The sequence below is a fragment of the Rhipicephalus sanguineus genome, chromosome 4 (genome assembly GCF_013339695.2).
Source record: "Rhipicephalus sanguineus isolate Rsan-2018 chromosome 4, BIME_Rsan_1.4, whole genome shotgun sequence".
Taxonomy (NCBI): domain Eukaryota; kingdom Metazoa; phylum Arthropoda; class Arachnida; order Ixodida; family Ixodidae; genus Rhipicephalus; species Rhipicephalus sanguineus.
The window spans coordinates 146,898,923-146,971,011 of NC_051179.1; positions in this window are offsets into that span (position 1 = coordinate 146,898,923).

The window sequence follows — 72,089 nt, forward strand, 5'->3', positions numbered from 1 at the left end:
GCGTTAAAATCCCCTGCTAAGACAAATGGTTCTGGTAGTTGCGCTGTTAGATCCTCGAGTTCTCGCACAGTTATATGCTCGTGCGGGGGAATATAAATAGAGCAGATGGACAAGGTTTTGTGTGCGATAATCCTAACTGCTACAGCCTCCAAAGAGGTGTTTAATGTGATGCTCGGGTGGGAAAACCGCTTTTTACTGCGATGGCGACTCCTCCCGATAGTCGGTTGGCATGTTCGCGGTCTTTTCGAAATACGCTAAAACCTTTCAGGAAATTAGTGTTTTTTGGACCCAGATTTGTTTCCTGGAGACAGAATGCTACAGGTGAGTATGTATTCATAATGTGCCTAATGTCACCTAGATTGTGGATGAGGCCTCTACAATTCCATTGTGTGATAAAAGCCATAGTGATGAAAATAGGAAAAAACTAAAGCGATCAGGTTTAGATGAGCAGTTGGTGTCAATATATAAAGGTGACCTGTGTTGGTGACATATTTATTGCTAGCGAGATCGGTAACCATTTAGGTTACCGGTCCCTTTTTTTGTGTGTTCAGGATGATTTTTCTTTTTTAGTGCGCTCCGAAGAACGCTGGTCTTTCGGCGTCGATGACGCCATGGTTTTCCATCGACCTCCATAGCCTTCTCAGAGGCACTGGAGGATCGAGGGCTTGGCCCGGAGACGCGCGTCTCGGGCCTTGGTGTCCGGTTAAGTCGCGGGCCCTGTGCAGACAGCGTCTGTAGGCTCGCCTTTGATGATGATGGAGCAGCACTGGCTGCTACCACCACGGGGGCAGGTGGAGCTGCTACGGGCCCACGGGTGGTGACCGCTGCATGCTCCTGAAGTTGTGGTGCTGCCCCCTGCCGCACCACGCTGGCAAAACTTCTCTGAGGCAAGACTCCAAGCCTCTTCCTTGCATCAAAAAATGAAATTTTCTCTTTCACAGTCAGGCAATGACGTCTTTTTCTCTTTTCCAAAAAGGGCATGATCTAGAATAGGCTGGATGGTTGCCTTTGCAGTTCACGCAGCAGGGGGATTCCTGACACTTATCAGCTGAGTGGCCATTGGCGCTGCACTTGGCGCATGCCTCCTTGCCTCTACATGATTGTGACGCATGGCCGAACCTTTGGCACTTGAAGCAGCGCCTCGGGTTCGGTATGTATGGTCTGACATTGATCTAAGATATCCTGCGTCCAGAGAGCTGGGGAGAGTGCTTGTTCCAAATGTTAGGATGATGTGTTTAGTTGGGAGTTGTTTCATTGTTTCGTCTCATTGTTATTCTTTGAACCTTTATGACATTTTGGTTTTGGAAACCCTCAAGGAGTTCCTCGTCACTGAGGTTCAGGAAGTCTTCTTCGGAGATAACGCCCCTACAGGTGTTCAGCGAACGATGGGCGGTAATGGTGATATCAGTGTTGCGATGCTGACTAGATCGTATAGCTTTTCTATTTGTTTCTTTCTTTTTCAGTTCAATTAGAAGATCTCCGCTGCTCATTTTGGATGCTTTGTATTCTTTACCAATAGCTTCTCCAAGAGATTTAGCCACCAGGAATGGGACAGTTTACGCATGCTTGATGTTCCTTCGCTGTGCAAGACGTGGAAACGAGGAAAGTTGTCATAGTTGGTACGGATTCAAAGTGGAAAGGTGCTTCGGTGCGACCTCTTTTTACAGGCCGATCTGGAAGATGAGGGAAAGCGTCTGCCATAGGATGGTTTCGAAATTCGGCGACGGTGGTAGCCACCCACCACCGAGCCCAACATGGGGGCGCTACAGGTTTCGAGAACCTGCAGACGCCAGCTATACACCGTCGCTATAACACAATATTCATACCCAAGACTGGATATGATACACAAGGTTAACCCTCGCCGCCTGGAAAATTGGAAGTGAATAGAAGAGAGGAGAGGACAGGAAAGATTAAAAGTAATAGAGAAAGACGAAGATGTGGGAGAGAAAGAGATAGGAAAAGGCGACTGCCGATTTCCCCTGGGTGGGTCAGCCCAGGGGTGCCGTCTACGTGAAGCCGGGGCCAAAGGGGTGTGTTGCCTCTGCCGGGGGGCCTTAAAGGTCCAATCACCCGGCGTCGGCTCAACCCCCAGGATCCCCTTTTCCCCGGACACGGCAAAGCCACGCACGGCTAGGCGTGGGAGGGGGTCGAAACCCCCCCGTTAGCTCGGGTCCGTGGTGTCGCTACACACCAAACGCCTGCTTGCGCAGACGCCCCTGCGGGGTAGAAGATCGGTGTATACAAGTCTGCAACATGAACATTTTCGCTTTTGGTGCTTAGTTCATATTTATTTACTTTCATTTTCACTAAAAAAAATTCGCCGCGTTTCTGCGTGCTTCGCTGCAAATGTCGTCTAAAGAAGATAGAAGAGGCGCTGCGTGAGATATGGACGCCATCTGGCAATACGTCGGGAAACATGAGTGCTGTGTTGCGGGCTGGTAGTCCCGGCGCAGCAGCAGGCGAAGACCGGTGGTGACCAACGCGACCGGCGGGACGTCAGCCAGCCCGAACACGCGGTTTGGCGCGAAGCGCTGAAGCAGAAGAAACGTCTGCACTCAACGAGTACTCTCCACACACTCTTTTATTTACACGTCGCATGGGTAAAACAGGAATGCCAGAGCGGCGCCCCATGGCATTCGTACAGTGCAATACAGAACCGAAACCGAAACACAACAATGAGCCCGTGCACAGGGCACGGAGGAAGGCAAGTTTCAGCGCAGTCGCATTTTCAGCGCAGCTTAAGAAACTAGGGTCTTTAGAATTACGTATGTATGCTCGCCGACCGCCAGCCATTCAGCGGCCGCCGAAATGGGCAGTCCACTAGGGGGACACATCGAGAATAACTCCCCCGCCATAAACAATGAAACAAAAGCATGCTGAGAGTTGTGACCAGTGCATGGAGCACCAGGGGGGAGCGGCGTCGGAGGAGGTTGGCTTGTGTACGCGAGGCGCACGCGCCCGTCATTCTTTTTTTTTTACAGCGAAAGCTGTTATCAGATCATTTCAACGGTCGTTTCTGGCGCCGTAGTTGTCTGCCGCCGCCGCCGGTGTCCGTAACCACTATCGCGCGCAATAAGAAAGCCAGTTTGCGTATTGCCAGATAGAAGAGGCGCTGCGTGAGATATGGACGCCATCTGGCAATACGTCGGGAAACATGAGTGCTGTGTTGCGGGCTGGTAGTCCCGGCGCAGCGGCAGGCGAAGACCGCCGGTGACCAACGCGACCGGCGGGATGCCAGCCAGCCCGAACACGCGGTTTGGCGCGAAGCGCTGAAGCAGAAGAAACGTCTGCACTCAACGAGTACTCTCCACACACTCTTTTATTTACACGTCGCATGGGTAAACAGGAATGCCAGAGCGGCGCCCCATGGCATTCGTACAGTGCAATACAGAACCGAAACCGAAACACAACAATGAGCTCGTGCAGAGGGCACGGAGGAAGGCAAGTTTCAGCGCAGTCGCATTTTCAGCGCAGCTTAACAAACTAGGGTCTTTAGAATTACGTACGTATGCATTTTCTATTAAAGGAACGCACCACCTAATACTTACCTAGTCATGTTGCGCCTCAGATATGCGTAATTTTTGCTTTTTGATCGACAATGTACACAAGTATGAACCTAGTCAGCCGTTCAAGATGGCTGGCCCTTGGGCAAGTGGTTCAACTTTGGCCGAGTGGCTGAATCGAGGGACGTGCCGACAAACAGAAAGACAGACAGAAAGACAGACCAAAATTTCTCCGTTTAAGTATCCCAAGAAAGACTATCGTCTTTAAAAGGAGTAATATTGCTGCGTGCGGGGATACAGGCAAGCATTCTCGGTTTTGTTCTTTTCACTCACGGCCGGGCTAGACTGCACGCGAGAGCGCGCGCGTGCAGTCTAGCCCGGCATTGTTTCACTTTTTTTAAAGGGACACTAAAGAACAAAACGATATTTCTCGCATTAGTAAAGTAGCCTTCCACGATACCAAAAACACCACGCTTTCTGCAAGAAGACGCTTAATAAGCGAGAAAACGCGGAAAAAGAAAATACAGGTGGCGACGCCACCTTGGAATTCCCGCACCATTTGCCGTGACGTCACATATTTTTGACGGCGCCTGCTTGGGGCCTGCGTAGTTTCTAATCGGTTAAATCGAAGTACATTGTCCTCTGAGGGGGCCAGAGACTTGACATAACGAGTTTGTGGAAATTTCGTCGAGCCAGTGGCGCCAAAATACGTTAAATGCTCTTTGAAATATTTTACGTCCCGAATTACAAAGTTCAGCGGGAAATTTAAAAATGAAACTTTGAACTTGGTTTTCTCCTCTAATAATAAACCTATGGTGGTGACATAAACTACACAAGAGTTCTCCGAGCACACTTTATCAATCTAAACCAATTCATTGTTTCTCTTTAGTGTCCCTTTAACGCATTTCCCCTTCGCTAGGTGGCGCCACCATCTCGGCTAGGGCAGGTAAACGCTATCCCGCTAAACTAAAACACGCTTTCCGCAACCAACGTTTGTGGCACGGTAACGCTATTCCCTTAACCCCCGCTATCACGCTAACGCTAAACTATAACTGTCTATTGTACGGTCACTAGACTAGCGGTGTCATGAGCCAGTGCCGCATGAACATTTAGGTAGACGCGAGATGATCAATGAGCCTAATGGGCACTAGAACGCGGTTGAATATTACAGTTTAGTTGTCAGAGCTGGCACCTGCACGACGCGGAAATGGTTCGAACACGAACGCATGCGAAAGGAGCGCAGATTATTCTCGCATCTCGCTGCAATTCAGAGTAAAAAAATAAATAAAAACACATTCCATTTCTGTGTTTCAATATTTCTCTCAGCTTTCATTCATCATCGAAGCAGCAGATTACACAAACTACACGCGACGTCAGAGCACCGATGTATATCTAGAGGAATGACGGCAGAGCACGGATAATTACGTATGGCCATTCCTTGTTTTACGTCATCCCTTCCACCTATGGGCGCGCGCCCGCGAGGAGGACGCCAAGCAGCGTTCAGTTTGAAATTTCACCTCTTTCCGCGGCACGTAGCGTTGTAAATCTTGGCATACGTGATCGTGAGCGCCCAGGCTATGCATTCCACTTGTCACCTCGAAATGGTCAGACCTGGCGAGGGGTCCTTCAAGTTCGACGCTGGTGGAAAGTCCCTACGGAGTCTCTGCTCGTAGAGGGCATGTGCTGCAGAAATCGGGCAAGCCGCACTACTCACCTCCGGTCGCACGGAGCAAGAATTCTTTAGGAGGCGAAGCTGCGTTCTCACGGGCGTCCTAATAAAGTCACGCAATCGGGCACAGCACTGACGCGCCCTTTGTCGTTCGACTCCGCCAGCGGAGAGGGAAAAATCGCGCGCTCCGACAAAGCTCGCCGGTTTAAGGCCATTCGCCGTACGCGCTTTACGCCCATGTGGGTGTGTTTCTTAAAGGAGTACTGACACGATATTGAAGTGCAGCAAAACGGACGTTTTTGGTTTCCTTGGCATGTAGTGTTAACGCTCTCCCCACACCGCATCCGGGAAACACGTATAAATATTTAAGTTTGATTTTAAAGTTTTCATCTCCCAGCATCTGCAAGGCAGCTTCACCGCATGGAGAGCCCTATGACGTTTCAAGTCAGCTCACTTGGTTTGCGAAGTCTGGGTTCTGCATGCAGCCTAAATCACAGAGATCGCTGTCGGAGGCACTGTACCACAGTTCACTCATCATGAACCACGTTCGACTGACAGCAAAGGACAGCAGGTGCATATTTCGTGGGTTGCAGTCTGCCCGTGACGTCACGGACAGACTTGACACGTCACTATAATGCCGCCCTCTCGAAACCGAAACCGAAACTGCTGGTTGAAAGAAGCGGTATTAAAAAAAATGCCAGGCCTGCGCGGAAAGCGCAGCAGCGTCACAGCGAAAGCTGGAAGAGCGCCATTTCTAGAGGCCGTTGTAAGCTCTCTGGGGCTACTAATACAAGTACACTAGCAAGGTACCCACTACGCCATAAATCACAATATTTGTGAAATTGGGAAGCACCTACAACGCCATTATTCGTCACTGTGCGCAGAAGCGAGGTTCCAGCTACACATATGTAAGGCATTATGTGCACTTTGTTTACGTGACGACTGATGACGATGAAGAATTGTGGCTCAGTTCTTTGTAATAGGTTGGAAACTTTAAACGGCTCACCAGTTACATAATTCGCATTGTGTGACGCCCGGTCGCTATTTAACTCTCCCACCATGCAATATGACATACATTGACGTGAGAGAGACAGAGAGAAGGGGGAAGAACTCAATTGAGACCCTGAGGAAATGGATGATGGGCTCATGGGCTTCCTTGGAAACCAATGCAAGTGCCCTTGCGAGGAACCCACTACGCTATAAATCATCATAATTTCTGTGAAGTAGGGAAGCAGCCACTATACCATTTTTCGTCATTCAACGGAGAGCCGTGGTACCCGCTAAAAACATGTAACGCATTATGCGCTTTTTGTTGGTGTTGTGCCTGATGACGATGAAGAATTATTGCAGAGCCCCTTGTAATGGGTTGGAAGCATCCAACAGCCCACTCGTTGCGCAATTCGCATGGTGTGACGCCTGGTTACAGAATTCGCTTTGTGTGATGCGTGGTTGTTATTTCACTCTTCTACCACACTAAATTACAGATGTTAATGTGGTTCCTTCTGGACATGAAGCCTGTATAGCGTCGTTTTGCAAGGCAGTTCCAAGTACCGGCATGGCTCTGAGGTACAACACTGAGCTCCCACGCAGAGGGCCCATGTTCGAACCCCGTTCCATCCTGGAAATTTTTTCTTATTTCGTTCTTTTTCTTATTTCGAGCGATAGTGGTTACGGACACCGGCGGCGGCGGCGGCGGACAACTACGCCACCAAAAACGGCCGTTGAAATGATCTCATAACAGCTTTCGCTGTAAAATATATGCAATGCATCCCCAGGCACCACGACACACTTTTTAGGGTTCTCGACACCCGTGCTTTCATTTAGAGCAACAACCCGAAAAATTTTAAAATTCGTGTCAGTACTCCTTTTAGGCCGTTTCACATGACACAAAACAGAGTGATTTTCAGGCTGTGAATTCGCTCGCAGCGAAAAAGAACGGCCGATCGCGCTCACCGCAGTGGTCAGCGGCGAGCGACCAAAATGTTGGAAATTTTTCGCTCTGTTCGCAGCGGCGGAGCGATTTTTCAGTCGAGACCCGTCGAAATTACGCCGACCCGGTCGAGCCGTCGACATTGCGCCAATGAGTTTGTTTTCGTTATGGCCGTTGTAGCGTATTCGTAAGTAAATTTAGATTGGAAAGATTTTTTAAATGACAAAGCACCGGTGATGAAATGTTAAGAATATCGTAACGCACAGATTGTTACATTACATTCGAAAATTATGCAGTGTCCGCCACAAACAACGGCAGCAAGCAACTTCGCGCGCCGCGCCAGTCGCAGAGCGAAAATCGCAGACCATTCGCAGTCCATGTCAAACGAAACCGCCATTAGCGGCGGTTGCGAATAGTGCGAACCGAGCGATTTTCTTCGCTGCAATCGCGGCATGTGAAACAACCTTTATGCGTTCTCGCCGGCTCCATAATTTTCGGTCAGTTAACGGAAGAAATGGCGTCATATACAGAAAAATTACTTGAGTGAGATATCTTGTAGAAAGCGAAACCTATAACTTTCCTTTCCGTGACGTGAACACAATAGGTTAGGTATAATTGTAAAGGCGAAAGCCTTAGATGCCTCATAAAACGCAAAAATTGACCGTCGGCCTCCCGCGTCGGCGGCGTCAACATGAGAGATGTGAAAAATTATCGTCCCGTGATGACGTCACAGATCGCCAAAACTTGTAACGTCATCACGACGCCATGGTGACGTGACGTCATCACATGGCATCGTCGCTTCGCATTGCCTCCGTGATCGGTGGTAAGATCACGGAGGCAGTGCAAAACCAGGTGACGATCAGAAAGCTTGCAATGTCTCCGATCCTGGACGCAGTGCAGAACCGCGTTAGGTGCAGAAAGCTTCTGAGCGGGGGTGGGGCAGGATAGACACATCGACTGAAAAGAAGGAAGAAGAAAATGGCTTTGGCATTCGAGTCGTCTTAGTCTAATGCATAAGGACCATGCGAGTTTCTTCAACGAATGTTGGGACTTACTCTCCTAGAAGTGTTTCTCGCAAACATAGTCACGAGGTGTGAGCTCTCGATCGTCCCTTGACATGGCACGAACCCATGCTTCTAACCTCACCGGGTAGCTAGAAACTTTGAAGGTTGCGCGCCTATTTCTTGCAGGATAAGTATACACAGTTGCGGTTCGGTGCGACACAATTCCTCGCCATCCCAAAGGAGCACTGGTGGAAATCTGCAATGTGCCCTTCTTCACGTAGCAATAGTTCTTTCTACGTGCCTTTGTTGCGGCGTGAAAAGCGCGCGAAAAGTTCGAGAAGCATGCAGCGCCGCTGGCACAACGCGGAATCTAGCCACTGAGCGCGCTAAAGAGACAGAAAGCCTGCAAATCGCGGAGGAATGCGCGACAGCTTGCCCGCGCGAATTGGTAAGTGTCCCTCCGAAGGCCATCTACGCAAACGTGCGCACAACGCGCACAAGCGCATAAGCTGCTTCGCATCTAAAATAGTGGCATACTAATACTAACCGTGATACTTTATTCAGGCTATTGGTTCTGTTCCATTCTTTAAAGGAGCGTTCACCCTGAAACATTCGACAGCTAGACGTAGCGCAAACCAGTTCGGCGGCGGAGATCCGCCGGCGCAGCCCCTACCGCGCTAGTCGGTCTCGCACCAATTTTTGCGGCAGCTGCCGCCGGATTACTTCACCGCAAAACAATGAAAGCGCGAGCCAAAATTCGAAAAAAGGCGGCGCCCTTGTTGATTTTATGCGTAGTCGTCGAAGCCCGTAGCGACCGCGAAGTCCTTCATAATCACCGTTCTTTTCGACACACGCCAAATGAGGCGCAGCGACTGTTGTCACGAGTAGCAATATGTCTCGATCCTTCGCAGTACACCGTGCCGCGATGTCGCAGAAGGTATAGCATTATCTCGGCGCGGCGAAGTTTCCCGCGCCTCTGCAAAGCAGGACGAACCGACCACAACTGCTTGCGTTATTAGAAACGAAGCTCCTTAGGCCCGCACCGCGCCGTCGCCGTTGAAGCTCGCTTCTCTTAAAGGGTCATGAAGCACCCCTTGGGCTTGTTCAAAAAACACATCCTGCGGAAAGCTGACACCGCTATGACACGTTCTGCCAAATATTACAGTCGTGCGCGTAAAGGCCACAAGCGGAACGCGAAGTTGCCGTTTCCACAGGCGCCCTCTTTTCAAACAGAGGCCGGTTCTCACTCTCGTCGGTGGGCGGGTTGTCTGCCCGTTGACGTCGCGGATCTGTCTGTTCACGTCACAAGAGACATAGCATGCTCAGTGGCCAATAGCCGACATAAATCGAGAGCGGCGTTCGGATCAGATGCGCTTCTTGCTACGAGGTGCCGCCACTTGCCCGCGCCGCACTGCTCAGTACACGGTAGCCGCATTCGCTCACGCGAATCAGCGGGAGAGCGATCGCGTTCCATGACGCGCGCTGACGTAACTTCTTACCCCCGTGCCATCCCTCCCTGTGTAGCTTCCAGTGCGCTGGTCGGCACGACGAGCGCACTGGAACTACACAGGGAGGGATGGCCCCCTTAACTCCGCTCATTCTTGACGGATTCGAGAAATTTTGCTGCAATCGATTGGGAAGGCAGTAAACTCCGATACTGAGGTCATTAGATCATTACTTTGAAAAGTGGTTCATGGCCCCTTTAAGCATCGCTTTGGGTTGCAGTGACCGATGATTTAAGAGGAACTGTTTAGGCATTGAGCGGTTTGGTTCTAGCTAGTCTCTAGATTTTTCCCTGTTCTTCTTAAGTAGCGACAACTGCCTCCTCTCTCAACCCCCTCTCACACGCAGTCGGCGTCAGCCGCCATGTTCTTCCTAAACCCCGAGGACGGAGAAACCGCTTAAAGAGTGCCGGACCGTTAACGCCCGCTGAGTGCCGACAGCGTTAGCTGTTCACGACTGTTAACGGCCGCATAAGTGCAGACAATCAAATACGATCCCAAAGGAGCCTAATACCGCACTGTTGGCCGGGGCTCAACGCGCAACTTGTCGGCGTTAAACGAGTCCGCCGCAACTTTCCCTCTTTTGCGACACGTGCTACGTTGTATCGCACCGGGCTGTAAAAGGTGACGATTTCTGAGCGGTGTATTTACAATATAGCCACCCTGTGTTTCGCACATTGCAGAAACGTGTGTTCCGCCGCCTCGAATATTAGAGCAACGCAGGTATTGCCCTAGCACGTTTTAGAAGACCCGAGTCTTCGCATGCCACTTACGCGCAAAAATATTAGCACATTTAAATACGTGCTCTTCACAGCAAAGACGTGAACACCATTTACTTACTTTTCTTACCCTACGGCTCACAGAGGCTGAAACGATCGTCGTAAAACAACGTGATCAGCTATCTGCGCGTATTTAGGATGCTTTCAGCCATCACGCGAATCTGGAAGCTTTCTAAATCAGGATCAGTGGTTCTCAAATTGGGGACCGCGAAGCCATCTTGGGGGGTCCGCAAAACCTATCCTCGGAGCTCCGCGGAGTTCATATTTAGTCCGAAGCTTTGAAAGCAGGCACACAAACAACACATTACTAACACCTTAAGTAGCGAGTCTTATGTATTTACTGTTAAAACTTTGAGGTTATAATCAGGAGCAGGTAAAAGTCGCCTTGTTGATTGTTCGCGGGGACTTTAGTTTACAGTAGCCACGGAAGTTTACTAACTCTACAGTACATCGATATAAAATACTGCGCATTCGTTTAAGTGAGGTCGGGGTAACAGCAGCTCCCATCTTCAGATAGCCAGTTATTTTTGTCTGCTTGTGGTTAGCAGTATATAAAAAATATTATGTACATTTAGAAACTACAGATACACTTACAGATGAAGCTCGTAGGGCTACTTTCACTGTAAGTTATTGCAGAATAGCTTTCACATCAATTTTGCATATGTCATGAAAGCAGATCCTTGCAATTCTGCGATGGAAGGTACGCGCCGTATTGTTTCAGAAACGCAAATGATTCCAATACGCGAGGCAATTCTTTAATACCACTAATGTGTGAGACAAAGCCTAATGCCACTAGATCTTTTTTCCTGCAAGGCGAGCTGTGAAGGCACCGCGAAGGATAGACCACGGTGCTTTGAAATGCACATCGACCGAAGCGACAGTCGCGCTATTAATTATGTCGTAATGGATAGTGGTGAACACTGTATTAATTTCGGCCACATGGTGTCCTTTGACGTGCGCGGATGAAGTAGAGCACAATGTTTTTTTATTAATCCCACTGAGCTTCTACCGGCAGTCTGCCACAGCGGCCTGAATCCAGCACGAGCCTTAGCGGAACAGAGGCATCTATGTGCTGAAGGTGAAAAATATGCTTCGCGTTAATACTTTCTAAAAAGCGGTCGCAAAAGATATGCATAATCAACGATCTGAAATTTGTCAAAACTGAGGCGCTTACACAGGAGTGCGAACGGCCGAAACAGAACGCTGTCTCACCTGGTTTAGAAGAAAAGTGATACGTTTGTCTTTCAACGGTTCTGTGGACCGGAAAACACGCGACTTAATTACCTCACACAGCTTGCTGGACTTCATAGGCTCGAAGTTCTTTCGCCCTATTCTGTGCAGCCACGATCTACGCCTTGTCCTGTCGTGCTTTCCAAGAGGCACAGAGAAGAGAGCCAACCCTTTTCCCGACTGGGTGGAGCACCCGAAGGCGCAACAAGCAGCCATTTGCGAGAATGCTCGTGTCGACCGCAGCAAATCCTATGCACATGCAGACGACAGCGGGAAAAAGCATGCGCAATCCCCCGCGCTGCAGCGTGTATGCGCCTGCGAGGTCCGCGACTCTACCGACTCTACTGCACGAGGCAAACGGGCGAACCAGCGTTAGGAAGAACGTGGCTACCGGAAGCCTTTTTAACCGGAAACGAGCAGCACCCAATCACATTCGCCGACGGCGTATCAATGGTTTTCGCTACTTCAGAAGAACAGAGAAAAATCTAGGGACTTCAATTCTAGCGCACCAGCAATTCGAGGTTAAAAGAAATAAGCTCTGTCACAACAGGTAATAAGGGTCGTCTCCACTTTCACCACCTTTATCGTGGATTGTGAAATGACAACCATCATTCTAGCGCACTGCGGACGGTTTGCAAGAGGTAGTAGCTCGCACGGCGTTCTGTTGCCGCCGTCGAAGGTCCCCGCCGTATGACCGCTCGCACACCTCTCCCACCTGTCTTCCTCTCCCTGCGCTGCACGCTCCGCACACTCAATCGCTCAGTCGTTCCCGCCACACCGCCACCGATCGCAGCAGACGCTCTCCCCACCCGCTCCCCACCATGCCGCCTTCCTGAAAGCCAGCAGCGAGATCAGCCGCACAGTAGTTTACCTCACATTTTTAAGGTGGTTCGCTCATCGGTTGTATTCGTACACGGAACAACTGCTAGTTTTTTGTCTTCGAAAATGTATATTCTTGCTCCTCAACCATCTACACAAGTAACTTGCCCGCAGGCCTAGCAGTACAACTCTGCTCCTGTTTGTGATTCGCCATAACGACACACGAACGCAAGCAGAGAGCCGCGGGAACATCCGGGAGATCCGGCGCCTGGTTTTTGCTAAGCGCTTTGCACAGCAGATGGCGCTGTGTCGCGTTTCGGCGGCGTGTTTGGTAAGCAGTGTGAACGATGCGGAATTTCGCCGGCAGGGTGATTCCGGTCGCTGAAAACGGCGGATTCCCGAGTGTATAGGAGCCTTAACAGATTAGAAGTATCTCAGTGTGAATTTCTGACGATAATCTCTCATGGCTGTCAATGGCTTGGCTAAGTAACTGTAGTCTGTAGACTCCTGTACTACACACACACACACACACACACACACACACACACACACACACACACACACACACACACATATATATATATATATATATATATATATATATATATATATATATATATATATATATATATATATATAGCTGAGCTAACCCCCGTATGCTTCACCAAGCCTCCACTGGAATTTCACCCTTCACTTGACCGAGCTGAGCCCAGCGTCGCCGCTCGACTGAAAATGACGAAGCGGTTCTCGCGAAATGATGCCCACTATCACTGATGTGCAGTGAACATTCCTGCCGAAAGGCGGATCTGCAATTGACATGAGTCAAGGTGAAGCGCCGAGTGAAGGGACGTTCTAGAATACGGGGGTAAGGCGTTTCCACACTGACCATACGGTGTAAGCGCAACAGGCCAGTGGCATTAATGCAACTTCTCTGTTCTCTGGGAGTTTTTCTCAGAAAAAAGTTCAGAAAAAGTTTTCAGAAAAAGTTTCAGAAAAATTTCAGGATTTGTTTTTTTTAATGACCGCATCGCTTCTAAGGTTTTCCCGGTCACTTTAATCCAAGCGCCAGCCAAATTAATCTGTCCGCCAGTCAATTTAATCCAGCCGCCACTCAATTTAATCCAAGTGCCAGTCATTTTAATTCAAGTGCCACTGAAATTAATCCAATCGCCAGCGAATTTAATTCAAGCAGGTCGTACGTGACTACTTTGCGACTTCAAGACGACCCACAATTTTCGGAATTGCTTGAGTGAATAGCTCTGGAGTGATTTAAAGGGTGATTTATTCAGCATGTGTAGAGTAAAGCACGAGTGAGTCACTAGTGATCACTTTGTCCGGTGTGACCGCTGCTGCAAAAATCCCCCTCGTGATCACAGGTATCAAAGGGTGATTAACTGAGCGCTTATGTCGGAACTCTTGCAGGCACCAATGACCTTGAGTTTTCGTGATCACTAGTGATATGTCCAGCTCTATCGTCTCGTTCCTTTTTGTGACGTTGCATCATGGGTATCGAACGAAACAGCACTGAAAAGCTGACAAGACCTTTGTGTGTAAAATATGGTACGATCGAATCATTCATGATAGGCAGTCCAAGTTACAATTCGAGCTGGTACTCATTGGTACCAAACGCATTGTAATAAAATGAGCATTACAGTAGCCAACATTGCGAGGCTAATCACTCCGGCCTATTAGCGATCACTAGTGATGTGTTCAGATCGATTATTTCGTATACTGATGCAATATTGCGTCATGGGTATCAAACGAAAGGTCACTGAAAGGGCGATACAGTTCTTGTGTGTAAAATGTGATACGACCGAGTCACTAGTGATAAGAAATCACTTCGTTTTTAAAGCAGTCCCAGTTACAATTCGAGTGTGTACTCATTGGCATCAAACAAAGTGTCACAAAATAGGCATTGCAGCAGTCACCACTGCAAGGCCAATCACTCCGAGCTATTAGTGATCACTAGTGATGTGTTAAGATCGATGACCTCGCACATTCCTGCAACATCGCATCATGGGTATCAAATAAAAGGTCATTGAAAGGCCGATGCAGTTTTTATGTGTAAAATATGGTACGACCGAGTCACTAGTGATAAGAAATCACTTTGTTTTTAAAGCAGTCCCAGTTACAATTCGAATGTGTACTCATTGGTATCAAACAAAGTGTCATAAAATAAGCATTGCAGCAGTCACCACTGCAAGGCCAATCACTCCGACCTATTAGTGATCACTAGTGATGTGTTGAGATCGATGACCTCGTACATTCCTGTAACATTGCATCATGGGTATCAAACGAAAGGTCATTGAAAGGGCAATACAGCTTTTATGTGTAACATATGGTACGACCGTGTCACTAGTGATAAGAAATCACTTCGTTTTAAAGCAGTCCTAGTTACATATCGAGTGCGTACTCAATAGTATCAAACAAATTGTCATTAAACGAACATTGCAGTCGTGACCGCTAATCACCCTTACGTATCAGCCATCACTAGTGATATGTTCTGATTGATGGTCTCCTACATTCCTGTAACTTTGCATCATGCATGTGAAATCAAAATTGATTGAAAGGGTGATGGAATCATATTCTCAAGGCTTGGCAGGACGGAGTCGCTCGTGATGACCAGTCGTTTTGTTTGGTAACATACACGTGCCTATAATTTTCGCATGTAGTGGATGGTATCAGTAAAGCTATCAATAATTGAGCGTCACTGAAGATTTCGTTAACTGAGAATACTGATGGCTACTAAATATGCAAAGCAAATAGCATAGAATACGTAGGTTATGCGCACTTATGTAAAAATTCAACAAGCACTGCGCACTCCGTAGGAATTTCATCTTGTAATATGCTGCCAGGAATGACACGAACCGAACAAAATGAAAGGCAGCATACGGTGATGCGTAAACGGACAACTTACATTATTTCCAGCATGGAAAGGCTATGCTGCGTTTCGTTTTCTTCGGCCCTTCACATTGAAGGCCGCGGTTTACACGATGTAGTCATACCGACTAGCCCTCGTTGCAGCCTTATCAGCTTCGTAAGCATCCTATTTTTCTGAAATGGTTTAGTGTTTACGCATATTCACTGAAGCCTAAAGGCAAGAATATATAGTATTGGTATAGCGCAGCTCAGTTTGAGCATAAAGAAAAGAGGCTACAGCGAAGAAGGAAACACAGGCAACAGGATGAGCGCTAATGCACCAACTTGCCCATTCTGCAGTGCAAGAATATAGTCAGAAGCCTTTGTTTTTGATTTTTTCAGCCCCTCCATTACGGCAGCAATAAAACCTATATATATGGACAAATGCGAGTGAACGCTGTAATAGAGTAATCCTCTAGAAAAGCAACTTTGGTTAATGATGTCTTTGTTTTGCTAGCGCCTCGTCTTTCCTAGTATGTATCTTTAAGTCCGGCGAGTGCCTTGTACTACAACGGACTTGGCGAACAGGATAAACAGACTAAATGTTAATGGAGCTGAAGGAGTGATTCATCAATCTTTTCGTACCATGTTTATGACCACAAGCAAACGTGGTGGGACGCAGACGACGAGCAGACGTACATCGAGGTGTCTGGTCAAGGAATCGTCATGTCTGCGCGTGCGTGATCCTTGAATTAAGTGAGAGTTTGCGCTGTGCGTACTGCTGCTATGGAAGACGGCCACAATCGACGCCCTGGAAGACCACGGAAGACACCTGACGAAGAGAAGAAAAAGTACGCTCGCGTTTCCCCTTTGGATCGCGTCCGGATCATAGATGTTCACAGACACGGAGGTGATCTGAAAGTGCTGTCCTAAACACTGGGAATAAATATAAAGACAGTGCGTTCTATTGCGGCAACTGAACGTGAAACAGAGAAGACACGTGGAGGTTCGTCGAAAAAGTTTGGACCAGACGTGGTCGATGCCCTGCAAGAAATTGTAGAACAAAATCCATCCTTCACCCTGGAGCAAATAAGGAGGTCTCTCGTGGAGAAGATGCCTGATATTGAAGTCAGCGTATCGACAATTGATCGGCTTCTTGATGGCCATGGTTATTCAGTAAAGCTGCTCACCCAGAGGCCAGTAGACCGAAATCGCACCGATGTGAAACAGTTGCGGCGCCGTTATGCCCAATGGCTTCAAAACGAGGGAACTACGTTAACACGATATTACATTGACGAGACAAACTTCAACGTGTGGTGCTCACGCAGTTTCGGAAGAGCAAAACAAGGAGCTCCAGCATACCGTCTCTCCACTAGCACAAAGGGTGCGAATATAAATATTATAGCCTGCATGTCGGCAAATGGCCTTCTGCACTGGAGTATTGCGGACAAAGTGCACTGGGCTGTGTTCAACGACTTTGTCACAGAAGTGTCGGCAAAAGTTTTTCAGCAGGAACCGGCAACAGAGGCAGTGTTCTTGTTTGACAACGCACCAGCGCACCGCCGCGCTGAACAGGCTGCCCTCGCTGCAAGCGAGCACACAGTGAAGCCGCTACCGCCCTACAGCCCATATTTCAATCCAATTGAAGAACTGTTCTCAAAATTCAAGGCAGGTGTCAAGGGCTTCCTCACCGAGCGGAGAGATGACCTTCTCACAACACCGGTAGGCATCTCTAAGAAAGAGCATCGCCGTGCCCTGCTGGTTGAGGCCGCGAGGCGCTCTATGCAGCTCATCCAGCGTGTGGAGTGTGCCGCTTATGATAGGCACAATTACACTTATGTGCAAGCCGCTCTGGACTGCCGTGATATGTAAAACACTGCGCAGCAACACAAGCACAGCTCCCAATTTAGCAGACGTTTATGTTCCCAATAATAAAGTTGGTTTTTCACGGGCTTGCTTTCACGGGTTCTCATCATCACCATTTCCATGACTGATTAGAAGAGCTCGTCGTTATAGGAAAAATGATTGTTTCGTAACAACATGAGAATGTTTGACACGGGTAGCGTTTTCGGTTCGGCATTGCGATAACATGCCAGGCGGGTTATTAAACGGTAAAGAGATAATGAAGCAAGAGACGTGTGGTCTTCCTGGTCATAAACATGCTACGAAAAGATTGATGAATCACTCCTTCAGCTCCATTAACATTTAGTCTGTTTATCCTGTTCGCCAAGTCCGTTGTAGCACAAGGCACTCGCCGGAGTTAAAGATACATACTAGGAAAGGCGAGGAGCTAGCAAAACAAAGACATCATTAACCAAGCTTGCTTTTCTAGAGGATTACTCTATTACAGCGTTCACTCGCAGTTGTCCATATATATAGGTTTTATTGCTGCCGTAATGGAGGGGCTGAAAAAATCAAAAACAAAGGCTTCTGACTATATTCTTGCACTGCAGAATGGGCACCTTGGTGCATTAGGGCTTATCCTGTTGCCTGTGTTTCCTTCTTCGCTGTAGCTTGTTTTCTTTATGCTCAAACTGAGCTGCGCTATACCAATACTATATATTATTGCCTTTAGGCTTCAGTGAATATGCGCAAACACTAAACCATTTCAGAAAAATAGGATGCTTACGAAGCTGATAAGGCTGCAACGAGGACTAGTCGGTATGACTACATCGTGTAATCCGCGGCCTTCAACGTGAAGGGCTGAAGAAAACGAAACGCAGCATAGCCTTTCCATGCTGGAAATAATGTAAGTTGTCCGTTTACGCATCACCGTATGCTGCCTTTCATTTTGTTCGGTTCGTGTCATTCCTAGCAGCACATTACAAGATGAAATTCCTACGAACTGCGCAGTGCTTTTTGAATTTTTACGTAAGTGCGCGTAACCTACGTATTCTATGCTATTTGCTTTGCATATTTAGTAGCCATCAGTATCCTCAGTTAACGAAATCTTCAGTGACGCTCAATTGTTGATAGCTTTACTGATACCATCCACTACATGCGAAAATTATAGGCACGTGTATGTTACCAAACAAAACGACTCGTCACCACGAGCGACTCCGTCCTGCCAAGCCTTGAGAATGTGATTCCATCACCCTTTCAATCAATTTTGATTTCACACGCATGATGCAACGTTACAGGAATGTAGGAGACCATCAATCAGAACATATCACTACTGATGGCTGATACGTAAGGGTGATTAGCGGTCACGACTGTAATGTTCGTTTAATCACAATTTGTTTGATACTATTGAGTACGCACTCGATATGTAACTAGGACTGCTTTAAAACGAAGTGATTTCTTATCACTAGTGACACGGTCGTACCATATGTTACACATAAAAGCTGTATTGCCCTTTCAATGACCTTTCGTTTGATACCCATGATGCAATGTTACAAGCATGTACGAGGTCATCGATCTCAACACATCACTAGTGATCACTAATAGGTCAGAGTGATTGGCCTTGCGGTGGTGACTGCTGCAATGCTTATTTCATGACACTTTGTTTGATACTAATGAGTACACATTCGAATTGTAACTAGGACTGCTTTAAAACCGAAGTGATTTCTGATCACTAGTGACTCGGTCGTACCATATTTTATACATAAAAACTGCATCGGCCTTTCGATGACCTTTTGTTTGATACCTATGATGCAATGTTACAGGAATGTACGAGGTCATCGATCTCAACACATTAGTGATCAGTGATCAGTAATAGGTTGGAGTGATTGGCCTTGCAGTGGTGACTGCCGCAATGCTTATTTTATGACACTTTGTTTGATACCAATGAGTACACATTCGAATTGTAACTGGGACTGCTTTAAAAACAAAGTGATTTCTTATCACTAGTGACTCGGTCGTACCATATTTTACACACAAGTACTGTATCGCCCTTTCAATGACCTTTGGTTTGATACCCATGATGCAATGTTACAGGACTGTACGAGGTCATCGATGTCAACATATCACTAGTGATCACTAATAGGTCGAAGTGATTGGCCTTGCAGTGGCGACTTCTGCAATGCTTATTTTATGACATTTTGTTTGATGCCAATGAGTACACACTCGAATTGTAACTGGGACTGCTTTAAAAACGAAGTGATTTCTTAGCACTAGTGACTCGGTCGCACCACATTTTACACACAAGAACTGTATCGCCCTTTCAATGACCTTTCGTTTGATACCCATGATGCAATGTTAAAGGAACTTACGAGGTCATCGATCTCAACACATCACTAGTGATCGCTAATAGGTCGGAGTGATTGGCCTTGAAGTGGTGACTGCTGCAATGCCTATTTTATGACACTTTGTTTGATACCAATAAGTACACACTCGAATTGTAACTGGGACTGCTTTAAAAAGAAGTGATTTCTTATCACTAGTGACTCGGTCGTACCATATTTTACGCACAAGAACTGTATCGCCCTTTCAGTGACCTTTCGTTCGATACCCATGACGCAATATTGCATGAGTATACGAAATAATCGATCTGAGCACATCACTAGTGATCGCTAATAGGCCGGAGTGATTAGCCTCGCAATGTTGACTACTGTAATGCTCATTTTATTACAATTCGTTTGATACCAATGAGTACCAGCTCGAATTGTAACTTGGACTATTTATCATGAGTGATTCGATCGTACCATATTTTACACACAAAGGTCTTGTGACCCTTTCAGTGTCGTTTCGTTTGATACCCATGATGCAACGTCACAAAAAGGAACGAGGCGATAGAGCTGGACATATCACTAGTGATCACGAAAACTCAAGGTCATTGGTGCCTGCAAGAGTTCCGACATAAGCGCTCAGTTAATCACCCTTTGATACCAGTGATCACGAGGGGGATTTTGCAGCAGCGGTCACACCGGACAAAGTGATCACTAGTGACTCACTCGTGCTTTACTCTACACATGCTGAATAAATCACCCTTTAAATCACTCCAGAGCTATTCACTTCAAGCAATTCCGAAAATTGTGGGTCGTCTTGAAGTCGCAAAGTAGTCACGTACGACCTGCTTGGATTAAATTCGCTGGCGATTGGATTAATTTCAGTGGCACTTGAATTAAAATGACTGGCACTTGGATTAAATTGAGTGGCGGCTGGATTAAATTGACTGGAGGACAGATTAATTTGGCTGGCGCTTGGATTAAATTGAGCGGGAAAACCTGTAGTAGCCACTCCTCGGAAAAGTAAGACTCATGAACAATAGTCGCGATACCAACGCGCGTGGACAGCTCAGGCATTTTTCATGCGATATTGCATCATGTGCATGGATACTCTCGCTAATCTCTTTACCGCTGTGAAGTGGTGCTCTGGAGTCATTGGGAAGTTTACGAATAGGGGCCCCTAAAAAATTTGGGGCCCTAAGGAGCTTTGCGGGTGTTAGCATTGGGGCACGCAGGAGAAAAAGAGTTTTAGAATGTGTTTCGCTCTTACCGATTGCGACTTGCAATTGTGGTGCCACTACGCCGTCAAAGAGAAGCTACTACAAAAATAAAAGTAAAACATACCATTGCGTAATAAAAACAATCAATTTATGTTGCGGATTTGTGTGTTTAATTACCAATAAGAAGTCATTCCGTTAGAAGACAGCAACTTTTTACTCGAACCTGAAAATGGCGTTAAGGATTTCGTTATGAGTACAATACTTGTGCATCTGTATTGTTTAGAAGCACACCGTCAGAATTATTGTAAGTTTGTTGACAGTTGACTGACGTTTTCTTTGAAGAAAGCGTTGATGAATAATTCTGATTTTGTGTTTATTGACACATTCAGAAAAATGGCTTTGCCATGTGTCACAGTTAGAAGCCATCAGATGTAACTACAGGCAACGTCATAGGTCAATATAATATTGAGAAAATATATGTAAAATACAAATATGAAATTTATAACATTGTCTCTGTGGGTTCAAACTTTTTACCATAGATTAAAGCAACATGTAACGTGCGTTACCGTTTTTTTTTTTCGGGGTGACGTAGGGCGGTAACACGTTCACTTTATTGTTGCCGTAACGAGTTACTTGTTTAGTTTTTGTGGTACCAGTTTTCCATGATTTTGAGTGGGCAATTCGAAATGACGTCTAAGAGATCATAAAAAATGATAGTAGCATTATTTACATGTCAGGCTTGAGCATCAACGATTCAGTTATGTTCAGTTGTGCAATTATCGCATGCAGATATGCTTAGTACAGTGTAAAAGACGAAAAGTATTTGGTTGTCAGCAGGATGGCAGCATTAGGATGGATAAGTTTTATGCATACCACTAATAGTATTTGCTGGTGTGTTAGCATACAGAAACAAAAGAGTATTATAATGTGGCCCAGCCGCATACTATACAGTGTGTCTGTGTTCTCTTGCTTGTACCTGAATAAATATCGTTATTTCGGACAACCGAAATAATGTTGTCTCGCTCCACGTATGTGTTGTCTTCCGTATACATCTGTTTTTACACAGACATTGCAGAGACAATAAATGGCGACTTTCTCAATGAGAGAAGCATAAGTGTCATATAAGGCTGTGGTTAAAGAGCAATCAGGTATACACCATATATTGCAGATGTGAGCCACCCCTGAAAATCCGGAGGCTATACGTTATAGTGAACACGTAGTCATGAAGCAGAGTGTAATTCGGAAGAAAGGAGCACCACCGAAGTGGACATATCTTTTCTGATGACAAATGGAATTTACTTAGGAACTAGACAGATAGTCTAGTGGTCCTTGCTGTCTTTGAAAAATATTTCATATTCTAACCCAAGCAACCACGGATATCCGCTTAATATCCATGCAAGAGCCTAATGTCCAGTGCCAGTATGGCACATTCAGTGGATGTACATTAGAGATGCCATAGTGGATATCCATTTTTGGAGTTGTGACGTACATACGAGATGTAATCGATTATGGATCTTCAAAGGATATTGATGTATGCCTTTACGAAGGAGTCCACAAATGAACATGTATTCACTACATAAGCTGAAACAGCAGCTTTCTCACACATGGCAATGCGCATCGTCACAGGTCATATCCAGAAAATTATTTACTAGGTTTAGAACTCAGAAACATCATTGAGGTACCAGGTACAATAAAATATTTTCATGTATACCCCATACTGATCGAAATATAATATTGACTTGTTCGCTTGATTGTTCTATTATATGAATTAACTGCCCGTAAACACTTTTTATAATTGTGTAACTGGCAGCCGAAATGACCGAAATAAGAACTAGTATATACATGTTCTGCTAGCCTTCTACTTCATTTAAAAACCCTGCGCAACATTACTCAAGACCTATGAAAATGTCGCTGCCTTGCGTTTACACACAATGCCTGTGCCTTTCTAGTCTATAATTAGGATGCAAAACTTAATTTGTATCGTTGAATTGAGATCCAAGTGGCTGCTGCTGTTTCGGGCTTTCTGTCGGTGGTAAGCATAGTAGCTGGTCTTGCATACAACTCTAGAGGCCAAAGTGGAGCCTTTTGCTGCCACTTCTGCAGCTCCCAGTCATGCCGTGCTGTGGATAGACCCATCGTGACATCCGCAAGCCAAGCAACTCTTGAAGTGAAAGGATTCGTTGTGTGAATAGGCTCTCACTACAAAGACAAGGAACGGCGAGAGACAGTACATTTGTAGAAACATTTTATGTTACCAGTACCGATGCGCGATGAGCTACTTTCTTCTAAGTAATATATTTTATGTGAAAATTTTTGTATTTTATTTATCTGTAAATATCTACAATTTGCTTGCCTGAGTGCACTTGGGTATTAATTGCGTTCCTTGGTGAGTGGCTCTGAGCCCACACCCTTATGCTTTCCATCACACTTAGGCATTGTTCAGCGCTCACAGGTTTAAACTGTGCAATTTAAAGCTAAGTTATGAATGCAATTTCATTTCTAGCATCTTTAGTTCGTGTCGTATTGGTGTAAATTCAACTTCAACAATCATATCACAGGCAATATTACTTTCAGAGGCTGCATTTGTAGCAACATAACGCGCTTAACTCGAGCAATTGTGCATACGAGTAGTTATTCTGACGCAGACACTTGGGTTAGTTGGTGATAACTTAATTTTGGCATCTGAACAAATATAAAGGAATGCTCAAATAGACGTCAGACTCTTCCCAGGCGGCGCTGCGAAAAACACCGCCACCAACGCCCTCATCGTAGCCCTGGCACTAACTGGGTAGTGCAAGGAGAGCCGCGCGCAAGCGAATGTGCATAGGCCGCAATATAACCCTCCTCTTTCGTTGGTGTCGAGGCGCGGTTTCCTGAAAATCAAGGACCTGGAAAGCTTCTTCCGCCATTCCACGCTTCAGAAACAAAGGAAGCTGATCAAAGCAAACTGCGAGTACAATGTAAAATAAGTTTTAGTTATTCCCGCGCGCTGCAACTCGCAAGTACAAGCGAGCATCACACGACACCGAGTTCGAGGCAAGCCCTCCGACATCCGTTCTCTAGAGCCTAAATGCGTTAAAATCGGGTATATACGTATGCCACAGCGATAAAGTACATACATACACGATCAATTTACTTAGCTATGCATCTTCCCTAGTAGCACAAATTGTTGTGGCAATGTTTATGCAACATCTGCTATGTTGCGCAACGTTGCACAACTTTAGACAATATTGCGGCAATATGCGTGGATGTTATATGAAATCGTAAAGCATTTTCAAATGTTGAAGCAACGTTGTGAGACAATGTTGGGGCGCGAATGTTGCCGCGATAATGCACCGATGTTCGCACTTCTTTTTTAGTTGTTTCTAGGATGACCCTTTTTAATAGGCCGGAATTTAAAAAAAAGCTGCTATACTTTTTTTTGCAACGTCACAACCAACGGCTTTGCGAGGTCATTTCCAGACGCACCTGGGGATAGGGTTCCCCATCTGGGGAAGGGGCTAAGGTTCAGCACAGCGTCCCCCTACAAGTCAAAGTATGGCGCAGATAACGCGGTGCACGCGGTGGGTAATGCCCCATGCCCCCGATCCCGTGTTCTCTGCCATTTTCTCTATTTTTCCATTCCTCTGCGCGCTCAAGTGCAGCTTTACTTTGATGAAACGTTTGGAATAAACCGAATAAGGCCTCCGAGACTTGGTGCATGAAGCGTACCGAAGCGTCAAAGCGTACGTCGTACTTCGACTGTCTCAGAGGCCATCTGTAAATTATAAACTCGATATAACAACGTGTAGTTTACGTAAAATATTTATATTACTTAAATTAAACATATATATGCAATTTCTTGAAAGAATAATTTTTTGAGTGTTAGAAAGAAAAGGTAATATTTTGGTGGGAGGAAACCAAGGAAACTCGGGCTGTCTTGGCGGGCTTTCCGTGTTGCGCCGCTTCGCATGTGCTGGCTATAGTATCGTATTCACCATTCCGTGTAGATACGGGTCGCTTCGGCGTTGGAATTCTCGAACCACCGGCAATTATGACAGCGGCTTCCTTGAAAGACGGCGTCGGGAATGTCACTGGCGGTCAGTGCACTTGCATTATTTTCTGTGTGTCTTCATGAATTCCTTGTGTGATATTGTCGTGCACATTTCTTTGCATGATGAAGAGAGTGAAGTGCGCTCTCGGTAGCGTTAGCTATCGACAGAAGCAGAGGAGATTAACGGCTTCAGTACGAAATGAAATTGAAAGTTGCCATTCAGGCTGTGAATCAAGCAACGAAGGTGCTTTCTCGAGTGACGTCGAGCCTGATAGAGCATCTCCGATTTCTGTACTGGTCCCTGATGATGAAAGTAGTTCGTCCTTAGTGGCACCTCTGTCAGTATTGAACAATCATTCCCCATTACTTGACCATCATAGTGACTCGGCGAGCAGCGGTGATTTTTCTGATAGTTCAGTTGGTATAGAAAGTACTTGTGAAGTTGAACACATGCGTTTAGATGGCAACGATGAGACCAACGCGGCTACGCATACGTCCCTTGTAAACAACACAACGTTGTGTCTTCAGGATGATCTGAAAGAATGGGCTCTGAGTACCCAAGTGCCTGCATAACACTACACTTCTCTGCTCAAGATCTTGAAAGTTTACCATCCCGAGCTACCCGCAGATGCAAGGACGTTGTTGAAGACAGAGAGAGATGTTGAGCTGCGGACTATTGGTGGAGGGCTGTACTATTATTTTGGAATGACGTCCCAACTGACCACCCACGCTTCAGATTATCTCACCGAGGCATGCGGCACTTTGTCTTTGATAGTCAACATCGATGGCCTGCCCATCTCCAAGAGCTCACGGAGGCAGTTTTGGCCCGTGCTCGTAATGGTGAAGGAAAGCAGAGTCCGTTCACCTTTCATAGTCGCCCTTTATGAAGGGGAGCATAGACCACAGGATTTGGGTTCATACTTGAAAGATTTGTCCAGGAGATGAGTATGCTGGTAGGAGAGGGTCTCACACACCATGGAAAAGTGTTCTCTGTGAGACTTCATGCATTAGTTTGTGACGCTCCAGCGAGAGCGTACATTAAGTGCATAAAAGGCCACATGGCGTACTTTGGATGCGAAAAGTGCTCTCAGAAAGGAACCTACTCGGAGGTTGACCAGAAGGTGATCTTCCCTGATTGTAATAGCCCACTTCGAACTGACGAGAGTTTCCGAAATCAAGTGCAGAAAGAACATCACCATGGGGAATCTCCTCTCCTGTGCTTGAATGTCGGACTCGTCACCCAGTTCCCACTGGACTATATGCATTTGGTATGTCTGGGAGTCATGAAGAAGTTCCTTGTACAGTACTGGGTCAATGGAAAGCCCTGCAGTTCAAGGATGCCTGTTGCTGCAAAGCTTCGTGTGTCTGCAAAGCTTGTGACTTTTAGAGAGTCAGCTCCAAGCGACATGAAGCGGAGGCCTCGTGGGCTGCAGTATTTAGAGCACTGGAAAGCAGTAGAGCTCAGAAATTTCTTGCTGTATTATGGACCAGTTGTTTTAAAAGGAAACCTAGAAGACAGGTTCTTCAAGCATTTTTAAAACTGAGCGCTGCTGTGACCATTCTTATCTGTCCTAATTTCACCACCCGCCACATGGACATGGCTGAGCGCATCCTTCAGGAATTTGTTAGTGAAGCTGGTTCGCTTTATGGCAAAGGCATCTACGTGTATAACATGCATTCTCTGCTGCATCTTGCTGGTGATGCTAGAAATTCGGTCCACTCGATGAGTTTTCAGCGTTTCCTTTCGAGAACTTTTTGTATCAAATCAAGAAGCTAATCAAATCGCATTCTCGAGCTCTTCAGCAAGTTGTCAGGCGCCTGAGTGAAAGTGGTCTCACTGGAAATGGTGTGTCGCCTTCGCAGAATCATCGCCCAATGGAACTTTCTGGGCCTCACAATAATGGACAGTGCCACCTGATTTCATGGTGACCAGTAGTCCACACTTGCAATGGAAGGCACTGTGCTGAAACTGAATAAGCTTGATAACTGCGTGAAGCTCAAGAATGGACATGTTGTGTTAATTACGAACTTTTTGTGCTCGCCATCAGGAATTTTCATCTGTGGTCATTATTTTTCGACGGTTGAATAATATGTATGTTTGCCCTCTGCCATCTTCAGAATTGATGATTTTTTCTGCTCGAGGACTATCTGAGGAATTCTCAGTTTGGCGTGTCGAGAATGTTCAGCACAAGTGTGTGTGTCTACCAGATGGACCACAGAGCTATGCAATATTTCCCCTTCTTCATACTTGCAGTGATGCCTGTTAATGTTGCTAGTTGGCCATCTTTTACATTTGCTCTAAATCAAAAACAAAACACTGCACACTGACTGAAGTACAGCTGCATCACTCCTTCTTTTACAAGACGTTAACTTGCAAGTTTGTTACTTGAATAGTGCTTTTTGTGTGTACAAATTTCAGGTACAAGAAAGCTGTTCAGCGTTGTACATTTTGGATGAGGGTGACGACGTGTCTGTAGTGCCTCGAGTTGGGTTATCGGAAACAAAGAAGTCAAATGGCCACCATACAAAGGTGCTCATAAGTGACGGCTGGCCATAAAACATCTCGAGAGGCCATCGTATGACTGGGAAATCTACAAGTGCCGTGTGTTAGGGACGTGTGGTAAGCAGCTGTTGCAGCATTTTAATTCTTTAGCTTATTGAATGTCTACACAAAAATGCACTGCTGCAGAAACCAAATTGTTAATTTGTTTTTATTGTTTTATTCGGCTGTGCGTTCAAAAGCTCACCAAAAATGTGGCAGCTTCACACTAGTGGTGGCCAAGCCTGAAGGAAGAGTGGAGCTGGTCAGCCTTGCTTGTTTCGCTTTTCTCCCTGCTTCTTTGTTTCTCTTTCTATTGTATCTCTTTTTTTTTGTATCTGTTTCTTCCTATTTCATTTCTTTTTCTTTTTTATCTATTTATCGCTTCCTTTTTTCATTCAGCGGATACAACGAGGACAGAGATGAAGGGGTGTTCGTGTCCCTTCCCTTCATTGTTTCCCTCTATTCCTCCTCCTGTCTTGCTCTCTGTTTTTTCTTTCTCGTTTTTGTGTCTGTTTCTTTCTTTTTCTTTCACTGTCTATGTCTTTCTATCATTTTCTTCAATCGCTTTCTTTCTCACTCTCTGTTCATTTTCACTTAACGCTCACACCTGCTGTACTCAGTAGTGGTGCTTACCCAAATTCCTGTGGCGCATAGCCACTCGACGTGTTTTGTTTGCGTAGGACAGATTATGGCCAGCTTGAACAGCTGTATTGTTAACAAGAAATTCTTTGTTTTCTCTCTTAGTTATTCATGGTGATGCATAAGTGCAAGTCCACAATTCATCTAGAGGGACTATTCTGATATTTATATTTATAGACTATACTCTTGAATTTCTTACTGCTGCATTCTGAAGGCATACAAAGCTGGCAGAAAAAACTTGCTCAGCTATGAATTGTTCTTTCTCCATTGTTACAGCTCTTGCCTTGAATTTTGTGAGCTATAATTTGTTTCTCTCTCTCTTTTTTTCTCTTTCCTCCTCTCTATTTCTCGTCTTTCTATTCCCCTTCCCCGATCCCCCAGTGTAGGGTAGCCAACCGGAAGTGTTTCTGGTTAATCTCCCTGCCTTCTCCTTTTTCTGTTTTCTTCCTCCATAATTTGTTTCTTTGGGCACTGGCTTAACAACTCATACTTTTTGACATTCTGAGTTGTGACTCGTGTTCATTTTATCTGCTCTTAGACAGCTACAAAGCAGCCCGATGAAAAAGAAAAGCAGGCGACGGTGACCTCCGACTTGGCGTCTGGGGCTGATGAAGAAGCACCAAAAAGGAAGAGAAGGCGGCCGCAGCGTCTCCAATCCTCGGATGAAAGTGCGGAGGACTCGCTTGACAAGGCAGTAAATGAGCGCCCTTCTGTGCCACGCAGTCTGCAATATGTGTCAAGCCCACCACCCTCCCAAGTTGCCCAAGAATGCTTCAGTTTTACTGCCTGCACCAGCGGCCACACTGCACCAAGCACCACATCCACTTCAGTCCTTCCAGAGGACTCCAGATCAGCAATTCAGAGAGGGGGGCAGGACCCATGTAGCTTGTAAGTTAACCTTCGATGATCTTGGATAATATATATGTCACACTGACATGGAGTTCGCGCTTTTTCACACATCCTACTATGTATGGCGTGATGTATGCCTCGGCCAGCATGCTGCCACCCCCTATTCACAATTTAACTCGGCGCATGACTTCCGTTGAAAAGTGAATTTTTTCTTGTGTCCATTTGAACGAGCTGTACTAGTTTATTCTTTGCATTTTTTCAGCAATGCTTGAAATGGTTTTGAAAGCCCTGAAAGAGATCAAAGCTGAGCTGGGCGCTCAAACTAAAGGTATCCAGCGCCTTGAAAGTGCCATAGACCTTCAGCAAAGGACATCTGCAGGGCCCAGCTTGGACTCCTCCATGCTGGATTTGCTTCCCCTTACAACACAGTCAAGTCTGGGGAGCTTGAGCGCCTACTCCAAGATGACGCTAACAGAGCAGGACTGGTGGGTGCTGAAGGAGATAAACGTTGATCCTTTTCATATTGCTGAAGAAGGAGTGTTCATTTTTCTTGCTTGCAGTTTTTAATTTCGAGCAAGGCATGTATGTCATTGCTGGAGATAATAAAATCTAAGGCATTGGTCAGAGGCCCTTTTTAAGTTAATATGTGGTTAAGGAGCAGGTTGATATGTAGCTAAGCAGCGCGTGCTTCTGTTTCAGATTTCCCATCTCTCGCACATCGGGGGAGCCTCTCTGCCAGATGCTGTGCGCCACATCCTAAAACGATGCATGAATGACATCCTTGCCCAAGATTTCTCGTTGACAGGGCGAAAGGGAAAGCGGGTCGTTAATAGGCCTGCGACTGACGCGAGTAATAAAAGGTGAGGAACTTAATAATTCTTATTTAGTGCTGTCTTCACGGTGCGTTATTGTTAATCTTTGGCTCTGAATACGAGAAAGCAAAAAAAGTGCTCTGGTAAAAATGAAAACGATGATCATATTGTTGCTTGGACTACAAGGTGCTATTTTCTGCACATCGAGTCTGTACTAGTTATACATAGCTTGACACGATCAGGAATATAGCAGCTTAAGGAGTAGTGTATGTTAAGCTTACATGGAAACCATCTAAACAAAGCAACAGCTCGATGAGGTGGGAAATGTATGGCACTGCATTGTAATTGTAAAGAGCCAAATGCTTAAAATTATGAACAGCTTATTTCTTATAAAAGTGGCAAGTACTTCATTATATGGTGAGCATTATGTTTGCACTTTATTGTTTTCATCAGTCATTACGAGTTTAACAAAAAAAAAGCATGCCTATGGAGTTATCTGGTTCAGGTCACTAATAGCCCAAATAGTGATGTCTAGCAATTTGTGATGTCATGGACACTACCTGTACCCATTGCAGGTAATTATTATTTGTTTCCGAAGCTTTTAAGCATTATTTCAAAAATTAATGGTTCACTGGCTAAAAGCTGTCATGGCTTTTGTGAATTTTTGTCCTTCACCTTTTGCTACATTTGGAATCCTTTTGAATGTAAGTTTTGTAGAAATTCAGTCGGACCGTTTGTTCTGCATGCTTTTCAAAACTAGCAACAGCCTGCCAAAAGAAAGAGTGTGTAAATAACGAGGACCCGTGGTCGTAGATCAGGAACACGTCTTTACTTAATGAAGGCTAGCTCCGAATCCCCTCTTCGTTCTCCTCCTCGTTTCCTCCCTGTCCCTACCCCCAAGACTATGACCCACTATTCTATTTTCAACAGCCTCCGAGGGGGAGAGGACGAAAACGTTACATCAGTTATTTGCGGCTTCCATTACACACAGCTTTTGCACCGGCCGGTTCACCACGTGGCCCGTAGCCAAACGTACGGAGCAGGCTCTAGCTACCCCGTCTCGGCCGGGATGCAGCGACGTCACTCGCCCGAGTTTCCAGAACATCGGAGCAGAGTTGTCCTCGTTCACTATCACAACGTCGCCTATGTGAATCGGTGAGGAACCTTGTTCTTGGCGGCAGTGCGCTGATCGCAGCTGTAGTAAGTAGGCATGTTTCCATCTTCGCCAAAGCTCTGTGCTGATCCGCTTCCGGTACTGCACTCGTCGTTGTAGCTCAGCGTGAGTTGATGTCTCAGCTGTGACACCCGGCTCCGGCATGGCGATGGCTCGCTTTCCGAGCAGAAAGTGCGCCGGAGTTAAAGGCTGCAATTCATTTGGGTCATCCTCCAGGTAGGTCAGGGGTCTGCTGTTGATGACGGCTTCAACTTCGCATAAAGTGGTCGTGAGGCCCTCTACATCAAGGCTGCTACGCCCCAAGGTCCGCTTCAAAGCGTCTTTCGTAGTGCGGATAAGGCGCTCCCACCATCCACCCCACCAAGGAGCTCGTTCCACAATAAATTTCCACTGTATGTGCGTGGTGGTGGCGTGCTCTTGCAACGCAGGGATGACCGCCTTGAAACTCCGTGCACAAGAGCGAAACGTTAGGGCGTTGTCCGAGTACACCACGGCTGGAACACCTCGCCGCGCAACAAACCGACGAAAAGCGAGAATCGTGGTTGCCGTTGTCATGTCGGAGGTCAGCTCGAGGTGAATAGCTCGTGTCACGGCACATGAAAATATCAGTATGTATGACTTGTTTGAGTTCTCAGTTGTGCGAACGTAAAGTGGCCCGCAATAGTCGATGCCAACAACCGAAAATGCTTGAGCCTCGGTTATTCTCTCTGGTGGCAATGGTGCTACTGGAACAGACGGCTGCCGTCAATCGTCGTTTTCGGCACGGTAAACACTGCGAAAGCACATTTTTTACTGTCTTCCTGCCCTTCAACACCCAGAATCTTGCCCGTACTTCAGTCAGGGTGAGCTCGATGCCACCATGAAGCGTGCGGACATGAGCAGCCTGAACAATTAGTGTGGTCAGCTTGGGTTCGGCGGGCAACAGAATGGGATGCCGGATGTCAGGACTGGCTTTAAGCAGGTCGAGCCTCCCACCGACACGGAGGAGTCCATTCGTATCCAGGAATGGGGCCAGGCGAAGAACCGATGACGTTGATGGCAGCCTTTTTTTCTTTCTCAAGAAGTCGTATTTCGGCTCCGAAATACTGATCTTGCACGACTCTAAGCCAATAACGCTCGGCCTCTTCAAGTTCTAAAGTCGTGAGCGTTCCACTGCGGGGAGGGCTCCTTCTCGAAGCGTTGTGGACGAAGCGCTGTACGAAAGCAGTAACGCGCAAAAGCCTATTGAGCGAGCTGAAATCTTCCGCACGCACAATTGAAGTCCTCGATGAAACAAGCGATGGACAGATCGTCGTGGCTGTCTTATAGAGAGGCTCAATGTCTCTGTCGTTCGGAAGTTCATCCAGCTTGAAGCTGGGAATCGGTCCTGGCGTTGAGATCCAAGGGGGACCGTGCCACCATTTATCCGACTCCAGAAACGTTTTGGCAGACACGCCACGGGTGAGTAGATCGGCAGGATTCTCGCCGCTGCTGCAATGCGCCCAGGTGTCGGGATTAGTGAGCTTAGATATCTCGGCCACACGATTGCTGATGAAAAGATCTCGATTTCTTGTTTCTGCTCGGATCCAGTGAAGAGCGACGAGAGAGTCGGTCCAGAAATGAGCGGATGCCTGCTGGAGACGTGGCACGGACCGTACGTACTCCGCTAGCCGTGCTCCACTAACGCAGGCCATCAGCTCCAGTCGAGGCAGGGACATCGTCTTGAGCGGAGCGACGCGACTTCGGCTGATGAGCAATCGTGTGACGCATGCCCCGTCGGCAGAAAGCGCCCGAACGTAGATACACGCACCATAAGCCTTAGGACTGGCATCAGTAAATATGTGCAGTTCAAATGCCAGCTCTACGCTGCAGTCGTGCAGAAACACGTAGCGAGGAACCTGTGCCTGGACATCTGGCAACTCGGTGCACCACGCGTTCCATGCAGCTTGCACTTCATCTGGCAGCGTGTCGTCCCAGGAGTGCTTCCGCTTCCACAGGTCCTGGAAAATTAGCTTTCCTTTCACGGTGAATGGGGAGAGATAACCAAGCGGGTCGTAAACGCTGGCTACGGTTTGAAGGATCGTGCGCTTGGTGGCCGGTCTGTTTGCGGCGGAGGAGGCTGCGTTGCGCACTGTCAACGCGATGGTATCGCCTTTACGCTCCCACGGCAGGCCCAAAACCTTCACGAGATGGTCATCTCCTGCTTCAGTCTCAATGGCCACGTTATCTTGGATAAACTGTTGCTTTAGCAGGTCGGAGTTCGACGCCCATTTCCGTAACTCCATGCAGGCGTCAGCGAATATGGCGCGTGTTTCCTGGTATACAGTCATGGCTTGTTCCGCCGTGGACACCCCAAGGATGAGGTCATCCACGTAAAACGCCTTCTCCAGGAGGGACACTGTCACAGGAAATTTTTCCCGACACGACGCTAAATGATGGCGAATCGTGGCGGCAAGCAGAAAGGGACTTGATGCTGCTCCGAAAGGGACCCTAGTCATCCGCCATGCGACAGTGGATGGGCTGGGCTCTTCCTTGGTTGGCAGTTGCTGAACCCATAGAAAGCGTAGCAAATCGCGGTCTTCTGGACGAATGAGCATTTGCAGATAGGCTTTCTTGATGTCTGCCACAAGAATCACTGGGTAGCAACGAAAGGATAGCAATAGTTGCACGATGTCAACACCAAGCTTCACCCCTTTCGATAAAACGTCATTCAGGCACGGTTTTCCGACGACATGAGACGACGCGTCAAAAACCACCCGGAGCTTGGTGGTCACTGCATCGCGGCGGGTGACAGCATGATGCGGCATGTAATAAATATTAGGGCCTGGAATTTGCTCTTGATCAACTCTTTCGGCATGACCATCCTTGAAATAAGCAGTGATGGCTTCGTCGTACTATTTCAGCAGATCGGGTTGTTCCTTGAATCGGTTCAGCTGCATATTTAGTCGACGTGCTGCAAGCTGTCTGTTGTCACTACCGGCCGGAATGCCAGGCTCCTGCATCATCAGGGGCACTTGGTAACGACCAGCTTGCTTGCTCAGACAGTGCTCAAATATGTCGAGGTCAGGGTTGTCTTTTACCGTACTTGACCACCGTTCTCACTACCAATAGTGTCGAGGCGCCACATAGCCGATTCATTGCACTCTTGATGAGAACCACCAGCCGATAAGAAAAGGGCACTAGTTGCTGTAGCTTCGTAGTGCGAGCTACTGCCCTGCACAGTCCACCCGAACGACGTTTCCACGGCAGTGAGTTGCTCGTTGAGGCGATCAATCTTTCCAGTGGCGACCTTCCAATAAGCGTCCGAGCCAATTAATATGCTGACGTCCTCTGGGTGCCAAGTTTCCGGGTCAAACATGTCCGCAGCATCATACCTCCGGGCGCTCAACAGCTCGAGCACTTCAATGTTCAGCGGTGGACTTGTCACGGTGCACACTTCGGGGACTTCCAGTGCTTCCAATGTGACGGTGCTGCCGTTAAATCGTCCACGCAGCGTGACAGAGACGCGTCGACAACGTGAATGATTCCGTGGCTTGGCATTTCCAAACGTTACCAGTGAGAGCTCTTCCGTGAGATCGAGAATGTCCTTGTCTAGCTGGCGGAGCTCAGCTTCTTTCGTCTTTAAAACGGCGACTTGCCTATTGACCTCACGCGCCTCGGTGTCGGGGTTCTGCAGCAGTCCTGTCAGGAGCGTAATATTCCGGGAGACGCTGGCCCTGACAGTTCCACGCACCTTCCGAAGACGCTCGGTCGAAGACATCGTTGTCCAGCACTGACCAGTTCCCGGGTTTCACGGCACCAAAAAATGTAAATAACGAGGACCCGTGGTCGTAGATCAGGAACACGTCTTTACTTAATGAAGGCTAGCTCCGAATCCCCTCTTCGTTCTCCTCCTCGTTTCCTCCCTGTCCCTACCCCCAAGACTATGACCCACTATTCTATTTTCAACAGAGTGTTCAAGATTTGCGCTTTGAGCAAATAGTTGATGTGAAAATTCTCTTTTTTTCAGAGGCTCTGCGACCTTCGTTTCCAACAGCAACAGAGTGCCTGGTGAACGCCCGTATTGCGGACTGGCTGCGCTATGCTCCATCCAGGCAGCGAAAACGGTATGGAGCATTAATTTCAAGCTCTTGTTGTTGCGTAAAACTTGTTGCTGAGCGCCCAACCTTTCTGCTTTCTCGTACTTCTTCTCATGCCTTTCTTTCATAGATTGCGCTAAAATGTACCCCTTGTTGCCTCGCTGCTATTTAGAAGCAAAGAAAATGTAATTTCCTTGCATGAGGAGGCATTAAAATTTTTTAGATGCCTTGCCAGCCAAACTGGATAGGTAATACATGAGTGACCGAAATATGGAAGAGGTGCAGTATTTACCATTTACAGACGAGAAGTACCTGGGACTGATGTTTCCACTTGAAGACTTGCTTTATATGAATGAATGTCATGTCATGCAAATGGTGCATGTTCACTGTAAAAAAAATATTACTATGTGCTATTTCTTGCTTTATATAGAAATATTATGACTTTTCCTGCCATTGTTTTATCACTGCGCAGTCCTTGGCCACCCTGTAACACTTGAATTCAAGGTCTTTTTTTTTTAGAGAAATTGCAGAATGCACCTTGCCATAAAAAGGTGTCCCTACGCAAACCTCTCTCCAGCAGCAAAAATTTTAAATTGAGTCCACTAGAAGTGAATTTATCAACCGTACTTGCTTTTACATGCCTTTTCTGCCTTTCCCTTTTCATAATTATCTTAAGCACACTGAAGGCCGCAATATCTGGCCAGTACACAACCACTGAGATAGTGTGGCGTGTTGAGGCAATGCCTTACGATCTCGGAGCCCAAGTGCTATAGGTGTTTGCACGAGTCGGCCACTTTTTCTTGCCGTGGTATCATCACAAAAGGCACAAGAAACATGTTCCTTGATCAGCTGTGCATGATTGTAGGCTCCCTGCTGCATGTAGTGCAACAATATTTCATTGGCATGTTCCAAGCTGCACAGTACAAGCTTGTTAATTTGACTCCCATTAATTCGTAAAATCGGATAATCCAGACGTGTTCTCCTGGCCCCGGCAAGCATGTGTATTGTTTAATAGCATCACTCTTTTTGTTAATTCGGTCACATTTGACCGCAACCCGTTTCATTCGGACGATCCTCGGAGTGGGCCGAGCTCGAAGTGCCGCAAGCGTGTGATGCAAAGGAGCGAAAACAGAGGACGTAGGCCACACGGGTGCCTTCAGAACTGCGCGGACACTATGATTGTGTCTATAGCAACCACGGTTTCGTCCACAGCGGATGCGGCACCCAGTAGCTTCGTTTTGACTTCGGGCAATGCATGCGCAATATGACAAAAGTCAAACATGGGGAAGGTTGTTGAAGATGAAGATCTTCAGCCGTGACCTGCATGCTGGCATAAAACTCGCTTGCTACATTGTGATGGACGAACTGTCAACCATTTCCCTGGCGAAAATAATTATCGCCACGTGCGCGTGGTGATGTTGATGGTGGCTATACGTAATTGGGGATGAGTTCAGAGCACGTTTCGGCTTAGGGGGTCTTGAGCCACGGTCAAATTGTGAAAGATGTTGTGAATGACAAAAATTTCGGCTTTTATCCTGCTTTTATACAAAATGAGTACTGGATTCACATATTCATCAAGAAAATGAAAATATATTAATATAATAGACAGTTTATTGTTTTCTTTATACTTTCAATAGTTCGGTTAATATGGAAATTTTTTTTCGGTCCTGTGAAATCTGAATTCACGAGCTTTTACTGTATTATCTAGAGATCTGGGGCACTTTCTTACCATATTGAATGTGCAGGCACTGCAAAATTGATGCTTTTAATGTAGCTATCATCGGCAATGAAATAGAAAAATTGGCTCAATTCATCTCATGCACCTTAAGAAATTCTCCTCTTTTTCTACTCTTGCTTTTTTTTTGTTTACATTTTGCAGAGAAGCAGCCACTCTTATCAAGGCAACCGAAGCCAGCCTCGCAGATGCTGAGGATGTGATGTGATGTGGAATGCTGAGGACGGATCTGATGTCTTGTCTTAGGCAGCATCACTTTTGTTTATAATGCAAATGTGAACAGCACTTTTCTACTTTTTTTTTCTGTATACATGATGCCATCATGCTGCATTCACCGCCACATTTTCATGGCTCTTGAAAGAAGTGTTCCATTCTTTATGTTCTTTTTCCACTCATGACTTCTAGTACCTCTAAGGGTACCAGTGGGAATCCAGGTTGATTCAGTTCCAATGGTTGCTGCTATATACTGTAGGTGTTTTCATGATGTGCAATTTAGAATGGCTGCTGAGATAGCTGCTCAAGTGTTCCTTTGTTTAATTACTTTATGATTACTTGGGACTGTATAGACTGGAAAGTGGCCATATTCACGGCAATCATTTGTGATACCATGGCGATGCCTATGCATGGGTCACAATGCAGTGGCCTAGAAATGTCACTGTTTCGTCATACACCATCATTTATTTTGTATGTATAGGCAATTCTAGCTCATGATATACTTTAAAGATTTTATATAACTATGCACTTCCAATGCATGAGGGATAATGTAGTCGCCAAGTGGTCATTGAATTATGAAACTACCACTCCTCTGCCTTAGGTAAAAACAACTTTGTTTATTGGTCAAGTAATGACAATGATACAGCACGTTGTTGTTTTTTTGTGTGTAACAGGTCTAATGGCAATTAAAATCTTACTGTCATCTGTGGTGATTGCATAGTGTAGTCAAGGCTGATTTTCAACCTATGAAGGCATTTGCAAGTGGCCAAAAATTCTTTGTCTTCTTGAAAGTTGTAAGTTAGAATGATATTCATGTCACGCTCTTTCCTTATAGTCCATTGAATTGCTCTAAAGACTCCTTTGGTTGCATTTGTAACCATCTCATGTTTTGAATAGGTACGTTGCTCACGGAGTGAAACGTGGCAGTTGTGGTGTGCAGCTGCTGGCGCCTTCATTGCCGTCCTTGGACGCCCAGGCAAGCAAAAGTATACCATGAGGTAAAAGCAATCTGTACATACATGTTGCAGATCACAGCACATCACAGTGCAGCAGTTATCCTGCACATGTGTTTACTGACAATTCCACAAGTACCATTGGTTATTTGCAACAAATGTCCCGTTTCAGTCCATGAGCAGTGTAGTTGGGCATTTACAGAGAAGGCAAATGGCAGTTTTGGGGCACACTCTGTTTTTATGAAAGTGTTCTCATTTTTCAAGAAGTTATTGGAAAGTTTTTATTGCTTCACGGTGTTTTTGAAAGTGCTCTTTTTTGTCAATTGCATATCAGTGTTGCATTAATGAGATTTTCTTGTTTAATGCTTGAAGACAAAGCTTGTTCTACAATGTCGGAAAATGGTTTCGGCTGCTTTATTCTCTTAGCCTGCCCATATTTGACCAATACTCTTGTATCTACCTCATCTAAACGTTGGTTTAAAGTGGACAACTCTTGCTTTAAAGTTGTATAAGCATCTCCAAAAGCTGCTGCTAAGCGCTTCATGCTGTTTTCATTCCTGTGATTGTTTCTTGTCACAAAGCAAAGTACTGTAAGTAACTTAAAATGCTACTGTCATTGTGTTCAGGAATAAATATTTTTACACCTTTTCTCCTTTCCTTTGTTAAGTGTGGCAGGATGGCTGCACTTTCATTGTAGTGCTCTAGACTAAATTGGATGTCTATATGAGTGTAGTCTGTGTGGTCGATATAATACTCCTCAGACTTCTAACATGTACACATGTATGATAGTCATTCTAACAGGGTAAAGAAATCTCTTTACTTGACATAACTTGTGTTTTAAGACAAAATGTAGTTGTGGTTTGCTGATATTATGAATCTTGTTCAGTTATATGATATTAACCTGCCACAGTGGCTCAGTTGGCTAAGGCGATCTCCTGTGGAGCATGACACAGGGAGGTGTGATGCTCCTGGCTGCGGCAGCTGCCTTTTGATGAAGGCGAAATGCAGAAATTCCTGTATGCTTGCTAAAGAATGCCAGGTTGTCAAAATTAACCTGGCGCCCTCCACAATTGCGCACATTATAACCATATGGTGGTTCTGGCCCGCAAAACTTTAGAATTTAATTATTTTATGCTTTATGCAGTCGCATTAATGAATTGATATCACATACGGATGTGTTGCCAATTGATGTGTGAATGTTGAGTGAATATGTAGCACATGTTGTTACCATGTAGATTAAAAGTTGCAGCAATGTTTCAGAAATGATGCAGCAATGTTGCACATGTGTGTGTTGAGGAAACGTTCCAAAAGTAGGACACTAGCCACGTTGAGGCAACCTCAAAAGGTAATGTTGACTCAATGTTAAGGCAACAATTTGTGCTACTAGGGTTACGATCAGTGGTACAAAACTCGGTTCATCAGGGGCGAATGGCTCCGGCGATTTTCGCCTTTTGAGTTGCATTCTCCCTTAATTCATCTCTCGCTTCCTGTGCATTGGAGTGTTTTATTACGCATCCTCAAATGGTCTCTTGATGGTCGTCTTCCGTTTGTATGTGCTGCAAATGGGGATACGTGCGTGTCGACTTTCGCGGGGTACAACCAAAGGCAAAACCGTGGCCTCCGAGATAGCTACGGCAACCGCGGAGGACACGGGCGAAACAAACCTGAAGGGGGTCACGACCAACATTCTGCGATTTACTTGTATGACGCACGTGGTGTTAGCTAGTTAGAACCAGAACTCTAAGCCTTCAAAACGTACGTACATACGTCCGTGATGCTGTGTTGTAACGACCAACTCGTCGCGGTGTGCGTATCACGCGTCTCCAGTCTGCCTCTAGCTGCTCACTTCGTGTTACACGACAAGCACCGCGGTCAGAGCCTCTGCTGAGCTTCATAGTCAAGGTTACCACGGTTTTGCATCAAGGCTACGCAAAACAACAGCAGAGCCACACATTCATGCCACCGGCTGTGGAGAACGCGGGTACTTCGCTTACCCAACACGCTCGCAACGGCCCGTATCCAGCGCTCTCGCCTTTCTTCTTCGTACGACAACTATGGAAACCGGTAAAACTGAACGTTGTTATTCAGTCTTTTACATCCGTGGAAATTCACAACGCAACGGTGCGTCTTTTGCGGAGTTTCTTCGTAGCGTGCGGAGGGGTCTCGTCTGCTGCTGTTTTCGCCGTCGTTCAGGCGAGTGATCCAGCAAGCACTTCACGACGGTTCGGTGGCGCGTCCGACTAGCGGAGAGCAATTCACAGCTCTCGTTCTGAGTGCTAAATGCGCAAACATACGCGATCGTTGTTTCGCACTCGCTAGTTGCACCTGGTCCCATAGCAAACTGTACGAGAGAGTCGGTCTATGCACTACTCAATACTTCTCCGACAGGTGGCGCCACACATCTAGGAAACTCCAGAGTCTGACGTCTATAAGGAACAGACACGTAGACGGCCTTCCTGTGTACGTGTCTCTTCCTTATATGAGTATTGCTTTGTGGTTGTGTTAATGTCTGCCGTATTTCAGTCTGTCAGCACTGTACATTCGGGCACAACATACGTATAAGGTTCATAATATGTCCATGACAGGATCCCGTTTTGGATATCCAGTGAATTTGCAAAAATGTTTTTTTTTTTCAACATCTGTCAGACCTCCGATTGAACTCCAGCGGAGATTTACGGATCTGAAATGTATATCCATTACAGCCCAAACGGATATATATTGGATTCCTAAGGGATATCTGTGGTTGCTTGTGAACTGCAGCATAATTTTTTTCTGTTTACACCATGGCGGTTGTGTGTGTGTGTGTGTTAGTGAGTACCCATGTTGGTCAACATGTCATTCAAACTGCTTCACTGTTTCTTAATTAAGACCTAGTAAGGACTTCATACTGCTCTGTATAATGACACACATTTGTCTTTCAGCTCGTGCAGGTGCCACCACTTCATGGTACTGTTGCTCGAGAGGCCCCCACAGTATTCCTTGCAGCTGAGGTCTACAACAATTCCGAGGCCTGTTTGAGACGCAAGAAAAGTGAACAGCGAGCTTTTGTGTAATCTATTTTTTTATGCAGGCACAAGCCAATTCGCTGGAAGGGAGGCACCTTGACAAACAAGAGGAACAGCAAAGTACCGAATGCCCATCAGACGTGGAGTTTCCGGAAGCAAAGGCTGCTAAACAGCTTCACCAAAATCACACATACGCCTCAACGGAAAGCCCTAGAACCAAAACGAAGTGACTCGGAGAGTCCCTGAGAGCAGCCAGAGGAAAATAATGCTACTAGAAACAAGATGAAACCGATACAGTGAGCGAACCCGAAGTCTGCAAAACGTGATTTATGAAATGAGGAGCAAATCATTAATAAATGCGAAAGCGCAGACAAAAGTGGAACAATTTGGAAACTTGCCAGTTGATATACTACACAACTGGTGCAAAAATGCCCCAGAACGGCCTCGAGGCACAGCATAGAAATGAAAAAATCTGCCACTACACTACATTATTACTCCCCTCGTGCACATGAATACATGAGCTCGTTGTTTTCCATGCCTAGTGCGAGGTCACTACGGCAGTGGCTAAAAGTTGTGGGAGAGTGGCCTGGCTTTACAACCGAGGTGTTAGAAGCACTTAAAGAACAACACAAGAATGACACACCAAGAGAGCGCCTTTGCTCTATACTGCCAGATGCCATGAGCATTAAAAATGATTGTGAAATGGATGCCTCAAGTGGCCGCCTTATTCGCTTTGTGGAGTTAGGCAATGGTCAAGAACGTCAAGATGCAGACGATGTCCGCCTTACTAGAGATGCATTCGTATTTATGGCTATAATGATGTAGGCACACTAAAAAATGCCCTTTGGGTACTTCCTGAATGCTGGACTTTCGGGAGAAGTTCTGAAAAACCTGGTCTTTGAAGCCATCTAAGCCATAGAAGAGTGCGGACTGACAGGAACAGCAATTGTGTGCGATTGCATCATGGTCAACATGGCAATGGTGAAGCTTCTTGGATGTCCCGTGTGCACGCCCTGACTTTTCAGGTTCTCGAGACATCGTTGCCCAACCCATAGGATGATCAAGAGGTGACAAGAGTGCTCTATGGAGCCCCACCTATGGCGTAATAAGTGTTACGTTTCCATGAATTCTAGCAATCACTGCTTTTGACATTTAATACAGTATTGCCACAGGAATGAAGATGTTACCAATATTTGGTGGGGTTTTGCATGCCCAAACCATGATAGGATCATGAGGCATGCAATCTAGGAGACCCCGGATTAATTTAAACAGAAATGGTACTAAAAAAATAAACGTTTTTTTTTAAATTACAAAATTTTTGTTTCCACTTTGTGCTGCTTCTACCCTGCTATCATGGCAACACAAATAAAGGTAGTATTTAACCTGGAAACGGGATAAAATTGCGTTTAATCAGCACAATGTAGCCACCAAAATTTTATATGAGTATTCTTGCCAACATTGTGCGGTGCTTGCCATTGCAGTTCGCGTGAGCACTTCGCAAAAGCCATGTTCTGCAAATAAACACGACACCTAAAATTGCACGATTGAAGAAATAATTAAAAAAAAAACATATTTCTGCCTCATTGACAGCATCTCTAATTTACCTTTAAAACGACATTTTTTTTTCAAAATTAACTTTCTGGCACCTTCGGATGCTCGGATACGGATGAAAAAGTTTTGCACATTTTCTCAGACAAGATAGCAGTGCCGTTATTTCCTGTATACTTTGATATCACCTATATAAGTATTGCGATATTCCAGTACGCGATTACTGGGATGAACACTTTAAGACTTCCTCGGTTCTCATGTGTCGCAATAATTAACATTTTATACACGCTCTTGAGTAAGCTGTCGGCATTCTACGGTTGATGTGGAGGACTATGAGCCAATGATGGCTCATAACCATGGAAGTTTGTGATAGAAAATGTGCGGGGACAAAAAGCCTGCCTTTCCTCTACATATTGTTTTCATACTGATAGAAAAGCATGCATCTCAGTGTAGGACAGATTTCATACTTGAAATCAGTGGCAAAAACGATGTAAACAGCATAAGAACCATTGCTCAGGGACATATATAAAATTTAGTAGCATGTCTACTTAACCGAGACATTAGAGGCATAACGCTCGGGCATTGTAATGTACACAGCTAGGTTGGCTATGAACTGAACATAATATTGGTGGGTGCTTCTCACAGCCGATGACACGAATCACCAACTAAATGTCGCTCGCTGAAGCTGTAACCAGCCGTGTAAAACGACGCTCTCTTTCGAACACGATGATGTGTTAGGTGAATATAATCTATGATAAATGGCTAAACCTTTGACTAGATTACCTCAACAGGGCAACAGCACTTGCACAAGAAATGACGCCGGATAATATGCAAACTATAATTTTAACCCAGAAAGCGTAGTGTAGCTGCTGCTGTCGCATTAATCTGATGATTCCTGGAGCGGTTAGAGGCACAATGTGAATGGCCTAAGCAGCACCGCAGGCTCCATTTCGAACCAGACTTTTGCCGTTCTCAATAGTCAAGCAGAATTCTAGAGCTTATCTCCAACAATGCATTATGTAAATGACACAAGTTGTGAGTAGGCCCTTATTTGTGTCCTCACATGTGTGTGAGTTTTCACATCCAATTATTCTTATGACTGAGAGATTTAATCTAGGCGACATGTTTCAAATAAATATCGCGCATTGACAAGCAAATCACTTGAGAATATTGATTCAGTGGAAATGCTAAAGCTAGCATGATCTTCAAAATATCTGTTCCCCAAAGCTGCCATGACACATCCCGAAATTCGAGTTACTCTGCTACAGATGCAGTTCTCAGCAATTCAAACGCGGTAATCGGTCTGCATGGTGGCCGGTACTTCTTTGCTCTACCAGAGAGCGCTGGGGACATCGAGCTTCCCCATTATGTATACAATGGAAGAGAAATCCTTGATCCTGCATTGTGACATCATTGTAACTCCACGTGATCCCGTAGTGTTCGATTGTGACGCCAAAGAGCTCTGGCCATCATGTGCACCAACTGCAGCGTGTAAACTGGTGAGCACTGTACAATTGTATTGTTGTGTATAAGGGGGGAGGGGCTTTCTGGCAAGTGGAATCACTGGTTATTAAGATACTACTGGAATGGTCACCCTTCCGGTACCTGTGTAACATTCTTGTCCTGGCTGATACGGTACACAACTATCAGAGGCGTAGTCAGACATTTATTTCTAGGCAGTGCAAACCCCAAATTAGTCAAATTTTAGCATTCTTGTATGTAGATATTGTGTACATGTATGCACACACCGTGGCCTCTGCGATCGGCACAGTCCGCGCGCGCGCGCTGCCTGTACCGATCACGGAGGCCACGCACACACATACAAATACACACATGAATGAACGAATAAAGCATGGGCCATGAAGCTGACTCCATGAGAGTTCTCAATGACGCAAACCCTGTCGGCTATCCATCTTTCCAATGCAGGAAATTGAGTAGAAGTACTGTGCTTCTTAATGATCTACAAGAAAGAGAAGGTCTTCGAGCAGGCAACAAGCTCTCTCGTGCACTTGTGGAATACGACGAACAGGTAATGCTTACAATGCTAGAAAGCCAAGGTTTTGTGGTGTATATATTTGTTATTTACATCAAGAGATATGTTTGTGTGTAATACAGTTGTGTTTACCGCTTGCAGATTATGAAATTTAAGCTTGCAGCGCAGACTATCAGTGCGTCTGTAGGCAAAGCCCTCACTTTTGCAATGGAGCTCGGGGAACCGCGCTTTGATGGATGCTCCGGCACTGCTAAGTTCATCGCCATGGCCGACAGATGAGAACGGCTCTATTGTATCTATATTAACCAATAAACTGCTTTATGGTGGTGCGACAGCATGCAGAATGTTAGACCCGAAGCCATAAATGAAAACACAATGTATGGATAACCGAAGGTTATAGGAACAGCAACTATAAAGCAAAACAGTTCACATATAGTGACAACTCAGTGTATTGCGACAACTAATGAACTGTTAGCCAAAAGCGCCAATAAATAGCGTGAAAAATAGGTCACAGCGTCGTAGGCTAGTATGATTTTTGCAATGTATTTTGAAACAGCAATAAATCTTGTATATTACAGTAGACCCATGATAATTCAAATTCTGATAATTCGAGAATTCTTCAAGTTTATTGGTTGGCCTGCCTTGTATTTGAAAGCAACTTAATTCAAACTATTCTGTTGTGTAAATATAGCTCATACTTTGCGCCTCCGCAAGTCAGAAAATGCTGTCAACTAGTTCAGGCACCTTTCGCCGCGGATTTGATTTCTTCTTTCACTAACAATCGCACGTAAAGCCGATTGGCTGCCTACGAAACGGCCGAACTAGCCAAATTGAAATCGCCAACAATGGCGTATTGACAGGAGATGAAAGTGGAAAAAGTAGATGTGGTCTGGCTTTGATGTATGGCAGGGCACTTGTGAGGTCACATTTGCCGCACTACGGTAGTGTCGCGTATTTTCTAGAAAAGTGTACTAAGATTTCGAGAGGGCCACGAGCTGTCACGGGGCACAGCACACTGTGTCCCTCGAGTATATATACGTATATGCGCCCTATATTAGCCAGTACCTGTATAATTGCGGATTTCTAAATACTTTACTGGCAATCATTCCGAGCTGTCGACGACGTTGCTGTGTGTGCCTATATTTTTCTCGTGTTTTTTTTATGTTCGCTACAAGGAAACCTTCTAAAGATGTACTACCGACAAGCCCGCATCTCATCCCTCGTGAATTTTATTTCTAGTGCATCGGGCTCGTTTCTGCATGTACTTCAGAAACGAGAAGACACTGTCGCACTTATAGCCCAAGTGGTTTGCAGAGCCCGGGCTTTAAGCTTCTGTATGGTGGAGAAATTACTGACTGAAGATGTCAGGAAGTTGCGCTTCTTCGACGGGACACGCAACAAGGATTCTCGAGATTTTACGTGCTGAGCGGCTGCACCAAGCCCGACGTCTCAGGGCTCACCTCGACGCACAGTTGTACTGTACCTACGAATCTAGAATGGCGCATAACCAAGTTCACAATTACTTCACCCTGACAGATCAAGTGACGGAACACCGATGGCGACAACAGATGCGGCACCTCCGTGATCCAGTGTCCAGGGAGCGGTACATCCCATCGAGCCAAAAAGGTAGCACGGTCCACATTCCGGAAGGCGTTTCCCTGCCGGATAAACTGCGTAGGATCTTGGAATGAGGACCGAAGTTCGCCACTGAAACCAATAGGACGAAATCGAAGCTACTCACTCTGGTGCGGCAGATTTCCAGACGTGTTGCGGAAGGAGGCAAAGAGGCGTGAGAATGAACACTGAGGGCGTTGATGTTCTAGAGAAATGTAAGCCTCAGCGTTCGAAATTACCTGCCAATAGCGTTGTTTCGCACCCTGTTAAAAATGCACTGTCCGTAGTACCAAATGATAAAGAAGGGGGATTTGCAGTGTTTTCGCGTGGTAGCTACGAGCGAAAAGCAAGTGATGCCATAAACGCAGTCTTCAATGAACACAAATGAATTTCGTTGGCTTAAGTAAAGAGCAGAGCTTTCGCGTTGTGCCGTGACATGAAGCTAGACGACTTAAGTAAGAATACCAGTCTCGATGTATGTTTTAGCGCCAAGACGCATAAAGAAAGTGTGTCGGAGAAGGACACATGCCAGAAGGCCATTGCATGTTATCTTTTAGACAAGCTAAACCTACTCGAGGTTAAAGATCCCTTTATCACGAAAAATTCGAAGTTCTCGCGTTCGGAAAAGCTAGCTCTGACAAAAGACTTAAGGCCTTCTGAGCTGATGTGAAGGACCTGTATTATTCTTTGCCGCAAAATGAATTGCTGTGTTCAATCATGTTGTGTGAATCATGTATAGATGATTTGCCGCCGCCAAATCGAATCCCGCCTAATGTCCTTTTCGAAGCCCATCACCAGCTTCCTCTGTGCCTCAGACAATAAGCGGGAAGACGAGAGGCGTACTGCCGTGGACGCTTGCAAGAAAATTATATACAGTTCATGAATTGACTAGTTTAAGGCGAATGAGTTGGCACTAATCCGCAGCTGGCATTATGCAACAAACGCAACGCCACAATGAGGCATAAAGCAGTAAACTCACAGGGTATCCTATGCATCCGCCTCAGTTGGTTGGTTGGTTGATCCTAGAGGAATGGCACAACCCACCACGGGGGATCGGCCACGAATCGTGCGGCAGTAGGATGTGTGAGTGAAAAAAAAAAAAAGTCCACTCAAAAGCGGAAGCTATCTTCTTTTTCTTCTATGTCGAGGTACTGAACCTCCCGCACCCCCCCCCCCCCTCTGAAAAGTTTCTGCAACTAATGTGGTTTTGCAATGCCTTCAGGATCAGAGGCATTGTGAGCTTTCTGCACCTTACCTTGTTTTGCAGTGCCTCAGGGTTCGGCCCACCTTTGACCAAGCAGTGATGCCATGTAATGAGTTTGCCAGAATTTGTGACCCCATAGTGGCGTCACATGGCGAGTATGCGCCAAAGACATTGAGTGAATCCCACTACTCACCACTGGAATAGGGAGTATTCATGTGACGTCACTGCTGATGTCACATCCCAGCCGCCGCCATTTTGAAGTCCTCCGAACAGCAAGCGGCATCGCCAACGCTACCGACGTATTCGGCGTGGCATGGTTCCTGCAGGCTGTGTTTTTCTTTTTCTCTCCTGATAGGAACGCGATTGTGACGCCGATGACGAAAGAGAAGTCCGCCACGACGAACTCCACGTATTCGAGTGGCTTATGCGACGCCGACAGAGAGCGATATGCGCAAAAGCTCGAACTCTGCGGCTTCGACCCATTCGAGCTCGACGCCCGCGAGTGGTTGGTCAGTGCCGATGTTTGGCCGCGTGTCAACATGTGCGACATCCACGATTTCCTCGTGGTCAGGACGAGCTTTCTTACAAGGAAGTAGCTCAAGTCATACAAGGCTTTAGAAGGGCACAATTATGCGACCAGCGGATGGGTGAGAGAGCCATGGATAAAACAAACAGGCCCGGAAACAGTTGTCCTTACCCAGGTAAGACCTACTTTCGATCTTGTTCGCGCACAGCACTAATTCCTTATTTATGCAGGTGAATCACTCGCAGAGCCTCTCTATCCCGCCCGTCAAAGCCTCGGTATGCGCCAAAAGCGACGGCGAAGTGCTTGCTGCACACTGTGTGTGCATGGCAGGGAACGGAGAGGCGTGCTCCCATGATGCAGCCTTACTCTTCTGCATCGAGTACGGGGTTCGTGCGCGTGAGGAACGCTCGTGTACGGATAGTTGCAACGCCTGGCTCCCTGCGCATGTCCGCAAGATCGAGGCTCGGCCCGTTGCCGAAATAGATTTTTCTTGGGCAACAATGAAGAAGAGAAGACTGGACGAAAATCTTCAAACATCCCCGAATGTCCCTGCGAGGAAACCGGCGCCACCTCCCACAGATGACGAGTGGAGTGAGTTTTTCGGCGCTGTAACTGCGTCGGGACTGCGACCAGCAGTTCTGAGTGCCAACCCCAAGTACAGCAGTCTCTACATGCCAGCTGTCCGGACCTGCAATGGTGCTGATCTACGGCTGCTGTATGATCAACGGACACAGAATCTGAATTATAATGAACTGATGCAGCATGCCATGCTGCATGGCATGCTTCCCCGCATGCCATGCTACGTCGCCTTTTCAAAAGCGGCTACCCTGACGATTTTTATCGTTTCACTGCCCATTAGCTACCGCGAACATAAGCTCCCACAAATTAGTTCCTCGATACATATTTTTTTCCCCGCTACGACCTCGACACAGCTTAAAGGCGCCTCCCTAAAAAGCTTCGCGATTTCTCCATGCCGCGAGCAAAGTGGTGTTGCCATTCGGTCTTTTTTTTTTTTGTCGCACACGGTGCTAAATTAATGAAATGACGCTTACGTACCCGATAGAAAATGTTTTGAACACGCTCGGTACTTGTCGGGGTCCCCGGCCGGCTGATCCGCGCGAGCCACTCGCGACGACGCTTTTCAGACAGGAGCTTCGTCTTCTCGCACTCCGTTGTGCGCACTTTCGGGACTTTGAAGAAGCCTGGATCTTCGCTGCTACTTTCCATTTTTTTCTTTTTGGTTTGCGTACGGCTGCTGCAACCGACTATCGCGCAGTAAACCATTGTCGCACGTAGTATTAGAATACGCGATCACGATAAGTTCGCCTAGTGCTCCCGTCAACGTGTTTCCTGTGCTACGCCGGCTGACGGAGGACTTCAAAATGGCGAACTCTCCCACAATGCACCGCGCGCTGCACGTCAGTGAATACCCCCTATAATAAACTTTATTTCGGTCCCTCGGAACGCGCCCTAGCACGTTGCGGGCCGCTCCCACGTCGGAACACTAGTCCACTAAAAATCGAGGCAGCAGTTCGTCCAGCAAACTGGTATGTGCCACAGAAATCTGTGCGGCTTATCAGCAAACTATCATCATCATAAACGCCTATGTGCCACAGAAATTGGGTAATCCCACTACACACAACTTCTACTAAAAAGGAAGAAAGCAACAGCTAGCCCCACAAATGGCGTGCGCCACTATCACGTGATACTTTGTGTTTATAAAGGGTTGTGGCTATACTAACACCTCAACGCTTAACAAGGAGTGTTTAATAAAGAGCAGTGGTACAACATATCGGAGCATGTTAAGCGAAAGTTTCTTTGTAAACCTGTGCATAAGAGTGGTGTGGTCGAAATACCATAAAACTATACTACCACCTCAAAGCTTAACAAAGAGTATTTAATAAATAGCAGTGATACAACATATCTGAAAGACTTGCAAAACATAGAAGGGAACCAGCTTCGCTGTTTCATCGGTGTCCGCGAAGCGGAGCTGGTTGAATTTTTTCTTGGGAGGGAGGGCCAAGACTGTTTTATTTCGAAAGCTTGCTCTTAGGCATATTACAACAGGGTGTCAAATACACACGAACAGTGACTGCCAATGGGTCAAAAGGGCAAAGTCGGTTGGTCACTCAAACCTCGGGCCTGTTGCACGGTGGTGACGACGTTGTTGCACGGAGGTGACCGTCACGTAATTCATTGCAAACCTGTACAAGTCCACAGCAAGTGTGTCACTGTCACTTCGCGGATTGGGGCGTCACAAAATGAGTGCGGTGCACCATCTATGGCAGCGGTACTGTCATGGCCAGATAGGGGTCACAGACGGAGTGAGCGTCGATCTTTAAATTACTATTGTAAAGATCGACGCAACGGTGGCCCGGTGGTTTCCATTTACGTGGTCGCCTTATGCGGGAAGCAAAACGCAAACGGCAACGCCGCGCCTGACCGAGAGCGGCTTATTTCTCCGCGCGGTCGCGGCTCGAGCGACGCGAGGGTGGCAGATAATGATGGCGCTACACTAGTAATGCTCCACCATTTTCGCGAAGCAGTACAACACATTTAAGTTTAAGCTGCGTCGCTCATCTTGCACTTCTCAAGGTATCTTTTCTTGCGGGGGCGGGGAGGATGTACAGATGATGTAATTTCGTAATTCTCTACATAGCTACATCAACAGTCAAAGGCTATGAACAGTGAATACGTTTTCACGAAATCAGAGAAAGGAACAGAAACGGATCAGGGCTGGCTTTGGCTGGGTAGTAAACGTGTCGGCGGGCGGTGACTGACGGCGAGGGCCCGACGACTGGACACGAGACGCGCCGCGCGCCGGCACGGCCCGCGACACGAGTGGGAGAAGTGAGAGTCCGGAGCTCGCGGAAGCCCAACAAAGACTGAGCCGGCCAGCGGCCGTTTATTCGAAACATGACACAACGGACACGCGTGCACCCGTGATTGGCTACATGCCATGACGTGTGCCGATACAGACGGCGTCTGCCGACAACACAACACAATAAGGCGCACTCTCAGTGCGCGCGCCATTCATAGATGGCGCCACTACACTACATCATCCCGCCCGTCGATGAAGCTAGAAATATCACAGGGCAACACTAAAGCCACACCCAGGATCCACACTATGGGTAACACTGAAGCTAGTCCCAGGATCCACACTAAGGGTAACACTGAAGTAAGTCCCAGGATCCACACTAAGGGTAACACTGAAGCAAGTCCCAGGATCCACGTAATAATGCACGCACCACACGAGCGGCGGGGATGAGGTCAGTTGCGCACACACATAAGTGGCACTAACACAACACACAACATGTGAAACGAAAAGACAACAGAGCAAGACCGCTGCAACACTTTCACTGGAGCTTGGAAGGAGCCCATGATCCCGATGCCGACTGGAGAAGTTCCACAAGTCATCTACAGCCGTGGACAGGCTGTGCTGTCTGCCGGAATGACGCTGGGAATCCTCTTCAGCATCGAGGACGCATGCTCCGCTATCCACCAGTAGTTACAGGGTAACACCATCGACCACAGCGTGGACGACTAAGTCTTTTCTGGACGAGGTGCTATATCAGCACGTATGACGAAGGACGATCCGAAGATAACACTGACGAGGTTGAAGCTAAGTTCAACTGTGTGGAGGCCAGCTGTTCCGGTACGACGTCGACAGCTCCCCTCGAAGAGACGCTCTGTACAAAAGCAGTCTTGCGGCACATCGACGCGAAATGTCCCCGAGCGTTGCACGTATTGCAACGCCGACTTCGGGCTGGACAGTTTCGAAAACTCGACTGGTGCCGTCTGCTTCCGCAGCGGTCACACGATTGAGGTTGGAGGTCACCTTGAAACTTCTCATCCGGAACTGGAGCACGGAGCTCCGTCGACGACTGAGGCTGGAAGTCGCCATCTTGACTTGCTGGAACTTCAGTGACGTTGTGGCCTCCCGGAAGCGTTGACGTGACGTTGCGGCCTCCCCTACTGCCTGATCTGCCGCAGCCATTTTTTTTCTTCGCGCCGCCATATTGGGCGCCTTGTCCTACGGCTTGAACGCGTTCCGGTTGACTGGGAGCAAACGCCTCGTTGGCCAACGACAACGCTTTGAGCGTCCGACCGATTTCTTCCGCTTTTTCCAAGGACAACTCTTCGCCGTATGCCAGCAGCTACTCCCGCACCCGCGAGTTGGACGAGCCGTGGATAATCTGGTCGCGGACGCGTTGCGCGTACGTCAGGCCGAACTTGCATCGTACGGCTTTCTCAACTTCAGCACGGTCACGTAGTCCAGGAAACTCTCTCCAGGGAGTTGACGCCGACTTGTGAACTCGTGACGTTCGACTAGCGGATTCGTGGACGCGGAGAAAAGCCGGTCAAGCTGCGTGACGAGACTGTCAAACTTGGAAGCGGCCGGAGCCGAGGAATGAGGGGCAAACGCCGGCGCGGACGCCGCGTTGCTTGGAGTCGTGCGGGCTTCTAGTTCTGCTGACGCAAAATATTTCCTCTGTCCTTCCCGTCCCAGCATGCTGACGAGCACGGACGCACGACGCGCGTCGTTCCAGTCGATGGCGCCGGCCGCCTCAAGGTAGGCATGAAACATTTTCTTCCAGTCAGTCCACGAAACCGGGGGTGGCCCTGACAGCTCGAGGAACACAGGGAGGTGCCCGAAGAGAGCCATGCCGACAGGAGAGGTACAGCGAGGTGCAGCTGGCGGAGCAAGGGCGAAGGCCTAGGCGAAGGCTTGACAGGAGCCGCACATAAAGAGCGCTAGGCCTCGCGACGCCAGACGCGTCAGACAGGACAGAAAAAAGGCGGGAGTCACGGAAACTCACGGTTCACGGGTTCTCTCTGCCGCGGTCGAAACCGAGGCGAAAAACATCTTCGTCGCCATGTTGTTGTGTCGGCGGGCGGTGACCGACGGCGAGGGCCCGACGACTAGACACGAGACGCGCCGCGCGCCGGCACGGCCCGCGACACGAGTGGGAGAAGTGAGAGTCCGGAGCCCGCGGAAGCCGAACAAAGACTGAGCCGGCCAGCGGCCGTTTATTCGAAAAATGACACGACGGACACGCGTGCACACGTGATTGGCTACATGCCATCACGTGTGCCGATACAGACGGCCTCTGCCGACAACACAATAAGGCGCACTCTCAGTGCGCGCCATTCGCAGATGGCGCCACTACACTACAGTAAAAATGGTTATTGACTGTCCTGCAGCTTGATGACCTGGGCTCAATCTCGCACGTCGGAAGGTTCAGGTCTTGCCTAGTCACCGCTTTGCGGATCTAGTGGACGGCCCCTATACGAAAATATTTTCGCCCAATTCCTCTTCATTTCTTTTTATTTCCTTTGCAAGTAACCATACTTCCATACGGTATATAACATATATACCTTATATGTAACCTTCTAATATAACAGGACACTTTCGTACAGTCTTGCCTTATCAAGTCTATTTTTTTAATTGATCAACTCGGACATTGCCTACGCGATTCTTCGCTCACCCACCGTCGTGGTGGGTACGTACCATGTTTCAGAGGCATATCATCATCAACAACATGCAGTACACCGATGTGACGGAGCGCCCCAAATGCTGTGCCTGGGCTACACGCCACTGGGAACCTGGCGTCATAGTATCGTCGATCGTTATAGGCGCCATCCTGGGCCTGTCGCTGCGTGGCCAGTCTCTCACTGAACGGCAGTTCATCTACATCAGCTTTCCAGGAGAGGTGTATTCCAGGGTACGATTCTATCGCTTCAGGATCAGAGCCCGCGTCTCATTGAGCGCGAAAGGCACACCGCCATCACAGCATGCATCAGCGTCGTGCAGCATTCATTTCAGACGGCAAGCATTTCATTTGAGCGTTATTCTAGCAAAACGGAAAGACGAGCTAGTTAATTATGCTAGGTATGCGATTTACTTCGATTTGAAGAGAGTAAAGCTGTTCACGACGAACGAGGCGATAATATGCGATATTGCAAGGTGTTGACCAGAAACTTACCGCATACATTCAACAAAGTGCGGAATCGTTGCATTGTAGTAGTACTAACGCATCAAGCAGTAACTTGAAGGTTAACGATCTTGGCGACAGACGAAAACCTCGCAATCACATAGAGATCGGTAGTTAATGGGGTTAAAGCGAGGAGACGCGAAAACCTATACTATCGGCGTCAAATGAAGCGCAAACAGCGGAAGCATTAGAAATGGTATAGTGCGCGCCATCCATTCATCATCATTGACAGGCGCGCAGCATTCCATTTTGGCAGCACTGCACATGTCCACGGTGATGAATGAACGGCGCGCAATATACTATTGCTAATTCTTGCCGCTGTTCAGGTTTCATATCAGGCTTATAGTACAGTACTCACGCGTTGAAACGTGAAAACTTAGGGCAAAGTAAACCTAGTACTCCCGTTTCCACTGTCTTCAGTTTGTGTCATATCGGCGCAATTTAGATTGGAACGCTTACGTCATGGCCAGAATTACCTTTAGTGGCCATATTTGTAGCGACAAGACGCGATTTTCTCCAGCAATCGCTCATAGAAGTCGTTGCAGTAAAAAAAGTGAAGTCGCGTTTCCATCCGTCAGCACTATCCGTTGTATGTTGTCGTGCAGAGGGCTTTTATTCCACCACCACGAAAGTCAACGAAGCTTTGAGAGAAAGTGTTCTCTTTTCACATTTTTTCTGGACATCAGATACAACGCACTCATGTCGTTCAAGTATATTCACGTAATGCAAGCATCGGTGTGTGGCTCAGTTGTGAAGTGAACGACGTTGCGCCAGTTGGTGTTGCATAATAAAAAGGAGAAAACAGTGCTTATACGGCGAGGACAGGGCAGCAACGCATCGTGTGTCGTCCCTTCCCTGTCCTCCTCGTATAAGCGCTGTTTTTTCTTTCCACTTGTGAAGACACTCGCTTTCGGAGCATGTGGGTCCGTGATGAAATCCAGTCCTGTCAAGAACATTTATCTTCTTTTGTTCATTTATTTCTTTATTCCGGGCAGTGGCGAAAATCCAGAAAAATCACAAGGGGGGACGCATCTTGCCATGGCCGCCATTTTGTCGGTATAAATGTAGGTTTTATTTTTAGTAATATAAAAGTAAAACCACACTTCGAATTATAATTAAAAAAACAAGCATTATCTTTTAAATACCACAGAATCGTAGTCGAGCAATCGGACTTGTACTTCATTCTCAATGGCTTCCGCCTAATAGTCGACGTAAAGAATAACGGTAGATGATCGGGGACTCTATTTACTTTGCATCGTAAAGTCTAGCACAATAAAACAATTGCGGCGCGTCAACCCATTGGGAACCCAAGCTCAAGTTTGCCGCGCCAGCCGCGCTGTCGTGGCGCCGCAAACAAAGGTGAACTAATTATACATTCCACAATTATTCGAATTAGTGCAGCATGCATGAAACTTCAAATATCTACAGACAATGAGCAATATCAGATGAATGACCAAACAGCAAGAGCCGAGCAAATAATTAGAGTTGGGTGAGAACCCAATTGCTGTGGCACATAGGCTTTTGCTCGCGGACGACAATTTTTTCTGCGAACATGGCCTAGCCATTCATAGCTTCGACGTAAAAAGCTATCCACAGAGAACCTTGTTCAGAAATCTAAATGATCAGTCATACCTTCTATTCTGCTGGCACATATATTTCTGCTGTATTTGAAGAGCTGAAATGCTCATGAAATGACACTGTCGAGTTCCTGTTTTTAGGCTGCACGTGCCTGGAGGTCTGGCACCCACTTCCTCGAATTCATTTTGCAATGGAAATCATGGTCGTCGTTGTCAGCCTATGTGACGCTATAGATGGGAGACGTGCCGTGGGTCAGGTGCCATACGTATTCGCGCGCGTCTTCGTCGTCGGCTTGTACTACCATGTCTTCATACGTCGCAAATATATGTCCACTGAAGGATTCATTTTTGTGCGAGCTGATTCAATTTTATACCTGTCACATACATTGTCGCTCCTCCTTCATCTCAGTCGTCAAGACTGAGATGAAGGTGTTGTCTCAGTCGTCCAAAACATGACCCACTTTTTGCACCAAGTCGTCAAATTGTGATTTCGACGGGCGTCAAGAGTGGTGGTCGTCGCTGACACACTCCCGACCTTGCCGGAACACCTTGTGCCGCGTGAGAGTTTGGCTTTGCGTCATCGCGTCGTCACCATAGGCTTTGTGAAGCACTTGAAGCGTCTCCGCCCCGTTTTTACCCAGTTTGACACAAAAGTTTATTGCATTCTGTATGCATTTGTATGCATTCTATCGCTCTAAGTGGTTATTGCTTGCCTATAGGGAACCCAAGCTCAAGTTTGCGGCGCGACGACAGCGCCGCGCCAGCCGCGCTGCGGCTCTGTCGGAAAGCTCTGAACCTTATGCGCGGCCGACTCAGCCCCTTTCACGGTAGCGGTAGCTCACGTGTGCACGCATTCTTCTGTCGGTGCGGGCAACTGGGGGCCGTCAGCTCGGCACGTTGAACCGAGAGGCTTCCTGTGCAAAGCTGCGCATTTCCGCGATGGCAGAAGCGTTGGCGCTCTGCTCGGCCTGCCGAGCGAGACGCTTCGAGGATGCCGCTCGAGGAGATGGTCTTCGGCGAAGAAATCTCCAGGCAGGAGGATGAAGCCTCCGGATGGATTGTTGCCCACTCTCGGAAGAAGCAGCGTCAGGATTTTACGCCCGGCGACAGCCCTGGCCTCAGTGCCGGTAATAGTTCAGCCCGTCCAGCGCACCCGAAGGGGCCGATCAACAAGCTCATCGCCGCGTCGCGCCTGCCACGATTGCCTAAAGATCACTACCGGGTTGTCGTGCGTCCAAAGGGAGGCATGGATGTGCGCAAGGTCAGTCGACTCAAGGTTATCCAAGCTTTGGTGATGGCTGCTTGTCTCGGCCCGCCGCAGGCAGAGGAGGATATTGTTTGTGCCAATGAAATGCAGAACATTTTTGTGATCAGCACGCCACACGCTAGGAACGCGGAAGCCTACGCTAAAGTGAAGCAAATTCGCGTGGGAGAAACGCTCCATGAAGTCTCTACTTACGTGACGCCACCCGGAGATACGTGCAGAGGAGCTGTTCGGGGTATTGACCCTGAGCTGTCTGACGACCGGCTTGGTGAGCTCTTCGTGCACGCGAGAAATCCGGAGGTTCTCGGAGTGCGGCGCATCAAGCAAACGCCCACGGTGATCGTCCCGTTCGACGGTATGAAAGTTCCAAACTACGTCATGTATGGGACGAACATGATCAGGTGCACTCTCTACCGACGACAAATCGATGCCTGTCGAACCTGCGGAAAACTGGGACATCGCTCGGACGTTTGTCCTACCCCTACGGTCATCACCTGCCCGGACTGTGGGGTCTCATCGCCCCCTGAGAATCACACGTGCCAGCGAAGTGCTCCATCTGTGGAGGAGCGCATCCGACGGCAGATCGGGCCTGCAAAAGCAGGTACCAGGTCCCCTACATCGTTCGGCGTAGAAGGCGACGACGCAGAAAAGCAAACAAGCAGCGCGGGGAGTTCGTGCCACAGCAAGCTGCCGGGCTCGGAGTCAACCAGGGGGGCGGACTTGATACTCCTGGGCCGGGTGCGGGTCACCGCTCTCGCTCGAGGGATAGGTCTGCCTCCTGTGTCCGGATTCAACAGGAACCTACCTGGGCTGAACGAGTTGGCCAAAAACGTGAGTCTCGCACTATCGTGCAGCCAGTTGCCAGAGCAAGCTACGGCTAGAATACAGCAGCTAGAGCGTGAGAATGCAACTCTGAGGAGTGAGCTTCAGGAGATTAAAGCATTAGTTGAGGAGCTTAGGCAGCGCGAACGCACGCCGGAAGGGGCGGTGAAAGTGCAGCAGGCCGAGACACAACCCAGAGGCGGTAAGCGAAAAGCCGCTGACCCTCCGGTAGATATCGAGAAGGAGTTCAGTGACTTTAAACAGGAAATTACGGGGGCGGTCCGTGAAATTAAGGAAGCCATCGCTGGTGTCAGCTCTATCATCCAGTCCCTTTCTGCAAGGGTGGTGGTGGTGGAGCAAAACTTAAGTAGCAATCATGGCGAAGCTAAATAAGGAATTTGTCATTTGGCAATTGAATTGCGCGAGCTTCCAGCGGAAGAAGGCAGTCTTGCAGCAGTTCGTTAGCTCACAGGCGAATAAGCCAGCCGTAATACTCCTCCAAGAGACCCTTAAAGGAGAGGTGGCCCTTCGGGGTTATCGCTCCGTGGCCTGCTGGGGGGAAGGAAAACGCGGGGTCGCCACCCTCATATCCAAAGAGTTCTCCTTTGAGGTTCGCGAGGTACGCCCAGACCTAAAGGTTGAACACGTATTCATTGAGTTAATCCCAAACTCTCGGCTTAAGGAGCACCTTTTCATACTGAACGTTTATAGCTCACCATCTGATACTCGGGAGACTTTCAATGCGCTTCTCGGCAAAGCCTCCAAAATCGCGGGCTCGGCTCCGTTTACAGTTGCTGGCGACTTCAATGCGCAACATCAGACATGGGGCTATATCAATAATACGGCTAAGGGGCGGGCGCTTCTGCAGCATACTACAAATCTTAACATGTTATTAGTTACTGATCACACCTTTCCCACACGCCTCGGTAATTCTGTAGCAAGGGACACCACGCCGGACCTGGCATTTGTCAGGAACGTCGAGTGCCCTTTCTGGCAGAACTTGCAAGAGAACTTGGGGAGCGACCATTTCATCGCGTCTATCTCCCTCGCGATTAAAGCACCACGGCCGCGGGTTTTCAAAATTGTTGATGGGGATGCCTTTCGGGAACTCAGAAAGAGCGATGAAAATGAGTACGATGACCTCTGGCCAGCTACTTGAGCGGCTTAAGACAGATGTCAAAGCTGCCACAAAGGTGGTGGAGACGAATCTCAAAACCGAGCGCATGGACAGCCGCCTAGCGAGGCTCCTTGAAGCCAAAAACTCCATACTTAACAGATGGCGTAGGCAGCGACTCAACAGGCGGCTCAGACGGAAAATTGCTCTACTCAATCAGGAAATTGAGTATACAGCCAAACCCTGGCTAGACAACAATGGGATGAGGTCTGTAACGCTGTCGATGGGCAGATGCGGTCAGGGGCAAAATGGAACATTCTCAAGCACCTCCTCGGAGATAAGCAAACTAAATCTAATCAGAGACACACTGTTGATCGGCTCATTCACAAGGAGAGGTCTGCTGGACTCTCCGATGATCAAATCTTACAACAGCTGGCGGATAGGTACCTCCCCCTGGGGGCTACCACGGATGCAGACTACCCGAATTTTTCCGGCCTGGAGGATGCAGAGCTGGACTCCCCCTTCGACACGGCGGAGATTAGGACGGTCCTTTTCAATCTCAATGGAAAGTCGGCTCCCGGGCCGGATGGCATCACTAACAGGCTACTTAAAAATCTGGACGATAGATCCATTGAGCTTCTAATTGACGAGGTCAACCGGGTGTGGGAGTCGGGGCAGGTGCCGGAGGAGTGGCGAACGGCCTCTGTCGTCCTCATTCCCAAGCCTGGTAAACCTCTCGGACTCGGCACGCTCCGACCGATCTCGCTCACGTCTTGCGTGGGTAAGGTCGCAGAGCATGCAATCCTTAACCGAATCTCCCATCACATTGAACACTACGAGCTCTTTCCTTTCAATCTCATTGGCTTTCGTCCCGCGCTTTCTACGCAAGACGTTATGAAAATGATTAAACATCAGATTCTTGAAATAGACACCACAGATGTTCGAGGGATTCTTGCACTCGATCTGGAGAAAGCTTTTGATAATATCTCACATGCCCACATACTGGATTCGATCTCCGAGTTGGGATTGGGGGCCCGCTTTTACGGGTTCGTCCGCTCTTTTCTCAGGGATCGCGTTGCCACAATTCGGCTCGGGGACCTCTGCTCCAAGGAATTTCACCTTGGACCTAGGGGAACCCCTCAGGGATCGGTCATTTCGCCATTAATTTTTAACATCGCGATGAGGAAACTCTCACTCGAACTCGCTCGTATCGACCGCATCGGACATGCGCTGTATGCGGACGATATTACTATATGGTGCACTGGGGGTAGGGACGGAGACGTTGAGGAGTCGCTCCAGCAGGCCCTCAGGTGCACGGAAGAGTTTTTGGATAGCACGGGGCTGTACTTGTCGACCGCCAAGTCGGAGCTCCTCCTGTACACACAGCAGAAGAAACGCAAGTTCACCACCATTCCATTTCCGCTGGAAGAGATTAGGATCAAAATTCACACACGGTCAGGGCAGGCCATCCCACGAGTCAATAAAATTCGGATATTAGGCATGTTCCTGGAGGAGCACGGAAGTAACTCTCATACTCTGACCCGTATTGCGGCGAAGGCGGAGAACATGGTCAAGCTTATACTTCGGGTATCTAACAGGCGTGGAGGGCTTTGTGAGGCCAACCTCATGAGGCTTTTCCATGCCTTTCTTATGAGTCACATTAATTACATTGCCGCAGCGCATAGGTGGGAAAGGAAAGAACAAGGGAAACTGGATGCGATTATTCGAAAGTGCATTAAGAAGGTTTTGGGTCTTCCAAATAACACTAATGAGGAAAGGCTCAGGGCTCTTGGTATGCATAATACATTTAATGAGATTGCAGAAGCGCAACAAACAGCACAAGCTGCACGACTGTCCTCTTCCAAAGCTGGGAGGCGCATCCTGGAGTTTCTGGGCTGCGAACCAACTATGGTAGCAGACAAAAAGATACAACTTCCACCCAAATTGAGGGAGCAGATTACGGTCTCACCAATTCCTAGAAACGTTCACCCACTCTATAATGTCGGCCGCCGGGCAGCTAGGGCTAGGTCGCTCCTCAGTTCCGCCTCTGCCACCCCTGAACTTGTGGCGTTCGTTGACGCAGCACAGTATCCCGGCACAGCCAATTTCGTGGCTGTGGTCACTGACCTTCACGGTAAACTCCTCACAGCAGCATCTCTTCGAGATACCACGCCGGCCAGGGCAGAGCAGGCTGCTATAGCACTGGCCGTGGCGATTCCCATGCGCACGCGCATTTTCACTGATTCTCGGGCTGCTGCACGAGCTTTCATGACCGGGTCAATCTGTGAGCAGGCGGCCCATATTCTTACCAAAAGACCAAACTGCACAGAAATCGACGGCAACATCACCTGGTTTCCTGCCCACATGGGCAAGGATGTCCACCCTGTTATCCCCAATGCCAATGAGCTTGCCCATACCCGCGCACGCGAACTGTCCCACCGTGACGGGCAATCGGCATCTAATTTTGGGGATGGCATCCGGCAGCTTGATTCTCTCCTCACCTTTAATGAGATCTGCAAACATTATCAATTGGCCAGGCGTAGCTTTCCACTCCCGCACCCGCAACTCTCGAGGACCCAGTCAGTCACATTAAGAATGCTGCAAACGGGTACTTACCCGTCGCCTTTAGTGTACAACAAATTTATTGACAGCATAAAGCCGCACTGCCCTCATTGCGATGAGAGACGATGCACGTTAGCCCACATGCTCTGGCAATGCACGGCGCTGCGCGATTGCGAGAATCTCAGCACAGAGGACGCCTGGAGGACGGCAATCATTAGCTCGGACCGGGAGGTCCAAATCCGGGCTGTCCAGAGGGCCCGCAATTTGGCGGAGGGGCTCGCTCTTCCTGTCCCCACGTGGGTGCGGCCCGCAGCCGACCCTCCCTCTTGAGGGGAATCGGCTCCTCAGGACAATTTATAAATAAAGTTCATTGACTGACTGACTGGAAGTATTCCTGTGTCGTGGGCTGCCACAACAGTGCAGACAACACCAAGGCACGCGATTTACGTGTGAAACTGTATTGTTTCCCGGTCGTGTCGCACGAGAAATAAAGGCGGCAAGCGTGGATAGCTGACAGCGCGGTCTCGCCTTCTATTTTGGTTGTCTGTGTTCATCGCTTTCGTTCGTTTCGACTACCTGAATCGGTACGTAACGCGGCGCATGCACGCAGCGACTACAGTAATGATTACACGCTGTCTTCTCGCATTGTGAAAGTACAGTTACGGTTGTAGGTGAAACAAATTTGTGTTTTGATTCCCCGTGTTCGTAAGACCTACCCGTCGTTGTTGAACGTTCACACTCGCGCTATACCGTTTGCGTTGCGCGGTTGATTGAATTCAACTGAACTCGGCACATTGTCAGAAGTTCGGCGCCTGCAATTCACGCGTCGGGAAGGCTGCTTTATCCCGCCGGAACGGACGTCCGTGCATTTTCAGCATGCTTTGACATCGTTCTGCAGGTTTGCTTTGTTTTTGCCACTTTATTAGTGTGATATATATTTAAGCCGCTAAATACAACTGGCACTTAATACATGCTTTGCAATTGCAACCTTGAAGTAACCTTCTGTCACCTTCTGACTTTGTGCGATTTTGTAGCCGCGTTCGCGCAGCAGGTTTTATACGCCTGTCAAGTCGATATAAAAAGAGACTGCAAGCATGACACGATAGCCGCAAAAACGAGGCGAGCAGTTCATCTTGCTTGACAGTGGTTAAAAGCTCAGCTAGCTGCCTCGCGTCTTAATCGGCGGGTCGGGTGATTCTCCAGCGGCACGGAGGACTTGACTCTGACCTTCTCAGGAAGCAGTGCCATGGTCGTATAATCTTTTTTTCGCACGCCGCAAACGTTTGTTCACGAAAGTACACGGCTGCTACTGTAAGCATGCCATATCAAAACAACAATCATATGATTCGTAGTCCACGCCGCAGAACATCGATAGCGTGTACGGCTTCATTTGGGAGTGCATGTGGACCATTATTCATCTCTAACATGACAGAATGAGACTTACCTCGAGGTATACGTCCTACACGGTGTAATCGCGACTTGGGAAGTGCATTTCGCTTTGAGTCGGGCGTCGTTGTCGTCGATCGTCTGCTCTTCAGCGTTAACGTGATTGACGAGCCTTTCTCCTTTTATCAAGTTCGCTTTTTGGAAGTGCCTATCCAGCTGTGAGATCTTTTTGAACCCGCACTGCAGACGGTACATTGTGAGGCGCCGCGAGAGCTCTGCACGTGCACAGAAGCGAGCGGCAACGCGGTGGAGAGAAGGGAAAACGCTCGCTGCTTACACCCCAGTTTCTCTTTTTCTGCCAGAGATGGCGCTGCCTGCCAAGAGCAGCAGCGCCGCTAAGCGTTGCTTGGGAAGCCTATAGCATTCATAACGCTCGTGCACTACAGTGCATTTTGAAACGAAAGGTAGCTTTCACTTTTCTACTTCGTGTCTGCTATTTATAAGGGCTTCAGAATTCAGAACTTGTTTTAAGGGGAGTGCGCTATACTTATCAAGAAAATTAAATATGATATTTAAACGACAAATATCAAGGAGGGACACTGGCAATGGGAGTCCCCACCAGCCTGAACACAAGGGTGTCAGAACCCCCCTGACCACCCCATGATTTACGCCAGCAATTCGCGAATGCCTTTTCTAATGTAGGAGTTTCTTCCGCCACTCCATAAAGGGACAATAGGCTCCAGTTTATTGATTCAAAACACACCACTGCTCCTTAGGTGGTGCTGAGGTTTTTGATCTCCGCACGCAGCGATGTGCTCGAAGCTAGTACATAACAGCTCGGCTGTCAGAATATTCATTTGTTTGCAAACGTCCTGAGTGGACTCCTATGACGTTTGCGCCATTATTACCTTGACCTGAAAAAAAAAAGTCACAGTTTCGCCGCAAGGGCGAAGCAATGAATGCGATAGCAAGAAACTAATGCTATACGAAGTGAGGCTCGCCAATGGATACTCTCAGTTTGAACAGCGCTCCTGTTACAAAGGCGGCCGAAGCACCGAAGGAAACTAGCGTGCTTCAAGTGTCGAGCTGTGACACTTCATAGTTCGCGCTTATCTTCTGTTTGTTCGTTTAGCGGCGTCCCTTGTGCTCGAGTGACTTTCGTACGCTCCGTAACATGAGCGCGGACATCACGGTGAAAGCTTGAAACATCCCTCTTCCCCTCACCACGAGAAAACCGCGCGAGCAGACAGCGGAAGGGCAAGGTTCTCCCTGCGCATATAAGAAGCGAGCGAGCCGCGCGGAGGACTTCTAAATGCGCCCGTCGCGCTCCTAGCGCCATCTCGCTGGTAATGAAGAAACGCTTATAAGCGCCTGCCGTCTCTGAGTCCGTCCAGCGGTAAAGGGTGTGTATATAACGCTCACCGTTCGCTACGTGGAGGATCTGCGTTTCGTGGCGTAGTGGTTTGCGCCACTCGCTGAGGAGCAAGAGGTCCCTGGTTCGATTCTGCGCTTCGGAAGCATTTTTCTAAATTACTTTTTTGAGGGGCTTTATATATATATATATATATATATATATATATATTATATATATATATATATATATATATATATATATATACTTAATACTTATACATATACGGTGCATGACGGCGGATGGCGGCTGCAAAATCCAGCCGAGACTGCCCATATAATTGCTATCGCAATAAAAAAGAGAACATTGCTTAAATCGTTACGCCCACTATCTTTCTGCACTCAGCGATGTTTGGCTAGCTCGTCGCATTGGGGTTTACTTTTTTTCTTTTTTACGGCATTAGTGACACGTTTGCCCACACAAGATGCAATGATTCATCGGAAGTGGAAGCAGCAGAATATGAGCTGTGTTGTGGTTGCAGTGAAAAAAGTCACAGTTTCGCCGCAAGGGCGAAGCAATGAATGCGATAGCAAGGAACTAATGCTATACGAAGTCAGGCTCGCCAATGGATACTCTCAGTTTGAACAGCGCTTCTGTTGCAAAGGCGGCCGAAGCAGCGAAGGAAACTAGCGTGCTTCAAGTGTCGAGCTGTGACACTTGATAGTTCGCGCTCATCTTCTGTTTGTTCGTTTAGCGGCGTCCCTGAGCTCGAGTGACATTCGTACGCGCCGTAACATGAGCGCGGACAGCACGGTGAAAGCGTGAAACATTCCTCTACCCCGCGCCACGAGAAAACCGCAGACAGCGGAAGGGCAAGCTTCTCCCATGCGCAAATATAAGAAGAAGCGAGCGAGCTCGCCGACGACGTTTAAATGCGCCCGTCGGGCTCCTAGCGCCACCTCGCTGGTAATGAAGAAACGCTTATTATCGCCTTCTGTCTCTGAGTCCGTCCAGCGCTAAATGGTGTGTATATAACGCTCGCCGTTAGCTGCGTAGAGGATCTGCGTTTCGTGGCGTAGTGGATAGCGCCGCTGGCTGCGGAGCAAGGGGTCCCTGGTTCGATTCCGCGCTTCGGAAGCATTTTTCTGAGTTATTTTTCTTTGGGGCCTTTATATATATATACATACTTATACATATACGGTGCATGACGGCGGCGACGGCGACGGCGACGGCAAAATCCAGCCGAGACTGTCCATATAATTGCTATCGCAATAAAACAGCGTAATGAAGGCGTTAGCTATAGGACCGAACCCTTCATTAGGGCGAAGTTGCCCCCGGATAAGAAAGTGATGCAGCACGACGGCATCGGCCAGCACTAATGTGCAATTCAGATCTACAGGTGAAACAGATCGTCCACTTATACTTGGGTTCTGGCGAATTTCAGCTTAATCATTGACGCTCCAGTACGTTCCAGAATGTATGCAACTATTGTCGTTCAGTAAAGCTAGCTGCTGGGCGAGTTGGTTCATAGACGAAAACTATGTGATTTGCAGACGTAGCCCTATACAACTGACTAGGGGCCAGAAATCGGGTGGCAAGGAGGGAGGGGGGGGGCGCAGCCCCTGTCCCCGAGCTGCACGCCTTAGCAGCCTCAATGAGCTGCTGGATTTTGTTCCAGACAGGTAGCCACCGCGGTGGATGTACAGCGGTTAGGGTGCTCAGCTGCTTTCATTCATTCATTCTCTTTATTTTCCAGAATAAAACGAAAACATTACATTCTGGATGGTCTCCTGGGCTAAAAGCTGTAATGAAACAGCTTGACTAGGGCCCAGAAAACCAATTACATGGCAACAAGTGACAGGTGAAAATATTTGCACCAAATGTACAAGATATATCACACATGGTACAAATAAAATATTTACAAAAACAAAGCGTATAACAATACCCGTGTAAGCGTAACAGGGAATGATTTTTCAATAAATACATCTCTAACAACAAACACCAACAGAATACTGAAATTTATTTACAGAAAAGAAATTATAATACTACAAGTACAAGGGAAAAAAACAAACAGCAATAGTACACCTGTAATTGTGGCAGTAAACTACACGAAACAATAACATCAACACAATATAGTAATAGAGAAGCATGGTAGCTAATCATATACAACAATATACAGTGAAATGTAGTACAACATTAAGAAATAATTGAAATGTATGAATACATTAGTAATTCAGAAATATTTCACGTAATGTATTTAGCGCAGGTTTATGTAATGTTTATGCTTATTAAGAATACATGGGAGGTTATATTTCAATGACTGCAGTTTATAGTCAGTGCGAAAGCGCGGTATGAGCCATCCTCCTACATTACGAGTATTGATAGCATGACTGTTGCGTTGCAGTGCAGCAGTTAACTCGATAAATTGTTTAAATGAAGAAGAACATATGTAAAATGATCGCAGGATGCGGAACTCGTATATATATTGGATTTTAATTATACTGTACTTGCGAAAATAGTCGATGTCGGTGATAAATAACCAATGATGGCAATGTGACGGACAGCTTTCTTCTGCAAAAGCAATATTCTGTTGATGTTACGTTGAGTTGTAGTAAGCCAAACCAGACTGCAGTAATTTATATGTGATTGAAACAGTGCTTGATATATGCTGACTTTTATTTGTCTAGGGAGAATTTCTCGACAACGCGACAGAGCTCCCGCTGTAAAAGAAAGTTTCTTGCATAAATGACTTACGTGAGAGTCCCAACTTAGATGAGATGAAAATGTTACACCGAGAATTTTATGTTCTTCTACAATATCTATTTTTTGGTCTGCACAAATAATATCTTGTTTAACGTTCAGAATTTTATTTCTAGCTCTAAATATTATTACCTTCGTTTTCTTAGGGTTAATTTTAAGTTTATTTGATAGTGACCATGATGTAATATTGCAAAAGAAACGATTACAACTTTCTATCAACCTATCTGTATCTGCGCCGGAAAACAAGACCGTGGCATCATCAGCATATATTATAAATTTTACCGACTTGTTGATATTAACAATATCATTTATAAAAACATTGAAAAGAAGGGGCCCTAATACACTTCCTTGCGGGACACCTCTACTGACAGGCAGTGAAGATGAGTGATGGTTACCTAAACACACACATTGTGATCGTTCTGCTAAATATGATTCTATTAAAGCCAGGGGAGTGCCTCGAACACCATAGATTTCTAACTTATGAAGTAGCGTGCTATGGTCAATGGAATCGAAAGCCTTGGTGAAATCAATGAACAAACCTAATGTAAATAGCCTGTTTTCGATGTTCTCTAAAATAATTTCTTTTAGCCTTAACAAAGCTAACTCCGTAGACCTTCCTTTACGGAAACCAAACTGAGCGTCGCTTATAATGTCACTTCTAGTGAAAAAGTTGGATAATCTGGAATGTAGCATTTTTTCGAAACCCTTAGCAAACACCGGAATAATCGATATTGGGCGATAGTTTCCCAGCAAGTTTTTGTCGCCACCTTTAAACAGAACAGACACACGAGAGCGCTTCATTTCACGGGGAAATTCCCCGGACTCTACTGCTAAATTAAATATGTACACAAGTACAGGGGCTAAATGCTCTAAAACAAATTTTATGGGACCGATCTGAAGATTGTCGATATCTAATGCACTGCTATTCTTAAGACTCATAAATGTTCTGAATACTTCTGGTTCGTCTGCCGGGTTGAGAAATATGCTTTCAGCATTTCTAATAATTGAGCTATTCATCTGCAGGGTATTCTTAATTGACGGTATACCAGAAGTGAAATATTTATTGAAAGAATCAGCAAGTATTGCACCAGTTAGTACGCGATTGTTTAACGTAATTTCACGTGGCATGAAGTCTGCCTTGTTGCGTCCTAAAACACTGTTTATTGCTTTCCAAGCTGCATCAGGGTACCTTGTACAGATACCAGAAAACAACTTTTCATAATACGCTATCTTCGCCTTTCGAAGAGCGCCGTTTAGTTTATTTCTGAAAGCTTTATACTGCTGTAGTAATTCTTCCTCTCGCGATTTCAAGAATGCATGGAAAAGCTTATTTTTTCGGTTTATCAAACGCCTAATAGCAAATGTGACCCAAGGTTTTCTTATTCTCTTTGACGGTTTAAACGTTTTAAAAGGAAAATGAGTGAGGTAGATATTTGTAAAAGATTCTATAAATTTTAGGTACGCTTCATGAACATCTTTAATCATATAAACGAAAGACCAGTCATGTATGCTAACGGCACGCTTGAAAGCCTGCAGTGACTCATCAGTGATATTTGTACTTGGACAGTTTGATGTTGACGCCTCTTTTCTGTTTTTGAGGAACTGTATTGCATGAACACTGGACAGTGGTCACTTATGTCTGATGAAATAGTACCGGCGTTAGAAACAAGTGTGTCAGCATTCGTAATCACCAAGCTGGCTAACTTCAGCCTCCTGCTCTTTTTTAATGCAATGGGGTCTCTCTATACCACTCACGAGCAGGCACGTATAGACGTCATCAGCTATAGTGGAAAGCACGAATGACGATCAGAAGTAGGCATGAATGACGTCACGGCGAGCTAGAGTTCGTGAGCTTCAGGACTCTATCGCCAGCTGCGTCACAGCTTTCTGTGTGTTTGCGTACTAGGCTAGTACCAGGTGGTTCCTCTTATGGTTCCTCTTATTTAAGGTTCCTTGCATTGTATATAACGTGAAATAAGAATAATTTTATTGCTGCTAGGCAATATATGAGAAACCAGTACCTGCTAGCACATGCACAGTACACATTGTCATGTCAACGTGAGTAAAGGACGTAAAAGACAAGTTAAAAAATGCACCGTGTGTCGTTCCTTCCCTGTCTTCGTCGTAGAAGCGCAAGCATTCCCTTTCGTCATGCAACACCAACTGGCCCAACGTCGTTCACTTCTGGTCTTATTGTATGTTCCGAGATTTCGGTAATTTCGGACGATAGGCTTCTCTGTTAAAGCTCAAATACTGTTTTCTTCGAAAGGTCAGCTGCAACGACATTTCGGCTAAGTTCATTCAGTGTGAGTAGCACATACCACGGAACCATTATTCGCAATACCGCAATGATGGTAATGATAACAGTTTTATTGGAAGCAACATTCGAACAGCGCCTATGAAGACGACTCTGGCACCTGGCCGTTGTCGGTATGACATGGGTGCGGACACGCCGCTTCCGATATATTTCAGTGCTCGTTTTTCTTTGAGGTCACGACGGCGAGCTGCGCGTTGTAGGCCACGCCCTTGGCTGTCACTTTTCCTGTTTCGGTACCCATAAGGACTACTTGTGTGCGCTTTCCCTAAGGCTTCTGCTCGTATATCCACTGAAAACTTGTACACGGAGGCTGTTCTGTATTTGCGTTAGCTAGGCTGCTTAGTATTAAGTTTCGTTGCAGCTTACCTGGAGCATGCCACTTGTTCATTAATAAATATTGGGCACGTGGCCGCATAAGAATATTTAATTGTTATCGGACTGCAGATGTTGGCCATGTTGTTGCTGCCGCTCAAGATGTCTTGCATCGTGGGCTCCATTGGAAGCACCTCGTACCGCACGGGCGGCAAGATGCTGCGGTGCGCGCTCGCCTATTGGTCCCTAAGCGCCGCCAGCGCCGCCGCCGTCGCCTTCGGCAGCGTGCTGCTCTTACGAACTGTTCGCGACGAGATCGCTTCGTCGCTTCAGCTCAGCCCTTCGGCGGCGATCAACGTGAGCGCCATTCAGACTACGGATCTCGCCATGGAAATGATCAGGTACGCATGTTTCGAATGCTGGAAGTGCAGAGTTTTTCACGTTATTTGTCCCTGGCAAGAACGTTCGGCTATATAATATTTTTGTCTGCACAGGCGCACAAGCTTAAAGTACACCCCGTGTGAGTAGTGTGTTGCTCAAAAGCCACAACTTCGCCTCAAAGGCAAATAACTGACAGCAACACCAATGCACCTGACAGCTATAAACAAATTTTGTATATAGTTCTATCGACCCTATATATTGCAGCATACATTCGCGTACTAACCAAACTGACGCGCGTGGTGTCACGAGGGCAGGCAATCACTAGCACACCTCGTTGATGTCAGCGAACCCTCACTTTTGCAACCCTGGCGTGATGCACATCGCAAACACAAGTGATCAAGTGCATCGGATCGAGTTGTTTTTGGCTGATTTGAAATAACGGCAGCTGCAGCACTAGGTGCACGGAGTTCAGGGGGTGCGGGGAAACAACCATCGCGGCTGGCTCAGTTTTAAGCATTAAAGGGCCGTGACACCCACTTTTCGATCGTAGTCTCTGTTATGCGGGTTAATCCTTGCGCGTTCACAAGCAAGCTGGCGAAATTTAAGCGCATTCAGTCGAGCACATAATTTGTAATTGAATATTTTATAAAAACGCGAGCGCCCTCAGCGTCGGTCAACGCTGGCACACCCGCGAGCCGTGACTAAACAAGCTGGTTGCTTTGGGAGCGTCTGCATTCCCACGAACGATTCTCTTCCGTGGTCAGCTGTGCGTGCAATTGAGCTGTTATAGCCTTTTTCAACGAGGCATTCAAATTGAAAGATCTGCAACGGCTGAAAGCTTGATAGAAGACTTTGGCAGCACATGACGTCACACACGCCATTGGGTCGCCGGCGGTGGGCGGGGTTTATAGCCGGTACCTTCTAGGGCTCATTTTGCGCTAAAGCATTCTTTTACAGGCTATTCTTCATGTTTGTATAAGCATAATAGACCTTCTACTTCTATTCTTTGCTGAAAATCCAAAATTGTTGAGAGACCATGTCATGGTTTTACGGGCGAAGCTCCTTAAGGCGGCACCCGTTCGTCCCTCGTAGTCGTAGTCGTAGTGCGTAACCAGTCTTACGCTTTGACCTCCAAGGTGGTGCCGGTGGGAGATTTTTCCTGTGCGTTGTTGAACAATAAAAAATTCGCAGCGTGCGCGTTAACTAAAAGCCGAATTCTTCTGTCTCTCATTCCCCATTAGCAGCCATTGGCATGTTCCAGTAGGAAACGTTAGTAGAAGTAGAAGTGTAAGTGTTAGCTAAAAGCCGACTTCTTCTGTCTCTCATTCCCATTAGCAGCCATTGTTTACCTCCAAGGTAGCGCCTGGTGAGATTTCTCCTGTGCGTGATTAAACAATCAAAATTTTGTTCAAAACGCCGTTGATTGATGAAATAAACCAACGAAAGACGCCAGATGTTTGTAAAAGCAAAACGAAAGAACGCCAGATGTTTCTAAAGCAAAATGAAAAGACGCCAGCTGCTTAACGAAAGACGCCAGATGTTTTCTAAAGCAATGGTTTTCTAAACAATGAAAATTCACAACGTACATGTAAAATTAAAGTGAGCTGCAAGTCGTCATAACTCATCGAACCTTTAGTATAAACGCGCCCGATCTCACGTCGGTGATGATGTACTGGGCAGAATTCACGGAAGAATCACGGTTTACCGATGAACCTCCGCAGCTTCGCCCACTCATCATCATTCACTCCGTGGATATGCTGTGATTTTTTTAAATGAATTTACCTCCCACCGTCGACGGCCTTCAAGCGACTTTGAGCGAATTTCCAGCGCCGTTATCTGGGCACATTATACGTGACATTCTGGCCCTCAGCGAGATCATACGGGTACTCGCACGAGAAAAGACGAGAACATATACATCCCGGCATCTCGCCAAAAGTTCAAAACAGCGCAGTCTCCGACAGAGACCGTTTCTACAGGACCTCGCTACTTACGCTTGTTAATGCCCAAACAAGTTTCAAAATATTGCTTAGGGGTTCTTCATGTTTGTTCACGATATCACTGAAGCTGTCGCGTCTCGTATTTAGATCTTTTATCTGCCATTTTCAATAGCGACGTTACAAAGGAAGGTACACGGCATCGTAAGGTAAACTTTATATTCCTCTTTTCGCGCTGGGATCGGGTTATCTGTGCTCTGCTAAGGTTGCACGGCAGGCTTGTTGGTGAATCGTAGTGACCAAGGGCATAGCGCATACATAACGGAACAAAGCGAAAGACACATAAACACACGTACACAGCGCTAACTTTCAACAATACAGTTGATTTATAGAATCAGCAGTACATATACCCACATCAGGTGCGTAACAGGACGCGTGCTCAAAAGAAGCAATCATAGATCTGATACACATCTTCGCGTCACTTTCTGAAATTTTGTTTCTTTAGCTGATAATATATGGTTTAGCAATGCACGTGTTACCAAACTTGGCGATGAGCTACGCTTCGATTATTAGCCTCGTAACTTCGTTCCTGTTCTTTCCAAGAATACGTTTAGATTAAAGAGAGGTGGGCATGCGCACTCCTTGCAGTAAATTGCAAGGAACACGTCAGATTGCGACTAGCATGCCCCATACGTTAGCGGGATCCGGTAGATGACACCTGTGTTGAACTGGAC